Source organism: Arachis ipaensis, chromosome B9 (genome assembly GCF_059453495.1).
Source record: "Arachis ipaensis isolate K30076 ecotype BB chromosome B9, ASM5945349v1, whole genome shotgun sequence".
Lineage (NCBI taxonomy): Eukaryota > Viridiplantae > Streptophyta > Magnoliopsida > Fabales > Fabaceae > Arachis > Arachis ipaensis.
This window is the reverse complement of record NC_142444.1, coordinates 133552982-133625070: the sequence shown is the minus strand read 5'-3', so window position 1 is coordinate 133625070 and position 72089 is coordinate 133552982. Positions and strand designations below refer to the sequence as shown.

General features: G+C 35.2%; 3 protein-coding genes and 1 pseudogene across 3 annotated transcripts; 2 read left to right on the top strand and 2 right to left on the bottom strand.

Annotated features, from left to right (window-relative positions):
- Window positions 1-29066: 29066 nt before the first annotated feature.
- Window positions 29067-29662, bottom strand: LOC110266928 (WRKY transcription factor 6-like; annotated as a pseudogene).
- A 10861-nt stretch (window positions 29663-40523) lies between these two features.
- On the top strand, window positions 40524-43960 carry LOC107618546 (uncharacterized). Its single transcript, XM_088499489.1, has 3 exons — window positions 40524-41053; window positions 41513-43252; window positions 43429-43960. Exons 2-3 carry the CDS (start codon window positions 41606-41608, stop codon window positions 43585-43587), a joined length of 1806 nt encoding a protein of 601 aa, XP_088355615.1. The 5' UTR covers window positions 40524-41053; window positions 41513-41605; the 3' UTR covers window positions 43588-43960.
- A 1984-nt stretch (window positions 43961-45944) lies between these two features.
- On the top strand, window positions 45945-47481 carry LOC107618509 (acid phosphatase 1). Its single transcript, XM_016320605.3, has 3 exons — window positions 45945-46387; window positions 46826-47035; window positions 47142-47481. Exons 1-3 carry the CDS (start codon window positions 46008-46010, stop codon window positions 47317-47319), a joined length of 768 nt encoding a protein of 255 aa, XP_016176091.1. The 5' UTR covers window positions 45945-46007; the 3' UTR covers window positions 47320-47481.
- A 239-nt stretch (window positions 47482-47720) lies between these two features.
- LOC107618510 (thionin-like protein) lies at window positions 47721-49350 on the bottom strand. The gene is made up of 2 exons (XM_016320606.3): window positions 49211-49350; window positions 47721-48656 (listed from the first exon to the last, which is right to left on the bottom strand). The coding sequence occupies exon 2, from the start codon at window positions 48597-48599 to the stop codon at window positions 48222-48224; it is 378 nt and encodes a 125-aa protein (XP_016176092.1). The 5' UTR covers window positions 48600-48656; window positions 49211-49350; the 3' UTR covers window positions 47721-48221.
- Between the last annotated feature and the right edge of the window lie 22739 nt (window positions 49351-72089).

Below are 72089 nucleotides of genomic sequence, written 5' to 3'. Positions count from 1 at the left end.
ATCTTATCTTACTTGACTAAGATAAGGGAGACGTTTGAATTCGAAAGTTGGTTAGGAGCTCTAGTGGGCCGGTTCTGGGCCTTCTGGAAGGGCGAAGCAGGTCGGACCCAGGTAACCGGGTTTGGGGACCATTCCGGGTATAGGATCCGTGGGCCGAATCTGTAACAGTTGCCCCCGGAGCGAGAGAGTGAGGGTGCTCGGTCTCATCGCTGGAGGAACCTTTTCCTTGCCATTGTGATTTGGCAAGGAGATCGTTGTTTGGTATTTCCGGTCAAGGTCGACGGTTTGGGGAGTTCTTGGCCGTTTCATGGTCAGACAAGGAGTGCGTTGTTTGGGCGTTTCATCACATGCCGAGTTTGATGACCGTAATAGTTGCCCCCAGAGCATGAGAGTATGCTTTCTTGGTCTCAATGCTAAGTAGTTTGAGAGTCCGATCCTCTGTAGTTCGGGAGACTGTGAGGGGCCTGAAAAAGGCGTGACATCATCCTGCACCAATTGGTAGGATGTTGGTCAGTCTAGCTTTCTTCAAGTTGGAAGACCGTCCTCATGCTTGTTTTGTGTGGCCTTTTTTTTTTGGGGCCGTTATTGTGAAGTTATTTTAGACCTCTTGGTGGGCCGATTTCAAGACTTTGTTTATTTAGCTTATTTGGATTTCTGTTTTGTTGGCTTTGCAGGTGATCAATTTATGAGTCACTATTTTTGTTATTTGGATATCCGTTTTGTTATTTGGATATCTGTTATGTTGGCCTCACAGTGATCGATCCCCGGGCTGCCATTTTTTATTTGGATACCCGTTTTGTTATTTGGATATCCGTTTTGTTGGCCTAGGGGTGATTGATTCCCAAGTAGCCGTTTACTTATTTGGATATCCGTTCTGTTATTTGGATATTCGTTCTATTGGCCTCGGGATGATCGATCCCCGGGCCGCCATTTTTTGTTATTTGGATACCCATTTTGTTATTTAGATATCCGTTTTGTTGGCCTAGGGGTGATCGATCCCTGGGTAGCCGTTTACTTATTTGGATATTCGTTCTGTTATTTGGATATTCGTTCTATTGGTCTTAGGGTGATCGATCCCCGGGTCGCCATTTTTTGTTATTTGGATACCCATTTTGTTATTTGGATATCCGTTTTGTTGGCCTAGGGGTGATTGATCCCTGGGTAGCCGTTTACTTATTTGGATATCCGTTCTGTTGGCCTCGGGGTGATCGATCCCCGGGCCGCTATTTTTTGTTATTTAGATACCCGTTTTGTTATTTGGATATCCGTTTTATGGGCCTAGGGGTGATCGATTCCCAGGTAGCCGTTTACTTATTTGGATATCCATTTTATTATTTGGATATCCGTTTTGTTGGCCTATGGGTGATCGATCCCTGGGTAGCCGTTTACTTATTTGGATATCCGTTCTGTTATTTGGATATCCGTTCTGTTGGCCTCGGGGTGATCGATCCCCGGGCCGCCATTTTTTGTTATTTAGACCCGTTTTGTTATTTGGATATCCGTTTTGTGGGCCTAGGGGTGATCGATTCCCAGGTAGCCGTTTACTTATTTGGATATCCGTTTTATTATTTGGATATCCGTTTTGTTGGCCTCGGGGTGATCTATCCCTGGGTAGCTGTTTACTTATTTGGATATCCGTTCTGTTATTTGGATATCCGTTCTGTTGGCCTCGGGGTGATCGATCCCTGGGTAGTCGTTTACTTATTTGGATATCCGTTCTTTCTTTGAGTTGTCGGCCCTCGGGAGAATACCTCGATCGGCTATTTGGTGGTATATCTCGGTGATCGGGGCTGTCAGAGGTGTGTAGTTAGAGAATTTTCCGATTCTGGGGGGTTGGTTTACGTTTGCTGGTTTGGGATGTTCTTTATGGTTTTCTCTTGGTGGGGGGTTATGTCGAGGTGCCGTGCTGCTGTGTCGTGTGCTGTCGTGCTGCCGTTTATTGGCGGCTACGACTTGGCTTACTTCCTCGTCGTTTATGTACTCCTTTGTGACACTCTGAATCTCATGCATGGTCCACACCGGTCTGGTAGTGAGGTGTTTCCGGAAGTCTTCATTCATGAGCCCGTTAGTTAGGCAAAGGCTTGCGACTAAGTCCGTGAGTCCGTCGACCGTTGAACATTCATCGTTGAAGCGATCAAGGTATTTTCTCGTGGACTCATCTTGTCTCTGGGTGACTCCCAATAAGCTGATGGGGTGTTTAGCTTTGGTGATTCTGGTGGTGAATTGGGCCATGAACTTCCGTGAGATATCATGGAAGCCAGTTATGGATCCGTTGGGGAGGGCGTTGAACTATTTAATCGCTGGCCCGGCTAGGGTTACCGGGAAGGCCTTACCTCGGACCGCGTCAGCGGCCCCGTCCAGATTCATCCTGGCCTTGAAGGACGTTAGGTGCTCCTGGGGGTCCTTGGTTCTGTCGTACTTCATATCCGTAGGTTTGTCGAAGCCTTTAGGGAGTTTTGCTTTCAGGATTCTTTCAGTGAAGGGAGTGGCTCCCATTATCACGTGGTCACCTCTTGTGCGTTTGACCTCTCGATGTCGTCGGTCGTCATCCGTGTCATATTGATGAGTCGGGTTGCATGAGACATTGCGATCATACCTTTTGCCGTGTCGCCGTTCAGGCATCCTGTCGTGTCCGTGGTCACGGGAGATGCTGCGATTGTATCTCTTGTCATGTCGCCGTTTTGGTGATCCGCCGTGCTTGGTTTCATGGTGAGATATTGATCTGGAGGTTGCGTGACTTCCGTTTTCGGCGTTGTGCTTTTCTTTGGGTGTAACTCGGCCTTTGAGGTCTTGCACCCTGAGGCACAGCTCTTGGATTATCTGGACCGCCTTCTCTCCTAGGCCGTCGGGTGGCTGGGCTTCAGTGGGAGGACGGTTGTCCTCTCTTGGTTGTTTCTGGGTTGGGGTTGGTTAGCGATGTGCCACGCTTATTATCCTCCCGTGGGTGGGAGGAGTGTTATCTTGGAGTTCGGGAGTTGGGGTGTTGGGTGGAGGATTGCTCCTCGAGGTTCTCCATCATGCCGCTACGATTTGGTTGTCCCCCGCATCTGTGCAAGAACCTTGAGAACTTTCTTGATCTCTTGGCTCCTGAGAGGTCTGAGCTTGGCCACGGTGGTAGCGTTTAAGGAAGTCGTTCATGATGAGCTTCCTTATGAATTTTCAGTAAGGTCCGAAGGGGGATCATGGCGACATAGTTGTCATAGGTGAGGCAGCGGATGGTAGAGGTTTGGAACCTGGTGTTGAAGGAGGTGACCTCGTGGGTTTGGAGGAAGAGCTTGAAGAGTTCAAAAGAAGAAGCAACCACGGTGGGCATGGAGCCAAAATAGAGGGTGAAGATGGGGCCATGGCGCTTGGAGAGACGGATGAGGGAGTGGTGAATGAGAGGGTCCAAGAGGTGGAGGTGTCCCACTAAAGGGAGGCGAGACTTTGGGCTCAGAGAATTTGGAATTTCACCGTTGGAGTAGGGTGAGGGTGCATAAAGAGTGTTATCACTAAGAAGGTGATTGCAAGTCGAAGAAATATTGTTCCTTTAGGATTTTGCCGTTGGAGTAGGGCGAAGGTGTGTTATCGCTGCAAAGGTGATGCAAGTTAAGGAAACATTATTCCTTTGGGATTTCACCGTTGGAGTAGGGCAAAGGTGTGTTATCCCTGCAAAGGTGATGCAAGTTAAGGAAACATTATTCCTTTGGGATTTCGCAGTTGGAGTAGGGCGAATGTGTGTTATCCCTGCAAAGGTGATGCAAGTTAAGGAAACATTATTCCTTTGGGATTTCGCCGTTGGAGTAGGGCGAATGTGTGTTATCCCTGCAAAGGTGATGCAAGTTAAGGAAACATTATTCCTTTTTGCTCTCAGTTACACGCAATAAATCTGAGTTTGATGATTTCTCTTCTGGGTTATTCGCCATGCCGCCACAACGTTGCAAAGTCCCCACAGACGGCGCCAATGTACAAGATGTCTCTGGTACGGGTTGAGAGATGGATCGGAAACTTGCAGGTCGAGGCGGATGCCGAATTATTTGACTAGAGCAATAGGCGGTGGTACCTGCAAAGACACTCCGATGCTCAAGTCAGAATGGATCTAAGAGGTAGAAGGTGTGAGGAATGAATGAATACCTGGAGGGACCTGGGTCCTCTATTTATAGGTGATGGTGAATATCTTATCTTATCTTTTTTGGCTAAGATAAGGGAGACGTTTGAATTATCTTATCTTATCTTACTTGACTAAGATAAGGGAGACGTTTGAATTCGAAAGTTGGTTAGGAGCTCTAGTGGGCCGGTTCTGGGCCTTCTGGAAGGGCGAAGCGGGTCGGACCCAGGGAACCGGGTTTGGGGACCATTCCGGGTATAGGATCCGTGGGCCGGATCCGTAACACACATCTATTTTAAATATATCTATATAAATTAAATTAGATAAATTTAATTTATTAATAAGATAAAATATCTAAATAAATCGAATTAGGCCATTTTAATTTATTAAAACAAGTGAAAAATTATATCTGCACTAAATTCTTTAATAAATCTAATCAATCCAATTCAATTTATTATTATAGAAAATACATGATAAATTGAATCAGTTCATAAACTCGATTTACTATAATACATAACACGAAATAAGTATTATTGTATAAGTATCTGAAGAATAATTATTAATTTAAAATTTTAGATGACCAATTTTAGAAAATAATATTTAGTAAAACTGTTATTAAATTTTTATTTTTTATTATTATTTTAGTAATTTTTATTATTTAAGAGAAAATTATAAAAAATAAATAAAAAATAATTAAAGATATATTTGTCTCTTTATAAAAAGATTTGATTCTTCTTCTTAAATATTATAAAAAAATTTGGTCCTTTTTAATAATTTTAATATTAAAGGTCTTTTTTAATAATTAAATCTTCCTAACGGTCCTTTACAATAATTTTCTCAAATATTTATTAGTAAAATTGAATTATTATTAATTGTTAGTACATATTTTTAGGTTTTTATCTTAAATTTCAATAATTTATTTAAAAAATAAAATTATTATTACTAATTTTAACATATGTTTTATTAATTTTAGTTTTATTTAAAATATTTATTAATAAAATTGAATTATTATTATTATTATTATTATTAAGTTTTATGATACGAATAGAAAAGACAAAACGGTTAAAAAATGATCATGGTGAAGACTGAGAAGAGACATAATCCCAAAAAATCACTGATTAATGGGAGAAAAAGTAAAAATAGTGAGAAAGGGACAAAGCAAAAAGTATTATAGAATGTGAGTCTTTTTCTTATTATTTTTTTATTTATTTTTTGTACTCTCTATGTACTTTCTATTTTTTTGTCTTTTCATTTTCTTCTTATTATACTTGATATATTTCCATCCGTACGCACCTTAGAACATGTTATTGCTTTTACTATATATATAATTATTTTTCATTTTAATTTATTCCCTAAGTCAGCAGTAACACCTATGTATCAATTAGTGCTCTTGCTGAGAGCATGGCTGAGAACACAAGAATGCAATCAATGCAGGCGGCTATTAACCGTTTAGTCAAGAAATTCGACAGTTACCAGGAGCATCTCACTGCCATTGCACAGTCATTGGTGTCAATACAGGTCCAACTCGCCCAGTGGCTTGAGAATTTTCTGCAGTGGCACGTGAAGGTCAATTTTCTACGTTTTTCAAGCACCGAGGATATTATTCACTGGATTTTTCAGACGGAGAAGTTCTTTCGGATCTATGACATCCCAGAGGAACAAAAGATGGATTTAGTGGCTGTCAACTTAGAAGGCCAAGCGTTGGCTTGGTTTCAAATTTGGGAACGACTGGATCAGGTATCAGACTGGCTCACTGATGCAAGCTATAGCAACCTCACAATTCGGCAAGTGCACTAAATCATATCAAGTAATACTACAGTGAGTGGGTTATCGTTCCCATGAGGATTTACGGATCAAGTAACATAATTAATTGACTATTCTAGTTAATCGATTCAAAATTTAGAATGAAAGCAAGACTAAAGAAATTAAACGAAGGCAAATAAATGAGCATAAGTAAATGAAGTAGTAAATTGAAGCAGTAAAATAAGAGTAATTAATTGATAGTAATTAAATGAATGCTAGAAATTAAAAGGAAACAATTAATTGACAAGAATTAGAGAAAGCTGTAAATGACAAGAATTAAACAGAAAGCTATCAAGTGAAAGCGGAGAATTAAAAATTAAAAATCAAATGACAAATATTAAAGAGAAGTAGTAAATTGCTAGAATTAAAAGAGAGTTATTAAGTGACTTGAATTAGAAAGCAATGAAATGACAGAGAGAGTAATTTGAATTAAAACATTAAGGATTGGAGATATTGAATCTTCATGATTAATGATTCTCACTTTCTTCTCAATCATGCAAGCTAGATCTCTAGCAAATCATAAGTAATTGAACCCCGATTTCTTGGTGATTCAATTTCTCTTGACTTAATCAATTGTCAATTTCTTGATCAATTACTCATGAAAAGAGGTGAAGTATGATCTCTGATTCAAAACCACACAATTCTTAAGATCTAGATTAAGATTAATTCAATGTCACTTATCAAATTCTAGATCTATAATCATAAGAATTGTGAGAGAGAAGTTTCAAGGCCAATTACTATGATCACTTCCTTTGAGCTTCATGTCGCTCCTAAAGAAATGAAATGAGAGTGTCATTCATTGGAGTTTGGGATGGATAGGAGGGTTCATTGTTTGGGAGAAAGAGTTCATAATAGGAAGGTGGTTCATACTGGTGGGAGTATTGAGGTGGTGTATGTGAAAATAGTAGTTCTTAGGAGTATTGATGTTGGAATTGTGGTGGTTCTAAGGATTTTCGCTCATAATAGTCACAAGGGTGAGGTAAATGAGGTTGGTGGTATGATGGATATGAGTTATAGGAAGGTGTTTGGTGGTACGAGGCTTGTGAGTATGATTGTTGAGGGCTATATGTTGACGATAGGGTTCATAGGCATATGGTGGTTGTAGTTGATAACCACAACGAGGTCCACCATATCCATTGGATTGATATGCATTATGGTATGGTTCATGCTTATAGTACATTGGAAGAGGTTGTTGCCACGAAGATTGATGATATGCTTGAGGCTCCTCCCACCTTTGATTGTCCCGTCCTTGATGCATATCCTCGTTGAAATTCTTATTTCCTACAATATAGTTAGAACCAAACGCATAATCAAAGTGATGAGAATTCATAGTGAGAAGAGAAAATAAAAATAAAAAATAATAAGAACTAATGAAAACAAAATCCTAAAACTAGCAAAAACTAGCAAACAAACCAAAAATCAAGTTATTCACAATATCAACATATATACAGTAACCAATAACAAGCGCACATTTGCAATTCCCCGGCAACGGCGCAAAAAACTTGATATGAGGATTATCGTCAGTATAGAATTTTCACAAAAATAATCTCGTCAAAATATAGATCTAAACTGACAAATAACCCTCAATCAAAGTTTAATTTGTTTGTCATTTAAGTAAACCAATAAAAACTGAGAGTATTTAAACATCGGGTCGTCTCTCAAAGGAATTGCAGGGAAGTGTGCATATTATTGGTTATGGGGTTTCTTTTGGGGTTTTGAGGTTGATGGACAAGAAAATAAAACTAACAACTAAGAAATTATAAATGCTAAAAATCACTCATGACAAGGATTAAGAGTCAAGGTTTCCTATCTTGGACCATTGACCACAACACAAGAATAGGAAGAAGGACATAGTGGATGTCAAGAGGGTGGGAGATCGGATCATCTCTATCAAACTTGTGGTGGAGGGAGGTACTTTTCATGTGATTAGTGCCTATGCACCGCAAGTGGATTCGGACAAACAACACAAGATAAGGTTTTGGGAGGATCTAGAGAGTTTGGTCCAAGACATACCTTCGGGAGATAAGATTTTCTTAGGAGGAGATTTAAATGGCCATGATGGAAGAGAAGTGTTTGGGTAGAGAAGTATTCACGGAGGCCATGGTTTCAAGGTGATCAATGCCGAGGGTAAAACTATTTTGGACTTTTCCTCAACCTTTGATCTTCTCATTGCAAATACATGTTTTAAAAAGAGAGATGAACATCTTATAACCTATAAGAGTTGCATGACAAGCTCTCAAATCAACTTCTTCTTGTTGAGAAGAGCCGACCGAAAATTGTGCATTAATTGTAAAATTATTCCGGGAGAGAGTTTAACAACACAACATAAGATGCTCGTCATGGATTTTTGATGCGTGGATAAGTGTTGGTTAGGAATTACCAAAGATATTTTCCAATTCAACGTCGAAAGTATAAGCCCAACCGACGAAATATCCCTAAGTCAAAGTTAGAAAGTGTGTCACAACAATAAAATCAATAACCGGGAATAGAATCCCGGGTCGTCTTCCCTAGGAGTTACCATAAGATGTGCATCATTGGTTAGGAGTTTTCTTGAGATTTTTGGAGTTGAGTGCAAGAAAAGCAAACAACTAGAAATTAAGGCAATGGCAACTAACAATCAAAATAAGAAGCTAAAAGATTAAGCTAACAAGGGTGAATAACAATCAATCAATGTAAAAACCTTGGCTAGGGGTGAGAATTAGAATTTCTATCCTCATTATCATCATCAATTGTGACAAGAATTGTCTATTGCTCCACTTAGTTAACCTCTAACTATGAAGGAAAGTCAAGTGGGTGCAATTGACTCTTATCCACGCATCCTAGTCAAATCCTAATGAAAGACTAGCTTTGGCGACATTCAAGTCAACTAGCAACTTCTAATTATCAATCAACAAAAGACTTTGACAATTCAAGAGTCTCCAATTGCTCAACCCCCAAGCCAAGAGTAGAAATCTATTCCATATCCATAAATGACATTTTCTCATACACTTGGTGTGCAAGAACAAAAGACATTATAAAATTGAAGAAACAATTCAAATTAAAGGTATCCACTACAAATAACTAACAATAACAAAGCAAATAACAATAATGAACATAAAATTTCTCAATGCATTAATAAAAATCAATCTCAACAAGATCCAAATTCAAGATCCAAAATAACTAGAATAACAAGAATACTAGACGAAATTGGAGAATAGAAACTACAAATTAAAGCAATCTAAAATTGAAATTAACAAAGATCTAACCAAAGGATTCAAGTGAAATTGAATTGAGAACACTAAAACCTAGAGAGAAGTGAGAGTTTCTCTCTTTAGAATTCAAACTAAAACTAAAACTAATTGAATGTATGAAGTGTGATGTGTGTCCTCCATTCTCCTTCACTCCCAGCCTCTTACAGTTTGGGCTCGAAACTGGGCCAAAAATCAGCTCAGAAATTACCCCAGTATTTTTTCTTTAGTGAGGTACGTGCCGCTCGTCACGCGTATGCGCCATTGGTCTGTTGCACCTGGTCATGCGTACGCGTCAGCCATGCGTACGCGTCGAGACCAGCTTCTCCACTCTTCAATTCTCTGTGTTCCTTCCACTTTTGCATGCTCCTTTTCTATCCTCTAAGTCATTCCTGCCCTATAAACCCTGGAATCACTTAATAAACACATCACGACATCGAATGGTAATAAGAGAGGATAAAAAATTAGCATTTTAATGCCTAGGAAGTATGTTTTCACTCTTAAGCACAAATTAAGAAGGATTCACACAACCATACAATTTATATGAAGAGTAAAGTATTGTTTTTGTCCCTAACGTTTGGGGTAAGTTTTAAAGTTGTCCCTAACGTTTCAATCGTCCTATTTAAGTCTCTAACGTTTCAAAATTGACTCAATATTATCCTGCTGTTAGGGATCCATTAACAGAATTGACGGCGGGACAAAATTGAGACGATTTTGAAACGTTAAGGACTTAAATAGGACGAAAATGTTAGGGACAAAAATGATACATAAAAATAAATTTTAATTTAATTTTATCTTTCAATAATATTACTTTTTTACTGTACATAGTATTTAATTATTTTTCAATTACATCTAAATAAATTACACTTAATCACATTACTTTCATTTTAAATAAATTTATTTTTTTATAATTTTAAAAAATTTTGATACATTAGAGACAAAAGGTATAATTTATATTTTATTGTATATATATTATTTTTTTTCTTTTCTGCAAGTTTATATACTAGTCATTCTATAAACATTTCATGATAACTAAAAATCTTTAAGAGTAAAATTATAAAAAAAATTAATTTATTTAAAATGAAAGTAATATGATTAAGTGTAATTTACTTAGATGTGATTTAAAAAAATTAAATACTATGTATAGTAAAAAATTGATATTATTGAAGGATAAAATAAAAATTTATTTCTATGTATCATTTTTGTCCCCAACGTTTTTGTCCTATTTAAGTCTCTAATGTTTCAAAATCTTCTCAATTTTGTCCCGCCGTCAATTCTATTAACGGATCCCTAACAGCAGGACAACATTGAGTCAATTTTGAAACGTTAAGGACTTAAATAGGACGATTGAAACGTTAGGGACAACTTTAAAATTTACCCCAAACGTTGGGGACAAAAATAATACTTTACTCTTATATGAATAAGTGTGAGAATAGTTGACAAAATCTACTTAATTCAATCCAAAATATACCATAAAATAGTGGTTTATCAATTTTTGTGTTGAGCAAAGTTGAGGAGAAGACATCATACGAAGAACCCAAGGACGAGGTGGTGGCAGATGAAAGGTGAGGAACAAAGAAGCTTCCTAAGATGGGTAGAAGAAGAGGCAAATTGTGATGGGAATGGAAGCGCGGAGGAAATGTGGAAGGAGATGGTAGAAGTTATCAGAAGAACAACAAAAGAAAGTTTTAGTGAATTTAAAGGGATAGGACCAAGAGACAAGAAATTCTGGTGGTGGAATACAAGTGTACAAGAAAAAATAAAGGTAAAAAGGGAGTGCTTTAAAGAGTGATCTTTGTGCTGCAATGCAGATAATTGGGAAAAATATAAGGCGGCTAAGAAAGAGACAAAAGTGGTTGTTAGTGAAGCAAAAACAAGAGCATATGAGGGTCTTTACCAGTCTTTAGGCACGAAAGAAGGAGAAAAATGTATATATAGAATCGCAAAGAGCCTTGAAAGGAGAACGAGAGATTTGGATCAGGTTAAGTGTATAAAGGATAAAGACGGAGAGGTGTTGGCTCAAGAGGATAAGATTAATGAAAGGTGGAAGAGTTACTTCTACGAGTTATTTAATAAAGGGCATAAGACTCTTCCGAGCCTTGGTCGATTATGCATAAGGGAAGAAGATCAAAACTTTGACTACTATCGAAGGATTCGAGACTTTGAGGTAAAAGAGGCTCTAAAGCATATGAAAAATGGCAGGGCAGTAGGACCTGATAATATATCGATTGAAGTCTGGAAGGGCCTTGGAGAAAAAGGTATCAATTGGTTAATCAAGCTTTTTAAGGAGATTTTAAGGTCAAAGAAGATGCCTGATGAGTGAAAAAAGAGCGCCTTGGTACCTATCTACAAGAATAAGAGGGATATACAAAGTTGCAGAAACTATAGAGGGATCAAGCTCATGAGCCTACCATGAAGTTATGGAAAAGGGTGATAGAACGGAGGTTAAGAAAAAAGACACAAGTAACAGAGAACCAATTTGGTTTTATGCCAAGCAGATCCACCACCGAAGCAATATACCTGTTAAGAAGGATGATAGAGAAGTATCATAGTAATAAAAGGGATCCACATATGGTATTTATTGATTGGAAAAAGCATACGATAGGGTGCCAAGGGAGGTCTTATGGCAGGTTTTAAAAAAGAAGAGAGTAAGGATCGCATATATTCGCACAATTAAAGACATGTATGATGGGGCCACAACAAGTGTGAAGACTCAAGGTGGTGTGACAGAAGAATTTTAGGATTACACCATGGATCTTCCTTAAGTCCATACCTTTTCACATTAGTCTTGGAAGTACTCACAGAGCACATCCAAGAGCCTGTGCCACGGTGCATGCTTTTTGCCGATGATATCATCCTTATGGGAGAGTCAAGGGAAGACCTATATAAGAAGTTGGACTTATGGAGAGAAGCTCTGGAAGTGTATGGTTTGCGCATAAGTCGTAGCAAGACGGAATATATGGAATGTAAGTTCGGTCCGCGAAGGGAAATCCCTAATATAGAGGTAAAGATTTGAGAAAACATCCTACAAAAAGTCAAAAATTTTAAGTATCTTGGGTGCATCATACAGGATATTGGAGAGATTAAACAGGATGTAAATCACAGGATCCAAGCAGGTTGGTCAAAATGGAAGAGTGCATCTGGTTTTTTATTTGACCAAAAAGTGCATTTAAAACTTAAAGGTAAATTCTATCGCACTATACTGCTATAAAACCGGCTATGCTTTATGGTATAGAGTGTTAGACGGCTAAAAGGGAGCACGAACATAAGCTAAGTGTGGCAGATATGAAGATGTTGAGATGGATGAGTGGTCATACGTGATTGGATAAAACAAGGAACGAAGATATAAGGGAGAGAGTTGGAGTAGCACCCATTGTGAAAAAGATGGTAGAATCGCATCTCAGCTGGTTTGGACATGTGAGAAGAAGACCGACAGAGCACCCAGTCAGGAGAGTGGATAAGATGGAAGATGGACAAGGGGTGAAATGTAGATGAAGACCTAAGAAGACCATTCATGAGGTGGTCAAACGAGATCTACATGTAAACGGTCTCTTTGTAGACATGATATATGATAGAGCTTAATGGCGTCGTTTGATTCATGTAGCTGATCCCGCCTAGTAGGACAAGACTTTTTTATTGTTATTATTGTTGTATTGGAAATTGGACTAAAAAATATTTTTATAAAATTAAAAGCAAAATTAATTAATAATTTACTAATAGCTAGACAGAAAATGAGTGTTTAGATATCGTAGTAATTTAATAGATTTAAATTTTAATATTAGTTTTTTATGTTTATGCTATAGTTTAAAGATAATTAATAATTACAGTATTAATCAACATCAGTCAAGATAGATATATAGTTATTATTATTATTTTGTTTTTTGTTTTTTTTTTGGGGGTAGATAGATAGTTATTTGGTTCATATAATAAATTATGGTGAATCTAAATTCTATAAATGATAAAAATATATCAAAAGTTTTTTTTTAAAAGGTGATTATGATTTTTTTATCTCAATTATCTTACTAGATTAAGACAAGTGCTATACTTAGGAAGCAAAACTAATTATACTATAGAAATTAAAAAATGTTGTATTATTTAAGGGTTAAATTATCTATTTATTTATTGATACTATATAACATAATTTTAAGATTTTTTTTAGTTGTTTGTGTTTGGAGATAATTATAAAAAATAGGAAAAAATGATTAAAAATGAGATTACAAAAAATATAGCATAAAATTATAAATGAATTTTATTAATTATTATATATCAAAATGTATATATAATAAATACATGTTGTTACATTAAAGTTGAACGTACTTAGAGATCTTTTGGATAATTCATTTGAGAGAATATATGAGATGAAATAATTGTGACAAAAATATCAAGTAAGTTTTAAGAGATAAATCAAATGCATGTTTGAATGGTAGAAATAACTTATGAGTTGAAAATCTTATCAGAAATCACACTTGAAAAAAAAAACTCTTTTTATTTATAATTTTTTCTTAATTTGATTCTCTATTTTTGTTGCATTTGTTTAGTTTTTGGTTAATTTGTTAATTTTAGAGTTTGATTTGGCTTTAGAATATTAAAATCTATCTTAAAAAATATTTTTTTAAGCTTAGGAATGTTAAAAAAAAAGGGGAGTTCGTGTACGCGAGTTTGTATCTCGCAGATGTTGGAGGGCAGGGAAAAAACACCACTTAAACCAGCATTTCTCACCTGCGTGAAACTCATGATTTTTGAAGAACCCTAACGCTCGTCTCTCTTCTCTTTCTTCCTCCTCTTTCAAGCAGCCACATTACCTCCCTTTCTCTCAACACAATGCCACAACTTCCATCATTTCTTCTCACCACTATCGTTGTCAAAGCCGCCAGCGAACCTCCCTTTTATTCTTTGCTCTTTCTCCTCTTCTGTTTTCTCTTTGACAGAATCACTATCTTCTTCTCCTTCTGTGCGTCGCCCTCTCAACCGCCACCATTTCCATCACCGTCATCATCGAACTGTCACTGTGCTTGTAATGACTCAATTTTCAGTATGGCATGCTCATACCAAAACATGAGTGTTACCAACTTGAAACTACACTGACACTGTTATTAATAATATCAAGCCTGTAATTAAGTTGACAAAACTCAATTTTTATGAAAAATCTTCCTTACAGAAAATTGCGAATAAGAAGAAACGCTAGATTATGCAAACTAAAAAGATAAATAGATACATACACAAACAAGATAATACACTATAATATATATATATATATATATATATATATATATATTAGTTATTCCCTCAAAGTTATGTATATATATACAACTCAAAACATCTTCGAAGTTTAGCCCATATAGGAAACCCATAATTTGACCCCGAGATTAGCCTAGTCTTCTAACTTGGTCTCTCGAAAACAAAAGTGAGAGTCTAAAACAAAAGAAATACTAAATCAAGCGTTGCCAAAAGAAGATGCTGATGTCGCTACCTAATCGCTGTCAGAAGTCAAGTCCATGATCTTTGTATCCATCTTGGGATCATCATCATCATCAGAAGTCAAATCCACAATCTCAATCTTCTTAATGTCCTCATCATCAGGAATAACAATGACCTCTGGTGTACTCTGGGGACTACCAACATTGTTGTCGCCTGCGAAATGCTAGGAGAAATCTGCTCAACTGTTGAGGGCAAACCAGACGTCGCGGCTAAAGACCCGATAAAATCTATGGTGAAAAGGTCAGAGAAGCACGTAGAAAATGACTCTATCGACATATCCAGTCCTACTGGAGGAGACTCAGGGATGTAGTCATCGACGATAGGACCAGGCTCAAGCACTATCTGATCATCCTGATGTATTGGACCAGGACCTCCATGCAAGTGATCAAAAGGATGGTGGACAGAATCAGAATGTAACCATGATAGCGAAAAAGCATACGGTGCATCAAGATCAAAAAGAGGTGAAGTTAGCGGGTGTTGAAAGGAATGATCTCTAACTACGTACTTACGAACTCGAGGCTTTGCGGTCACCACATAAAAGTTGTGAAGAACAAGATCCTCGTATACATAAGGCTGCTCAAACTCATTGAAGATGACACCCGTCTTCATCTGAAGGGGGGTAAGAAGATAAGGGGTAAGAACTGTGAAGTTCTTAGTAGGGTCGGGGTGAAACAAGTTAATTTGCTTTCTATAAAACGACCGCATGTCCCAAATCAATCAGACCACAACAAAAGAACATAGAGCAAATAACAAACAAAAGCAAATAGCAACATAACATACAACTACAAGAAAGAATTCAACACACACAAGAGATATGTGCAACCAAGTATAATGCATGTCTAGCCCTAGTGCAGGTAATGAGCTCATCCGTCAGTTTTTTACTTGCGCCCAACATTACATCCTTACAGATATTGTCTCTCGTTTCTATCACTTCGGGGTATAGTGCCCTGTACACTATTGGGTTATAGCGCCTGCACGCTTTTGGGTTATAGCGCCAATATCGCTCCAACGATTAAAGTGATGGGCACACTCTTGGGCTATAGCGTCCGTGCCGCTATTCGGCAAATTGATGGATAAATCGATGATAAGAAGAGTTATTGGTATAGTACTTTCAACCACAATTATTTCATCACATAATCAAATATCTTTCAAGATATAAAATAATTGGGTTTTTTACTTAAATAAATTGTTTGGGAGTCAAAATTACCTGATTCCTCTAAAACGAATTCTGCAACGTAAATCCCCTCTTGGTATTATTATATAAATCGTCCTAGGCTGCACAGGGTTACATAAAACGTGAATCATCTCAGCCTAGGACGATTAATGCATGAACGTGTAAGGCAAATCAAACGTAAATCGTGGCAGGGTCTCCAGGATTAGAAGAAGAGTATAAATCGTACCAGGGTGGTAGGTTTCACATGTTAATGGGCTAACTCTCACTGGGCTGCCACGATTTATGCATTATTGGGACCCTCTTCAGCCTGGCACGATTTATGTATTAGTTTGTAACACTAATTGGGCTGGGACGATTTATGCCCAAGTTAGTAACCTTAAGAACTCAAGGATTTAATGATTTAGGGTGTATGTAATTTAGCATAAGACATTAGAAATCAGACTTCTTAGTAGTTTAGTTAACACTCTTACTATAGAGTGATGGTTGCATAATAGGGTACTCTTATTTATAATATTTTAATTTAAATTATATCTATTTAAATTTTAACTTAAAAAATAAAAATATACTTTTTATAATTTCAATTATTGATTTTATTGAGAAGATTAAATTAAATTAAAAAATACTAACAAATTATAATAAAAGAGTACTAAATTTTAATACATAAATTTAAAATTTTTTTTTTAAAAAAAATGTCAAAAGGTATTAAAAAAATTAATTTTGTATAATATAAATTTATGTTGTTTTAAGTAATATAAATTTAAGTTTTTATGAAATTTTTAGTATTCGTTGTTTATATAATTTTTTTAATCATTTTTATTAATGCATATTTTTTATAGAATTTTTTTTTTGTCATTTTTTATTTGACTTCATATAAATTTTAATTATTTATTTATAATTTTAATTATTAATTCTATTAAAAAAATCAAACTAAATAAAAAAATACTAACAGGTTATAATAAAAAATATGCATTAATAAAAATGATTAAAAAAAATTATATAAACAACGAATACTAAAAATTTCATAAAAACTTAAATTTATGTTACTTAAAACAACATAAATTTATATTATGCAAAATTAATATTTTTTAACATCTTTTGACATTTTTTTTAAAAAAAATTTAAATTTATGTATTAAAATTTAGTACTTTTTTATTATAATTTGTTAGTATTTTTTTAATTTAATTTAATCTTCTCAATAAAATCAATAATTGAAATTATAAAAAGTATATTTTTATTTTTTAAGTTAAAATTTAAATAGATATAATTTAAATTAAAATATTATAAATAAGAGTACCCTATTATGCAACCATTACTCTATAGAAAGAGTGTTAACTAAGCTACTAAGAAGCCTGATTTCTAACGTCTTATGCTAAACTATATACACCCTAAATCATTAAATCTTTGAGTTCTTAGGGTTACTAATTTGGGCATAAATCGTCCCAACCCAATTAGTGTTACAAACTAACACATAAATCGTGCCACGCTGAAGAGGGTCCCAATAATGCATAAATCTTGGCAGCCCAGTGAGAGTTAGCCCATTAACACGTGAAACCTACCACCCTGGGACGATTTATGCTCTTCTTCTAATCCTGGAGACCTTGCCACGATTTACGTTTGATTTGCCTTACATGTTCATGCATTAATCGTCCTAGGCTGAGATGATTCACGTTTTATGTAACCCAGTGCAGCCTAGGACGATTTATATAATAATACCAAGAGGGAATTTACGTTGTAAAATCCGTTTTAGGAAAATCAGGTAATTTTGACTCCCATACAATTTATTTAAGTAAAAAACCCAAAATAATTCTTTATCCAGAATTCTACAATTTCTCTAAAATAATCAACTGAAACAGAGTAGGTCATGAGATTTAACTTTAGAATTACTTTTTCAAATATCTCAGAGTTATGCTTGAATTCTATAAATACTTAAAAAATGCATAAATATGCCCACTTGACTAAAAATACATAAATATGCTTAAACTTTGAAAAATGGCATATTCTGCAAGTTATCTTAATTAAATCAAGGGATAAGTATTTTTTTTGTCCCTAAGGTCTTGGGTCAAAATCAAAATTGTCCTCGACATTTTTTTCTTATTAAAATTATCCTCAACGTTACAAAACGTTATAAAATCATCCTTTTTATCTCAATTTTAATTTTTTGATCAAATTACCCTTCAATATTAATAAAAATAATAAAAAATAGGAATAAGTACTTTTTTCGTCCCCAAGATCTGGGGTCAAAATCAAAATCGTCATCGATCTTTTATTTTTATTAAAATCATCCTCAACGTTACAAAACGTTATAAAATCGTTCTTTTCTATTTTTTTTGGACCAAATTACCCTTAACTATTAATAAAAATTTAAAATAATATTAAAAAAATAAAACCCCACCCCCACCCACACCCATCATCATCTCTTCTCTGAACCACAACCACCCTCCAACAAGTCACGCAACCTCTTCCTCTCACCTTCGCCATGGCCGAACCACCACCAGCGACCACCTCAGCCATCTCTAGCAGCTGCTGTCCTCACCATCACTCGCACCAGCGAGCCACCTCTTTTCTTTTCATCTTCTTCTCCTATTTTCTCTTCTCCTCTGTCCACTTCCTCGCCGAACCAGAGAACCACCATCGCGAGCCACCTCCACGATCCCAGAACCCACCGCGCCAGCTCCTCCTCGCCGTCGTCTACCATCACCTTCGCGTCAACCACCTCCACCACGCCAGCAACCCTAACCGCCAGCGAGCCTCTCTTTCTTTCCTTCTTTTCTTTTCCCCTGTCTCGGACACCCCTGCACCTCCTCGAACCAGAAACCACCATCATCAGCGAACCACCGAGCCTTCTTCTTCCCAGAACCCACATCGCCACCGGTTCTCCTTTGCTCTGTGCGAGACCCATCACCTCCAGCTCGCTCTCCTTTTCACTGAAACGGAACTTTCAGAGCAGCGAAACAGAGTCCCTTTCCTTCTCAAGCACAGAACCAAATCACAGACCACCATGGCAGTCTTTCTTCTCCCTTCCGTCATGCCCAGGCCGCCAGCGACCCATCAGCTGCAGCTGTCTCTGTCGCTACCTCCCTGTCTCTGCGTTTTCTGTTTATTAATTCTGTTTAAATTTTGTTTGCTATTTTGGTTAAGAAAACTTGAAATTGAAATTGAGGTTGGATTTTGAAGAGAGGGGCATCAGAAAGGGGATGGGGGTTATGGGAGTGGGGCGGGAGTGGGGTGAGGGGGTTACGGGAGGGTGAGGGGGTGAGGGAGTGGGCTGAGGGGGTGAGGGAGTTACGGGAGTCGGGAGTGGGGTGAGGGATGAGGGATGAGGGGTGGGGGGTGAGGGGGTTGGACGCGGGGCGGCGACGGGTTGGACACAGGGCGGCGGCGGTGAAGGGGTGAGGGAGTGGGAAATGATGATGATGATGATGGGATGGGATGGGATGGGATGGGATTTGGGGGTGGGTGTAGGAGGAAGGGAAATTGGTTTTTTGGGGGGGGGGGAGATGCTGATGGTGTGGGTGGGGATAGGGTTTTATTTTTTTAATATTATTTTTAATTTTTATTAATAGTTAAGGGTAATTTGGTCCAAAAAATAAAAAAGGACGATTTTATAATGTTTTGTAACGTTGAGGATGATTTTAATAAAAAAAAGGTCGGGGACGATTTTGATTTTGACCCCTGACCTTGGGGACGAAAAAAGTACTTATCCCTAAAAAATAAAAACAAAAAAAACCCCTACCCCACCCCCACTCCCACCCACCTCCGATGTCTCTTCCCAGTGAGAAAACCCATCTTCTTCCTCTTCTTCTTCAACTTCAACACCGCCACCCTCCTCTGCCCTCCCCTCGCGCTCTCTCTCCTCTACTCCTCCGCCACCAGCAACTCCATTCTTGACCCCTTAATGCCTCTCACTTCTTCCACCCCTTCCTTCACACTCCAACACCGCATCCAATTCTCCAACCACTACCTCCTCCTTCTACTAACCAACCACCACCAACTTGAATGTATCTATTATTACGAGGTGAGCCTTGATAGAGAGAGCAACACTGTTGTTGTGTTCATGAAGGGTTTGAATCTGACCCATTTCTGGTGCCACTTTGGGTTCAAGAACTTGAATAAAGACGGTTTGTTTTTGATAACGACGAGGGCGGTTTCGGTGGCGCAAGAAGTTGTGAGGTGCTTGCTACCGCAGGGTGTTAGGAACAACACTGATAGGGATTGGGGTTACTGTGAGCCATTTGAGTGGGAATTTTCGGCACCCGGTTCGGACCATATTGCCCTCTATCGCTAGAATTGATGGAAAGGGTAAGAAAAAGAGGGGGAAAATATGAGCTTTGTGTATGTACGTACCATGGTGTGGAACTAGGGTTCTGCGCTGAGGGAGTGGGTTATGTACCATGCTTGGCTTGGTGTTGAGCGCTGGTTCATATATGATAACAATAGTGATGATGATATTGAGATTCAAGAAGCTGGATTTTCTCACTGCCCTTGGATCTTGATATCCCCTTCCTTCTTCTCTTTGCGAACTTCTCCTTCCTCCCCCTCTCCCACCCAAAAAATTCCAATTCTTCTTCTCTCCTTCAGCAACAGCAACAACCAAATTCAACGACAACAATTCTTCTTCTCTTTTTCAGCAGCAACAACAAAAAATTCAGCAAATTCAACAATAGCAAATTCAGCAGCAATAATCACAAAATAAATCACTAAAAATTTTAAAGGGATGGGGATGGGGGGTGGGGATGGGGTGATGATCGGGATGGGGTTTCATTTTTTTTTTGTTAAGGGGATGGGGGTTGGGGTTGGGTTATGTTTTTATTTTTTAATATATTTTTTATTTTTTTTATTAATAGTTAAGGGTAATTTGGTCAAAAAATAAAATTGAGATAAAAAAGGACGATTTTATAACATTTTGTAATATTGGGGATGATTTTAATAAGAAAAAAAGGTTGGAGACGATTTTGATTTTGAGCTCAAACGTTAGGGACGAAAAAAGTACTTACCCCTTAAATTAACGTACTTTAAAATTACTCTAAATAACTCTGAACTTCTATAAAAGAGACCCAGTCTTCACTGGTTACTTTATAAATTATCCAAAATATGGTATAAATTTTCAAATACTCAAAACTTCATTAAAATAAGTAAATTGGCACGGTTCTTTCATTTTCAAAATAAAATATTTTTCGTTCAATTAGAGTCATATTTTTTCCAAAGCCATCTTCCACTTTAAACCTTTTATTGCAAACCAATTATTTTTCTTCAAAAGCCAAACTAAATTAATTTTAATAAACTTCATATATTTTAAAATAAATATATACTTTTTTATTCATTAAATTTTATTAAAAATCAAGCCTCTGCTTCTTTTTACTCAAAACTTCCGTTCAAAATATTCGTTTTAGTTATAATTAGTTTGAAATCAAATCCGGCCAACAGAACTCACTAACATCTTGTTATATAACTCAGATTTCAGCCAAATACTTAACAACAACATCTCAGATCTTGGTTTCTCAACCTGGCCGAATCACATCAACAATTCCAGCCAGGAGCGGAGTTAAAATTTTTTTTGGGAGGGGCCAACATGAAAAATATAAGTTAAGAAAAGAAAAAAACTAAAAATTAAAAGAAGATCAAACTAAAAAATTAGAAACTTATACATACAAATTATTAATTTTGGAGGGGCCATTGCCCCCCTTCCCTCTAATGTGGCTCCGCCACTGATTCCGGCAGCAATTCAACTAAATTTTCATCAGCTAACAATCACATATTTAGACAATAGACACCAACAGACAATATTCCAACTACATATATCAATTAAGTCATTATTTTAACAGATTAAACAGTCAAACCCTACCTCTGTGAAGTACAAAACACCTACAAAGTACCGGAAGAGATTTTTGATCGGTCAAACAGAGCGAAAACGTCGAAACTCGGTGGTTCTTTCTCTCCTTTGGTTTGGCCAAACTGATTCCTGGTAGGGACAGTTCCACTTCGCGATTTCACTGAATAAAACACACCTCACCATGTAGAGGAGAAAGATACGGTCACTTCTATCGGATCAAAATTTTGTGGGGGTCACAGATCTTAAGAAATCGAGTTCGGAAAGTCAGAAATTAACAAAATCTTCCAAATTCTCTCATGCATGGTCACGGCTGCCTTTGGGGGAGAGAGAGAAAATTTTAGCTTTTTTATATAAGTTGATTAGTGTCTAAGTGTCACTTAATCAAGGGTGAGAGATGCATGCGTCGTGACACATGGCGCATTAAGCTGCGTGTCGCAATTTTAAACTACTGAGTCAACGAGGTTGAATTGTTAAATATCTTGGAAGGTAATTAAAGATAATTGGGCATGGTAAAAACTCAAATAATTATCTCAAATAGTGGTACTTAATTAGAATAAAGATTGGGTAAATTACTAATGTGAATGACATTAGTAAAGTCGAGCTTTTTAAATCTTCCAGTCCTAATATCAAATGACCGTCTTTCGTAAATATATATATTAACATAATATTAATATTACAATATTATTTATTTTATTTTAGAGATCAAAAAAAAGAAAAAAATTTATCATAGATGTTATGCGCATAAAATGTCAAACTCGCATAGGCGACTCTATCGCAAAAATCTCTACCCTCCTTAAAGAAAATTTTATTCTCAAAATTTCTTTTACCTGTAAACAGGTGAGGATAGTATGCTCACATCTCGTCTTCTAGTTCTCAGGTATGCCCAGCTTCAGTGTTGCGTCCCCAAACTACTTTGACCAAAGAAACCATTTTGCCTCGTAGCTACTTATCGCTCCTATCGACGACCTTGACCGGTGTTGCCGGATATGTTAGATCATTCCGTAATTGTACTGTCTCAGGTTGCAAGACTTGACTCTCATCGAGATTATATTTCTTAAGCTGAGAGACATGGAAAACAACATGAAGGTTGGACAAGGAAGGTGGAAGAGCTATTTGATACGTAACTGGACCGACTCTCCTAAGGATCTGAAAATGACTCACATACCTATGGTTTAGCTTTTTGGTTCTAAAGGTGCGACCTATACCGGTTGTAGGACTAGATTTTAAGAGAACATGTTCACTTTCCTTAAATTCTAAAGGCTTACGTCTATTATCGGCATAGCTCTTTTGTTAACTCTGTACAGTTTGAATCTTCTCGCAAATCTTCTTGATTTGAGCGGTTGTTTCCTGCAGCAAATTCAGACTCAACACATTATATTTTTCTCCATGGTGTCAACACAATGGAGATTGACACCGTCGTCCATAAAGAGTTTCATATGGCAATTCCAATACTCTGTTGATAACTGTTGTTGTAGGTAAATTCCACCAACGGTTATTGCTTGTCCCAGTTTTCCTGCTGTTCCTTTACACATGATCTCAACATATCTTCTAATATATGAATCATTCGTTCTAACTGTCCATCTGTCTGTGGATGATAAGCTGTACTTAGATGCAGCTCTGTACCAAAAGCTTTCTGAAAATCTCCCCAAAATCTTGATGTAAATCTCGGACCTTTGTCGAAAATGATTGAAGAAGGTATTCCATGCAATCACACCACTTCTTGAATGTACAAATGCGCGAGCCTTTCCAATATATAGTTAGCTCGGATCGAAAGAAAATAAGCTGACATCCTTGGTAATCTAGTGAGAAAATCCATGGTGATCCTCTCCTATTTCCATTGAGGCACTATTAAAGGCTGTAGTCTTCCTTAGAGGTTCTGATGTTTTGTCTTAACCTTCTAACAAGTTAAGCATTTAGATACATATTCCATCACATTCCTCTTTAGTCTCAGCCACTAAAACATATTCTTCAAATCTTGGTACATCTTGGTCATGCTCGGATACATCGAAAAATCTACCCTGATGGCCTCCGTCAAAATCTCTTGACGCAATCTTCCTTAGTCAGGTACACAAACTTTATTCTTAAACTTCCACAATCCGTCACTGTCTTGTCGCACTTCTCCTGGTTTATCCCTCTAATCTGGCCAACAGTCCTGACATCTTTAAATTTCTGAATTGTGCTTGCAGAATGGCTATCTTAAAATCTGAAGTGAAGTGCAGATGTGTCATGATGAATCTTTCTGATGTTTCCTTCATTCCCAACCTCAAATTCGCAAAGGTTGAAGTTAACTCACCTTCTTTTATCATCATCCAAAAAATACTCAAACTCTTATGACTTAGAGCATCCGCAACTACATTTGTCTTTCTCGAATGATAACTCAGCCTAAAATCATAATCCTTCGAAAATTTCATCCATCGCCGCTGTCTCATGTTAAGTTCCTTCTATTCAAAGATGTACTTCAGACTCTTATGATCAGAGAAAACTTTCAACTAAGCCCCATATAAATGATATCTCCATATCTTGAGCGCAAACACCACCACTGTCAACTCAAGATCAAGAGTAGGGTAATTCCTCTCTTGGGGTCTCAACTGCTTTGACGCATGTGCTACCACTTTCTTGTGTTGTATCAGCATGCATCCCAATCCTTTTAAAGAAGTATCACAATATACCTCAAAAGGTTCCCCCGGGAATCTGATAATGTCAATACCGGTGCAGTTGTTAGTTTTTCCTTCAGCGTCTCCAAACTTCTTTCACACTCTTCTGTCTATTCGAACAATACTTCTTTTCGAGTAAGGCGGGTGAGTGGTAGGGCTATCCGAGAAAACCACTTTCTGAATCGCTGATAATAACCAGCCAAACCTAGAAAACTTCATACTTCTGTGATTGTCTCAAGCTGCTTCCACTGCATCACTTCTTTTATCTTTGAGAGGTCTACTACTATTCCTTCTCGACAAATCATGTGTCCCAAGAATGCCACTTTATTTGTCCAGAATTCATACTTTGACAACTTCGTATATAGCTTTCGTTCTCTCAGTATTTGCAACACCGTTCTCATATGCTCTTCATGCTCTTCCTCAGTGTTGGAATAAACGAGAATATTATCTATGAATACTACCACGAATTGGTCTAAGTATGGTCGAATAATACGATTCATTTAGTCTATGAATATTGCCGGAGCATTTGTTAGTCCAAACGACATAACGGTATACTCGTAATGACCGTATCGTGTTCTAAACGCTGTCTTTGGTATATCCGATTCCTTTACCCGAATCTGATGATAACCGGATCGTAGGTCGATTTTTGAATATACTGCCGCACCTTTCAGCTGATCCATTAGATCGTCTATCCGAGGAAGTGGGTACTTGTTCTTAACTGTAACCTTGTTCAACTGTCAGTAGTCTATGCACAGTCTCATTTCTCCGTCCTTCTTCTTTACTAGTAACACAGGGGCTCCCCAAGGTGATACACTTGGACGAACAAAATCATTCTCCAATAGTTCTTCCAACTGCTTCTTCAATTCTGCCAATTCCAATGGAGACATACGGTAGGGTGCTACCAAAATCGGTCCAGCTCCAGGTACCAAGTCGATGCTGAACTCAATCTCTCTTCGAGGAGAAAACTCGGGTATGTCTTCCAAAAACACGTCAGGAAAATCTCATACCACTCGGATCTGCTTTAGGTTTAATTCGCTGACACTCAAGCTAGCCGCTAATAGGACGTACCCCTTACATTCACTCTCGTTATAGATAATTCGCACAGAATATAGGTATAAAGCATGAAGAACTATTGATCCAGTACGTATATTATCAGAAGAAAAGATAACAGTTTTATCAAAATAGTCAAGAAGAATATGATTCTTAAATAACCAATCAAGCCCTAAGTTAATGTCTAAACCAAACAAAGGTAAACAGATTATGTGATGTAAGAAAAATCTACCTTCAATACTGAAGGCTACCTATCGACAAACAAGGTTGGTCAACACTTTATGTGAGGTGGGTATATTGACAACTAGGTCAAAACTCAGTCTAGAGAAAACTAATCCCAACTCACATGCAACAGTTAATGAAATAAAAGAATGCGACGCGCCAGAATTATACAGTACAGTTAAGGAACAAGTCTTGACATAACACTAACCTTGGAGCAAGGACATAGAACCAATAGCATCATCGGCAAACATAGCAATCATTTGCCCTTGTTGTAGTGCTCTAGCAGGATCTCGGTTAGACTTCTTTGGACAATCCTTCACAATGTGCTCTGTTTCTTTGCAAACAAAACAAGCGTGCGTTCTGAACTGATACGGCCTGCTGGAGTGATCTTTTGCGCACTGCCTACATGATTGATCCATGCGGCCTTGCTGGGGTTGCTTCCCAAGTAGGGGTGGCAGGAGTACTCGAACCCGCGGGTACCCGCCCCGCCCGTACCCGATCGGGGCGGGTTTAAATTCAACTTGAAGCGGGGCGGGTTCCAAACGGGTCAGGGCGGGGTCGGGTTCAGGATGGACCCGCTCCCGGAGTGCATATATATATATATATATATATATATATATATATATATATATATATATATATATATATTTTAGGAAGTAGGGTTGCCCACTCCTCTCCCTCATACCCACTTACCCAAAAATCCTCACCGTAGCCAACCCTCCTGTCTCCAACGAACCCAGCCAAGCTCCACTCCCTATTCACCTTGCTCACTGCCTCCGTCACTCACTGCTGTTGTCGCTCATTGCCGCCATCGCTCAGTTGCTCACCTCGCCATTCCACTCACCAAGCACACCGCTGTCGTCACCCGCTAACCCTCCTCATTCACCTCACTCACCTTGCTCAGTCTCTCACCTCACCGATCTCCCTCACCGAACTCACGTTGCTCCCACTTCTCTCGTTGCTGTCACTCTCCTCGACACTCGTATCTCCAATTTGCAGTCTCTGGTCCCTTCTTCCTCCGTTGTCGTCTCACTGGTAAGCAGCAAGCACTCCTCTCCTCAGAAAATTGTTGGTCATGCCAAGGGCCTCTCCATTGTGTGAAAGAAGAAATTTAAAAGAAGAAGGATGACAAGGGGTTCATGTGTGAATGTTGAGTTTGATCATTATCTTGAGGAAGAAAATTCATCCTCCAAATGATTCTAATTTTAATGTCTTGAAATAGTGGAAGAATAATCAGATGAAATTTAAATTTCTTGAAAATGATCCTAATTTTAGTGCAAGTGGTCGTATAATTTTTGCTCATCACGGAAAGCTCAAAGAAAGCATAATTGAAGCTTTGATGTGTGGCCAAAGTTGGTTGTGGGCAGCTTTAGGGAGTAAAGGCGATAAATTATTTAATATTCATTTATGTTAACTTTTTACTTAATACTAATTAATTTATTAATTGTTAACTCTTCGATTTTCAGGTTTGAATCTTGACCCCCAAACCTTTAATGATGATGAAGATGTTGAAAGTGATCAAGAATAAGGACTGAAGACTCTTATATTTAATGATGTAATATTTTTATTATGGTGTTAAATTTGTAGTGATCAAACATTAACTTTTTTTTTAATTTCAAGTTATTTGACATTGTATGAATCTTATTTTTGTATTTTAATTTAATTATGAATTTTAAATTTTTATCTTAATTTATTTATGAATATGTAAAAATTAAAATGTTATTTAATTTTTATAGGGACGGGTTAGGGTAGAGCAGTCTACTACCTGCGGGTAGGGGTGGGGTGGGTAGTAGTAGGGTCAAAGGAGGGCAGGACAGGGCAAAAACTCGCCCCTACCCACCCCACTGCCACCCCTATTCCCAAGATTCTACCTCGATCGACCTCCGTTTCCAAAAGTAGATCTACCAGAGGCGTTCCTAACTCGTTGACTACCGCACTGAGGTACTCTGAAATTCTTGAAAGGCACCTTCTGTTGAAAGCATGTCAGTGGAAGTTGTTAGTATTCCTTTGTGGCATGTTTTGACGACCCATTCTCATTGCCGTAATCTTTTTCTCATAGCCTTTCATAAGCTGGCTCTTGTTGACGAGTTCTGCGAAACTCCAAAGCTCCAAAGGCTTTAAAGAGTGCATAAGCTCATCGTGAAGTCCTCCTTCATACTTCAGACATTTCTATTCTTTAAAACTATCAGGATCTCATTAGCAGATCTTCAAAAAATGACACAGATCTTCGAACTTCTGAGTATACTCAGCTATTGACATGTTTTCTTGACTCAATTGCATCAATTCCATCTCCTTAGCTTCACAAACAGACTTCGAAAAGTATTTCTTATAAAACTCTTCATTCAAATCTTCCCAAAGAATCTCCTTCGTGTCTTGCCACCATAACCATTGCACTCAATGCCACCAATGTTCAGTCTCTCCTTCCAATATATATGTTGCAAACTCAATAAACTATATTTCGGATACTTGCTGCACCCTCAACGACTTCTCTATCCCCCTTAACCAGTTATCTGCCTCAGTTGCCACAAGCATTCCTTTGAAGTTGGGCGGGTTCACCTTCAGGAATATCGCCAAAGTCATCGGCTTGTCATTACTCTCAACACCTTCAACGCCATTACCATCCTCCGCACGTACCCCACTGCTACTCCTGTTACGCTCGCCGTTCCTATATCCCTAATGATCAATTGCTCAAACTGTAGTAGTCGCTGTTTCACGCATAGCCTCAGCCATGGTGTTCACTGCTGCCATAAAGGCATTGGAATCGCACGTTGGAACACCTCTCAGAACCTCACGTGTCTACCGCGACCTCGTCCCTGCATAACCATCTAGACCTTGTTCACACCCAACAATCAACATCAAGGTGATCATTCTCAACATTTCAAGTTAAAGTGTGAATAGTTCCTAAAATAGATACACACTAACAGCCATACAATATGTATCACGAGAATATCTTATAAACATGAGACACAACACTGAGTATGCAATGAAGCATGATTCAGTCTATTCTTCAGACTCTAACAAAAATAAACTACTCTGATACTAAATTGTAACGACCCAACAAAATAAAGGTTAAATTACACAGTTAGTCCCTATATTTTTACTGAAATTGTAAATTGGTCCTTACACTTTAAAAGTTTGTAATTGGATCCCTAAACAAAATTAAATTTTGTAATTTAGTCCCCACCATTCAAACAATTTAATTTAACAGAATATTCGTCAGTATATTTGCTATTTTAATCATGTGAGTTGCACGTGGTTGACAGTAAGAACTAATTTGTAATTTTAATAGAAGTATAGGGACTAAGTGTATAATGAGTAATTTCCAAAACAGCATACCACCCTTCACCCCATCCTCATCCCACCATCCACCATCCAAGTTCTGCCTTTACATTATCACCAAACCCAACCATCGACCCTCTACCTCCAACCCTAAATGCAACAACTCTCGACTGCTCACAACATCTTCAGCAGTGATGGGATCTTCGTCATCATCGTGCCGATTATGGAGGAGATGGCTGCCATTTTTGTTGTTGTTACCATCTCAAGTGCTGTTTGGTTTGTTGTTGTTGTTGTTGTTGTTGTTGTTGTTGTTGTTGTTGTTGTTGTTGTTGTTGTTGTTACCTCCGATGATGGAGGAGATAGCGGCTGCAATAGGGGCGGTGAAGTTAGGATCGGTGGTGATGGCTGCAGTGACGGAATCAGCCAGGGATGGCGGCTATTGCTGTGGTTGGTTGGATTCCCGATTGGGAAGAGGTAGCAACTTGTTGAGACAATTGAAGACCGAAGAATTTTGATTGATTATGTAGGGGCTTAAGTCTCAAAGTTCTGCGGGTGACCTTGAAAATTGGGTAGCTGGAACAAAGGGACAACATTAAGAGGATGATGATACCTGATTGGAAGAGTGGAAGTATTATTAGTATTATTTGATGATGATAAGTTTTGTGTGAGGTCCAATGTGACAGTTGAAAATGGTACCGAAGCTGAAAGTGTTGCCATGCTTCAAGAAATAGAAGAAGTAGAGCACGATGGAAAAATAGCTCTTACTAGGAGGTTTGGGTTCATGATTTCATCTGCACTTGACATGAAACCTGATAGTAACATGGTGGTAGCTGCTGTGGTGGTTGATGCCATGGCCATGACTGCCAGTGAAGAAGGGAGGGGAAGAGGGGAAGAGGGGAAGAGAAAGAATAATGGAAGAAAAGAAAAAAGAAAAAGATGACATTATGGTAAATGTGTATTTTTTTTTACAGTAAATATTATTAAGGATCTAATTATAAATGTTAATTTTTTATAGGGATCTAATTATACATTTTTAAAGTGTGAGGAGTAATTTATAATTTCACTAAAAGTGTAGGAACTAACTGTATAATTTAACCTAAAATAAACTATACAAGAGAATTATATATTACTTAACAACAAAGAAGAAAATTAGTTTGAGCTTTATGATTGATCATTTCAATTATGTTTCTTGCTTTTTTTTCCCTTTGAAAAGAATCTTCATATACAGACATCTTATTAATCTGCTGTGATGGAGTAAATTATTTTCTCTTTTTGTTAATATGGTCGTTGCAGGCATATTGGTTGAGACTATTAACTTTAACATCGGAAACTTTTTTTTCTTTTGCTCGATAATAAAGTGCATGAGCTTTTTTATTAAGCTTGATCTGATCTTGAAAGATATATTCCTTAACCATAGTTTATTTACATAAGATCTTGACTTGCTGGTTGATGTACATTAAATACTTTTTAATTAGGACCTGAAATGCACATAATAAAAAGTTAAATAATATAAAAAATTTCAAATGTTTGGTATCATCTAAATTAATATCAATACTTGAATTAAGATGACTTATATATGAATAGATTCGCTCTTTGATTTGATTCTCAAGAGATATGTTTTTTTCTCTAATAAATCTATCTAATCCGCTAAGTAGTCAACAGAAAATTTAAATAACGTGAATAACGACGGACTAAAAATTTAGCCTAATAAAATAAAAAAAAAAATTCACTCAAATTACCTAACCAAAACATGCTATTCAGTAATTCAAAAAATATAACTATTTATTATATTCTAATTTACTAAAATACCAACTTCTCCTCCAAACCGTTTGCCATCACCGCCATCGTTTGGTCGCTAACCAACTCCGATCGTCACCATCGAGATCCTCTTCACTGCCGCTAGTTCATCAACAATGACCCTCATCAACGTCGCTTTCCTCCAGACCAGAAACAAACGGCACTGTCGGACTCCTCCTCGCCGTCGCTACTTGGCTTGCCACACACCGTCACCGACGTCGCTCACGCCTAGTAAAAATAACCATCTACTTAAGGAAAAAATAATCATCTGCATACCTAGTGAATTGAGCATCCAGCATATTTTAATTGTATATAATTGAACCCAATCTAATCCAATAGCCATCCACATAAGAATTAAAACAACCATCCGCATACCTACTAAAATGATCATCCTGAACTGGCCATTGAAGTAGCTTCACTGAAAGACGGTGGTGAAAACGACGCAACGACTAACACTACTGTTACTCTTTCAACGGTTTGACAACTACCGACGACAACCATCGATGAAGACGAAAGTTCTTCTCCAGTGACTCAAGTGAAAATCACGTAATTACTAACTCACGTGGCCATTGATGTAGAAAACAACGCAATGATTAATACTGATGCTGTTCCTTCAGCCGATGAGAATGAAGGATTGGAGGAAGAAGAAGAAATGATTAAAAGAGTAAAACTGTATAACATTTGTTAACCTTGTAGGAGGTGAATGAAGAGTGGTACAAAAACAGCGACAGCGGTGGTGGGAGGAGTGTTGGGCGCGAAGTGGCGTGGGGCTAACGACATTCAACGTTGGTTGCGGTGTGCGTGGAGGAAGCCGCGATGGTGGACGGCGTTCGACAGCGTTGCACCTTGCGGTGGTCGAAGCTATAGTGCCGTTTTCGTCGCGGCGTGGTGGAAGGAGAAAACGTGAATTGGAGAGGAAGGAGGGTTGAAATGGAATGGCAGCGTGATATAACGGAGGAGATTACGTTCCCTAATACTAATAATTTAAATTCAAAAATTGATTAATCTAATAAATTGACAATCTAATTTTAATAATTAATTTAACTTTTTTTTTAAATCATTGTTTACATTGTTTAATATCTACATTGTTTACTTATATTTTCTCTTATTCGTCTTGTGAAACATATTATTCATGAATCAATTTTATTGTTTGATTTAAATAATGAATATTAAAGAATTATTAAAATTTATTATTTTTATAATTAATTAATTATTAATATTTAAAAATATAAAATTAAATATATTATTAAATTATTAAATTAAATAAATAATACTAAAAAAATTAAATTAATAATTAAAAAAATAAATTTTAATAATTCTTAATATTTATCGATATGAAAATATCAATTGAATCTATCACAAGTGTGCAATGAATTATAATATGTACCATATCCCAAATGTTAGGGGTGTGCATGGGTCGGGTGAAACCGGATTTGATGTGACTCAGATTCGACCCGAAATATATATCGGGCCTATTTATTAGATCCGAACCCGATCCTAGGTCCGATAAAACCTATACACTTTCGGACCACGATTATATCGGGTAAAAATCGGGTGAAAACCGGGCCGTTAACACTACATTACTTTGATACCTTCTTATAAGTTAGCATGTGAAAATATCTAAATTTCCAAGACTCCAACTATTATTTGACATGGTAAAATTCACTTAGAAAAATATAACAAGAACCAACTCTTCTCTAAAATTAAAGCATAACCATAATCAATACTAATATTGTCTAATAATACCAAATATTTAAATCAATATAAATAACACAATATTATGTATTAGTCTAAAATCTTATGCATTTTAAACATAAAACATTAACTTATAGTCTTATAATAACTAATAACACAAAATATTAAGGTTTACAATACTTAAATTCCACATAAAAATAGCCATCATCCATCACTAATAACATAAAATATTAATTGTGTATGATGACCGGGTCACCAGACCGGTTTCGGGTGGTCCGGACCCGACCCGAAACAATGACCGGGTCTATTTTTGAGACCTTTACCCGATCCGAGACCCAGTAAAATCACACCAAAATAATTCCTAAAATGTTCGAGATCGAACCAGATCTTCGAGTTGGGCCGGACCATGCACACCCCTACCAAATGTGTATTACCATTGTGTTTGGTGGTATAGCCATTGCCGCAAAATTCTGAACACAAGAAAGAGAGGGTCCCCACACCGCCTTCAATGCTGGGAAATGAAGGTGATATGTATATTATTTATAAAGAATTAAACTCATTAACTTTTTGTATAAAACATTTATTAGATTATAAAATATTGGCAATTGGGCATTAGGGTTCTTTATTTTCTTGATGGTACGCGGAGTTACATGATGAAGTAGGTAGTGGGAATGCAAATTGCACAACTCAGTCTCTTTTGGGAATGCAAATTGCACAACTCAGTCTCTTTTGAGTGCAAGTGATGAATTGTCAGAGTCTCACCCAACTTCTGACAATTTCAGTTGACGATCCTCAATGGGACCTTCAAGCCTCGATTGGATTCCATTTCCACGTTAACAACAATATACAGGTCAATCTTTAATTTTGCAAATATCATATTTTTTAGTGTATACTAATTAAGTTCTTTTAAAGCGACTATAATATTTCTTAAATGCAATTTGGTGGGTACACTTCAAGCTAGGTATATAAAGCATAGTTCGTTTCTTGCGGATTTCAAATTTTGAATGTCAGCATAAATATTTTCGTATATTATTATTAGTTTATTACTATACTATAAATTATCTCACTACAATAATCTTACTTAATTATTTGAAGTTTTCTATTCTTTTACATGTGTATGTATAATAAAACAAAAATAGATAATATAAGATATTATTCTCACATATTAAAAGTAGTATGATATTCTAAAATTTTAAAGCTTTTGAAACTTAATAGGTCAATTAAAAATAATTACACTAGTAATTTGGTTAACAAGTGTTCTTATAAAAATAGAAATAGTTTAATCAATAAATTTTTTAAATGAACTTTTATAAAATATTTCTACTTTATGTAATCTTAATATACACGTTTTCATAACAATAATAATAAGAAGAATTTAATTAACATATATTTTAAGGATAAATATTAAAAAAATTATTTTATCAAATAAATAATAAATATGTTGAAAACTTAAATTTGTATTTTTATAATTTTTTAGTTAAGAACTTTAATATCTATCTTTATAACAACAACAATAAAAATAAGAATAAAGTATTGTTTTAATTTTCAATATTTGCGATAAATCTTAATTCAATCTCTAACGTTTCAAACGTCCTATTTTAGTTATAAAAAATATCAAATATCATATTTCAATCCGAAAGTTTTAAACAGCTTTAATATTATTAGTACATAACTAAAATTGACTCACTAATAATTACCAATATAAATATATTTTTTAAAATTTTGGAGCGTTGATAATTGATGAAAAAGATTTGAAATTTTTTAACAAAAAAAAGTTTAAAAAAATGTGAGAAAAAAGTTTTGATTATATTTTTTTAACAAAAAAATATGACATAACAATAATATTATTAGCGTTCACATCACTCATTCCGTTAACTACTCGTGTAAATTTAATATTAAAATAATATTAAATCCATTTAAAACTATTTAAGATAAAAATAAGACGTTTAAAATGTTAAAATTAAATTAAGATTTATTTTACATTGAAAATTAAAATAGTAGTTTAATTTTAGGATTTAACTAATTTGTATTCTGAGAATATATTTTAAAAATATAATAATAAAAACCTTTTAATACTACTTTTAATTGTATCCGATGCATTAAAAATAAAAAAAAATTTTACAATAGTTTTTATAAAATATTTTTTTATAATATATTTAATTTATGTCTTTAGAAGATAAATTAGTAAAATTCTAACTCTAGAATAAATAATCATGGTGATGTCAGATGAGTTTCATTTCATACCATCAAATTTTGCACATTTATTCAAGTCAAAAGCAAAAAAGGCTCTTTATCTTTGTTAATAGCCATAAAAGTAGAAATACTAGAAGTAAAATCATAACATTTGATTCTACAATATCGGCTTATAAAAAAGCCAATTTATGGCTGAGGTGAGGTGATTGCATGGTGAAACCAAAGATCAACAATAAAGATTAAATATAAAAAAAAAAAAAGTTTAAAAGAATTCAGTTGCAAAACGCCGTCCAAGAAATCAATAAACAAGAGGTACGAAATTTATGATAACAATAAATGCAGCAATAAATAAACATAAGAAGAATAAGGAATGTGTCTATGTCATATGTGTAACAGTGCAACTGAGCATCTTGTCCAATGTCTATGGTCGTTGGTCAACTCTTTGGTCAATAGGCATGCCTTTGGTATATTTGTTACTTCACCATTTTCTCTCTCCATCACATGCCTAACAAAGTTCAAACTTCAAAGATATAAAAAATTCAATCAACGATATTATTTCTGTGTTGAAAATAAAATTTCTTGGATGCCGATAACAAGGGTAGGTATAATTGGTTAAAAAAAAAGTGAATACTATAGTATCTATAATTTTTTACTTAAGTTATTAAAAAAATAAATAAATAATATTTAATAAATTTTATATATTTTATTTTTTATTTTAAATATTTTATTTTTTATTTTAAAAAAAAATTAAATAATTTAAATACCATAACAAAAATACCATAGAACTCATCTAAAAAAAATTACTTACTTCTTTGTATAATCAACCGGGCATTACGCCCATTATTGCTTCAGTACGTGGCGGGAAAATTAGTGCATATCAGTATAATTATGATAAACACGTTGTTTAATAATTAAGTAATCTATGATGATATAATTCACATGAATAATTAATTTTTATTTAATTTTAGAAAAAAAATTATATAATATCATATATTAAAATGTTTATCTAATTAATTTTAAAATTAATTATTTTTTAAAATTACTCACAATAGTATTTGGTTTTTCAATTATTAACTAGAATGACATTTTAATTTATGATTTATGATATTATATAGTATATATGTTATTTTATTGTTAAGTTACGTATTCATTCTCCTAATATATATTAATTTTCTCATGTACCAAAACAAGCATTTTAAAATATTTAATATCACTAAAATTCATAATAATAATTCAAAAGTAAATTATAGGGCAAATAATCACATGAATAGACAGTGACAACGATTTACAAATTTTATTTTATTGTCATCGATTGTCAATTTTTTGAGATGAGAATCCCTAAATTATTAACTAAGCTTGTGGATATAATTTCTAACTCAGGAGGATCGAACTGAAATCATCAATCAATACCAATGCAGCAGCTTCTAGTTTAACTCCTGTTGTTTCATTTTATCTATGCCTATAATGACATCCGCCGAAAATTTGGCGGCATCTCCGTCTTTTGCAGCTGATCTACACTGGGATGATATTATAAAATAGGTGCTAACATGAATACTCCTGCTATGATCTCGATTTCTGGAGAAGTTGGAGAACTAGATGCGGTGGAAGACTTGCTAGGGAATGACAATGATGTCGAACCCGCCATGATATGATGACAGCGATAATGACATAGGGAGGAGTATTCTTATTAGGGCTAGTGGAGTATCGAGCTCAGAAACTCAATAGTACCTGCCGTACTTTTTGACTCTAGACTTAAATGCCACGAGACAGCAGGGATTTCCGGATGTAGAATCCAATTTTGGGGGCCAGAGATTCATAAGACATCGAAGGTACAGCTGAGTTTCAAGTCAGTCATCAGTTTCAGAATAAAGAGAAAGTCGTCTTGTGTGTGAAGACTTACATCATTCGCCGTTGAGTTGAGTACAAAGTGCTGGAATCGGACTATGCCAAGTACTACGAAAAGTGTAAGGAGTTCAGAAACAGTTGCAAATGGTTGATTTGGATCACTCTAGGACAGCGAAAGAGTATCCAGGAGGTCAGATGGTATAATAAACCTCATACATGTTTGGCCATCTCGATCTCCAGTGATCACAGAAAGTTAGACTATCATGTGATATCTGCTTTCATCCTTCCTATGATCAGAGCTGATGCGACTATGTCCATTAGGGTACTGCAGCATGCGACGGAGGCACACTTTGGGTTTAAACTTACGTACAGAAGAGTTTGGTTGGCTAAGAAGAAGGCCGTCGCGCAAATATAAGGTGGATATTTGGTGTGCAGATAAGATGCCAGGTAGTATTGCAGTTATGAAGACGAGTCATATGCGAGTTGGAGACCAAGTTGACAGATCATCCAGTAAATACTTTAAAAAAACGTAACAATGAATACTTAAAAGCTAAAACACTCACATTCCTTATCCGGAGTAAATCTATCCTAAGCCTCCATTGCGCGACTCTAGGCCCCTTCTCACTTAATGTTGGCTGATAACTGGACCACCTGACACCCAATACATGTTACTAACAATGGCAATAATCTTTAATATAAATTACTAAACATAACAACTATAAACATTAAGTAATTCGTCGCTAATGGCCAATGAAGACGTCAAACCCATCAGGCCTGAAATTCGGGAACTGCCAAAAGATCCATGACTAGAGGAACTTCAATGGACCGGTCAACTTAACCACATTTCTGTTGGCCACACGGTATAAACACCGGTATAACCACAATAGAGCCGCAGATCCCCAGCTGTATCTGTACATGTCCTCTAATCTTGCTACGTATGGTAGCCACCTAATATACATGCGTGTACCAGACTTGTTATCAAAAAGTTGTGTCGATAATAGCATCATGACGTACACTCTCGCGTACTTTCTGATTGTCTCCTCGTCTACGTCATGGGGAAGGTCGCTGAATGTCTCCTGCATCCAAGTGCACTTGACAAGTTCGATGCAATTCGTTAGAGGCAACATACCCAATTACTCCACAAACTAATCCCATGCAGGTCGGTTACCGTCAATGTACCGCTAGAAATCCGTCAAACATCCACTGATGACGGATGTACTATTCGTCGATGAGGAGGCTTAACTAATATACAACATCCTGTAGCATAATCGTGCACTCTTCGAATGGTATGTGGAAGGTATGGGTCTCGGGACACCATCGCTCGACAAATGCATTGACCAGCAGCTCATCCAACCAAAACTAGTGGTCGTTGAGCCTCGCGAAAGGGGCTAAGCCTACCATCTGCAGATATGGCAGGCTTACCATGCTGCCTCCTCATGTTGGTGATATCGGTAGAGCTGCATGACGATACAAAAATTCTCTAAGAACTATAACAATTTAGAAAACAAAAAAAAAATTCTAAAATGGAGAATTTTAATAAAAATATACTTTAATATAAAAGATATTGCAAACTTGAATATAAATAATCTAATATTTAAGAATTAAATTAAATTAAACTAAATTAACGTAAATTAAATTAACATCTAATAAAACATAGTTAATCTAATATTTAGTACGTAAAGCTAAATCCTAAACTATAACAAAACTTGTAGTGCCTCATTAATTTAATATTTTAGAATTAAATTTTTTAAATAAATTAAATCATATTAAATCCTTACTAATCTTTTACTGCCTAGTTAATTTAACACTTGAAACCAAAATTAAATTAAATTAAACTCCAACAAAATTTCTAACTTTGTTAAACTTTTAACATGTAAAATTTTTAAATTCTAATCAAACCTGTAATTACTATTCTATCTTACATTTAGTTATCCCTCATCCAACATGCATTTGCAGTTTTAGTGTTTTAATAAACTACTAAAACTAAATCCATACTATAACTATTATTTAAAATTTAAAAACTCTAATAACGCATCTAAACAAGTTTTAAGCAATTTAATATGAGTATCAAATTTTTTATTTCTTAAATAAATTAATTAAATTTTATTCACTGACCTCTTCATAGACGCTACTAGTAATATAGGTAACTCCAGCGTCAAACCAATAGATTCAATTTGGGTCGTCTTTTATTTTCGCAGTTTGAATGTTGTAGTATAGATCTTCTTTATTTCTTTGAATTTTACGTTTTGGAGAAGTTGGGTTTCGAAATATAATTCGAAATAAGTGAATTCGAATTCTATATATAGAGATATCTATGCCAAATCGAACCTATTAGAGTCGATTTACTATTATAGTATGTTTCACTCATAAATCAAATTTATCCCATTCGATTTACTATGAGTTTGTTTGTAAATCAAATTCACTCCATTCAATTTACTAGGAACAATAAAATCAAGGGTTAAACCAAAACTACTTGTATCGATTTACTAGGGATATAAAACTACAGTCTACAGGTAGCATTTTGAATTTTATTCCTTGATAAATTGAAACTAATAGGTTTAATTTAATACCAGAAGAGCTAATTTAAATTCAATGGATTCGATTTATATAGAAATGTGAATGAAAACTTTCATGGAGTTAGTTGTTTTAGGACTTTTATCTAATATGATTTTTTATTTGGTTTCTTTACGTGTTTTACCCTAAACTATTATTTATACGTTGTTATGATAATTTATGATTGGTTTATCTAATATAATTTAAAGTACTATCTATCTATAGATGATAAATAAATTAAAAAATAATTTAAATAATAAATTATCTAATATTTTATTATTAACAAAAACATCAATTTATATCAATATAATTAATAGATAAATATTCTAATATTTTTCAACAAATACTAATTTATACTAATCGTTGTTATAATTTATTTTTGAGATATTTTAAATTAATAGATTATATATAAATTTAAAAAGAAAACAAAAATGAAAAACCAAACAAATAGTTATTATAAACCTTAGAAGGTAGTAATTTCTTTCTCCTAATTAGTTGATATACTTTTATGGCAACTACTCTCATGAAGATGCCAAAAACATCTTTTCATGATGATCCTTGTTTAAAAAATATAACTTATTTATTTAGCAACACTTTAAATAAAGATAACACTTTTATTTCAAATAAAATCAAGCCTTACAATCTATCATCTAATGGTCAAAATGATGTATCTTCACATGATGATAATCATTAAATCTTCATTGGAGTAGCTACCTACTTTTATTGTGTATATTAGCTACGAAGTAAAAGCATGAACGCTGTTGGAAAAAAAAATGAAAATAGGTTAGAAAAGTAAATGGAAATAGGCATAGGCATAAGGCAGAGATGAAAATGAAAATGTGGAAATGGCAGCAGCTTTGGCTTTAGTGGAGTCACATTGCTATCATGCTAACCAGCTCATGAATCTGTTCTCTTTCTCTTTATCCATCTTGCAATTGTTTCGGTATACTCTTTGCCATGTGGGACCTATTCTCCTACAAGTGCATCCTCATTTTTAGGGGCAATGTTTTATTTTGTTTTTTTCATTTGATAATGATATTTTAATATATTTTTGTAAATACTTAAAGATATTTATATATTTGGTTAACTAATTTATTTAAAAAAAATGTATTTCATTCATCATAAACATTAGTATAACTTAAAATTTATTTATAATTGAGTTAGAATTATATGATAAATGACTCAAAAATAAATTTGATTTTTAAATATTGTTATGTTGTAAATATATAATAAAAAGTATCTATTTATAGATTAAGATCAGAATATAATCTAATTATAATGATAAAATTAATTTAATAGAAAATTAAATAAATTTAAAATATACTTAAATATTATATTAATATATAATTTTATTATATATTATACTTGTTAGAATATATTTAGGATATTATATATTAATATAATATTTAAGTATATTTTAAATTTATTTAATTTTCCATTAAATATATTTTATAGAAAATATATCTGCTATTTTTTATAGAAAATATATCTGTTTTTTAAACTTTATATTTCTTTCAACTATGTTTTTCTTTATATATAATATATATAAATTATATTTACTATTTATAAGACTTAAATTAAAGTTTCAAATATTTATTATTTTAACTAATATCAAATTTATTATTAGAAAATTGACTAGTTCCTATTAGGCTATTACGTGAATGAAGAAAGAACCCAGCTAAGAAAACACACATCCCATTTAGTGTACTAAATTTTCAACCTTAAAGACGTGTCTAACTAAATCCCCATGTTCATATGCCTCTGTTCCTTTGTCCCACTTCAGTTAGATTTTCTCTCTCTTCAGAGAATAATGGTGTCACACACAAATACAGTTACACCCTTCTGTTGAAAGACATTATTATTATTATTATAAAACACAATTTTTGTTTGATTTTATTTGGAACCTTAATTAGTATTATCATCATCATCATTGCTTGTGGTGGTTCTATTCTGGCTTCTGCGGAGATCCTTTTGTTTCCCATGTGCTGCTGACTTGGTTTCTCTCTTGTTTCTTCTCTCCTCTTTTTCTTGTTCATTTTTTGGGGGCACAAAAAAAAAAAACACTTTTTTGAGGGCTAAGAATTATTGAGAGTGATAAATCAGCTACTTCTGTTAATCTTGTTCTTTTTAATTTGTTGGGGTGCTCTTGGCTCTTCCTGGATCCAGGTTTGTTTGCTAACTAAAAAGTTGTTCTTTAATTTCATTATTATTGTTGTTGTTATTATAATTATATAATTATGTTTTCTGCAAAAAGTTTATATTTGTTGTGGGTTTAGTTCGGCTAATTTCAGTTACAAGATATTTGATTGACCATTTCTTTTTATGGGGTTTATGGTTGGAAGATTTGGGAAGAATGAACCTTGTTATTTTCTTCATCCTCACTTATTCTAAAGTCACTTTATTTATTTTTTGATTTTTTTATCCTTTTTTTTTTGTAAAAATATAGTAGTAGAGAGTAAACTTCTGTTTTAGTATAAATGTAATTTAGTTCAGCTAAATTATGGAATTGCATGTTCCAAGGAATTTTGTTAAATCGTATAGATTTGTAGGGATTTTGTTCTGCAAATTCTTACTAGTCATGATGTCTTAGAAGACTCAGATTTTATTTGATTTCTGTGTTTCCAGGTTACTGATTTATGGTTCATCAATTATTTTGAAAGGAAGAGGACTATGAGAGAAGGTTCCTGAAATCAATTTTGGATATAGTTTAAATAAAAGATGGAAAACTCAGACTTTTGGATTCAGAAAGAGAGCCATGGAGAAAAGGATTCACTGCATAGCTTGTACAATGATAGGGAAGTAGCGGACGACGAAGACTCGTCGAAATGGCAGTTAAAGAAGTTGATTAGAAGTTCAAATTCGCCTCGCGGCCTAGTTGTGAATGCTATCCAATCACAGTTGGGTAAAGTATGCTTCAAAGATTTGTTCTTCCGGCGTGTTCATGGAATAGACAACAGGATCCCAAAGCATGTGGTGAGTGTGGATGAGAAGTATCTTCGTCGCTGCCTCGAATTTATGCATAGCGCCGCGATAAAAGCAGCTCAATGCAACATACCTGTAAACTTGAGGGCCACAAACATGGTGGCTTTGTCAGAAAGCTTAAATGCGTGTGATTCGGGACAATTCATCTTTGAATGCCCCGGGAGAGTCTTAATTAGTGCTAGTTCCGGGGAGCATTGGGGTTTAGGAACGGTTATGGGGAGTAAGAGTATGATAAATATATTGAATAGTGCTCTGCTTCAGAAGTTTGGTGTATCTGATAGAAATGACGATGTGAGCAGGATGAACTTCTCCGACGAAAAGGGATCGACGTGCTATGATTTTATGGACTCTTCTGGTGGTTTAACCATTTCTTCGTCGCATAAACCGGAAAAGGAAGCACATCATAAGTATGGTTCTGTTCCAGTTCACAAAAGGATTGCTTCTAGTTCTAGCACTAACACTACTTGTTCGGATTGGTTGTCTTCGGCTTCTTCAACTCTTTCTCAAGGAATGATCCAATGCACATGGAATCGAGGGATTCCTCGTTTTATTTTTTCCGCGGACGATCAGAAGGAGGTCTATGTAGCACATTTGATGGAGGTAGACTCAGCAGATGATAAGGATTTGGATTTTGTCTACCAGTTTCATTTGAACAAGAGTAGCCATAAGGGTCGCAATATTCCCGACAGTGTTTCGAATATTGTTGGTAAGATGAATGTGTCAACAAGTTTCACCCTCTGTCCGAACAATAGCAAAATAATGGAAACTGAGTTTACATTGTTTGGCAATGCGGAAATTTTCGACAAAGAAACGCACGCATCGGATGATTCTCATAGGAAGAACAAGGGGCTGACAAAGAAGGTGTCACAAGTGTTTAAAACTAGTCCATCGTCGAAACGCAGGACGCTCTCAAAGTTTGGTGGATCAAGTTCGATAGAGGAAAGTTGTCCATGGGAGCCGAATGCTCTCGGTAAGGCCAATTTATTAGAGACTAATGTTCCTCCGAATTTTGAGTTGGCTGCTATTGTTGTGAAAGACCATCTTCCTTGTAATAAGCCTGCTGCGAAAGTAGGGGGCTGGGGTTTGAAATTTCTCAGTAAATCAGAGACGATGTTGCCTTCTGAAAGTTGTGCACGAAATACTGGTGATTGCTCGACTAGCACAAGCGTTCTAATTCCAGCAGGCCTTCATGGCGGGCCAAGAATCAGAGATGGTGGTCCATCCAGTCTGATAGATAGATGGAGATCTGGCGGCCGCTGTGACTGTGGTGGTTGGGATGAGGGATGTCCTCTGACTGTACTTCAGCGAAGATCAAGTGCATCCGAGGTTCCGAGTCAAGTAGATACACAAGGAGAATGCAAGTCAGCTGATTTAGTTACTCAGGTATATCATCCAATAGGCTATTACTTTTTCTCTATTCTCTTGAATTAAACATTGTTAGTTATATTCTGGACATGCCTGTATTCGTGATCTCGAATTGACTTTTCGTGCTTGCTAAACAATTAATAACCATTTGTCTAAGTATGCGATGAGATGATGACATGCCTTGCATATTTCAGGGTTCCGGCGATTTCTGCCCAACCTTGAGGATGATAAATGTTCACGACGGTTTATACTTTATTCATTTTCAACCACCTCTGTCTGCACTACAAGCTTTCTCCATTGTTGTGGCAATAATTCATGCACAGAGTCCTACTCTTCGGCCGAAAAGAGCGTAGGAGGTATGACGGTAAAGGCGTAGTTTGAGGTTATATAGCAGTCATAGTTATCTTACTGTATCATAAAAGGCAATTGATGAAAAAAAATATTTTATGTTTTTATACATTAATGGATCATTTCTATGTTTAGGTTTGCTAATTTTTATTTTTCATACTGTAAGATGTTATCTTATTTAGGAGATCTGGCTGTGCTTTTTGTTTCACATTTCATAGGCAAGAACTTTTGTAAACCATCATTTTCCTCGTTCTTTTTTTGTTGAAGGGGGTAGAATGTGTCATATAGGGTTTGTTTTGTTGAACCAAATTTGGTAAACTGTAACATTGAGATTGGGTTTGTTATAGTTGCTAATGAGAAGAAATTGAAATTAGCACATAATCTTGAGTATATAACTCTTTCATGATAGCAATTTAGATTTTGTTGCTTCCAATTTATGAATGTCTTGTGTATTGCTATATCTGTAAAAGTAACTACTTTTTTATCTTTGCTGTTTGAATAGTTATCGAAAAGAACGAATGAATTTGGTTGGAAGATGCATGAACCCTAAAATTATTACAATGTTTGCAGTAAAAATGTTTGAGATTATATTTGATTATGTGGTACATCATGATGAGATTCTTTGGCTGTAGTGGTCAAATACTCAAATGATGAATGTAGCACTTTAAGGTACTTGTGTGGTTGCCAAAGTTGAAAGATATGCAGACACCATTTGTCAACTTTTATTGGGACACACTGTCAGAAATAGACAATAAAGTCCTTTTGATTAAGCATGTGGAGCACATTAGTTATGAACTTATGATATAAGCTCTTGCTGCAGTGTCTAGTATAGCAAAAGTTTGAACATCATTCCTAGTTTTTTTTTCCGTTATTGCACTAGTATCTCGATTATCATAGTTCTTATTGCTTGAAATTAGATCTTCCATTCCTTTTTTAAATTATTTTTTATTTTATATAGATGTCCTATATGTATTAGGAGCATTAGAAAAAAAATCATTACATATGCATTAGGAGCATGCAAAAAATAAAAAATAAAAAAACAAAAAGAAAATCTATATGCATTTGCTGAGTGCATTAAAAAATAATAAATAATGAAAAACTGACTTTATAAAGTATTGATGAGATGATCAATTTCGAACCAACAAAGAAAAAGGGAAAATAAAAGAAAATAAGATAAAAGGTTAATAATTTATTATATCCCGATTTTTGTAGTGCCTTCTTTGTGTTGCTATGAAAAAAATTTAAACTTAAAGTTCGTGAGTTAGTGTTAGGGTTATGACAGCGATAACTCATAAGCAAAGAAGTTTTGTTCATTGGTATATCAATGTCATTGATTAAATTGATCCTTCGGTAATAACAAATAAGTAAAGGTAATGCTATAAACTGTACATCAAATTAAATAAATGCATTAGTCACCAAAAATAAATAAATAAATAAATGCATTTATTACGCACATGTTGGTTGAAGATATAAATCAAAAGCTAACATGGGATTATTATTTAATAAACTGTTAATTTTATTCACATAGTAAAAAATTAAAAGCGTTTTATTATGACAAATAACAAATCATGTTTGTCAATCATGAGAATTAGCACAAGTGGCAGTTGCTTTAGTTATTTAACTCGTCATGTCCTAATTTCCATTCTTTGCGCCTCTTACGAATCACCGAAGCAATTTATAAACCATGAGTAGTGGATGAAGCCAAAATTGACAAAGTTTTGGTCATACCTTTTAAATATTTATTAGAAAAATTAAACAAATTTAGAACGTGATCACGAGATGCAAATCCACGAGAAGAATACAAGCATGTTATTTTTGTCAACTTATATTGGAATTTTTGGCTTCCACAGGCATTCTTGTTAGCATGTCTCCCCTCATAATGCAAGTCTTCTTATTATTTTAAGGCATTTGCCAGTGATGATTGATTGAAGGGAGATCATGGGTTTGCAGTAACCATTAACTCTGTCCCCACACACCCATGTGAATGGTGTTTGTCTAGATCCATTCCACACCTATGCAGGTTGATTCAAGTAATACATGTTCGATTTTCTTTAATAAGGTCTTGCATTCAATAACCAACTTGGGTTAGTCAATTGATTAGTTCATTTGTCCGTTTACATAAGTGTTGGAGATTTAATCCCGCTTTGTGTGTGCAGTAACTTATTGGTTAACGACAAACCTTTAAATGAAGCTCTGATTCGTAACAGATTAATTCTTGGTCTGTCGGATTAGGAGATAACATAGATAACAAGAAAAAAAAAAAAAGTCTCGTATTTGATTCTTGCTAATAAAAAATAATCTAAATAAAAGTGTGAGCACATAATTAGAAAAAGAAAACTCTAACTCCATTGCAAATATAAAAGCAACATTTGGGTCCATTTATTTTCCACTATTCCTCACATCAACCTAGAAAAGAGAGAGGAAAATGAGGAAATCACTTGTGCATTCTTTGGTTTTCATGTGCCTTTTGATTCCTTTGGCAGTTGCAGATTGGAACATATTGAATCAGAAGACAAAGAGAGGATTGAAGATCAGCCTGAAGAACTACTGTGAAGCTTGGAGGATGAATGTGGAGCTTCATAACATTAGAGGTTTTGAAGTTGTGCCTGAAGAATGCACTGAATACATTGGAAAATACATGAAGGGTACTCAGTACTCAGTGGACTCTCAGAGGACAACTGAAGAATGCTTGGTTTATGTCAGCACCAGCTGCAATCTAATAAAAGATGGTAAAGATGCATGGATTTTTGACATTGATGATACTTTGCTCTCTACAGTTCCTTACTACAAGGATAACCTATACGGGTAAATTCAAAATCCACTTTCATCTTAATGTTCATTCTTTTGTTAATCTTTGCTTTCCCCTACACTTGTTTTCTTGAAGCTTGACACCTAGTTAGTTAGAAGAGTAAGTTGAGTATAAAATATTAATAAAGGGAAGAGAGAATTGATGAGGGGTCTAGTTGTTCTGGTATTATGTCTCGGGAGAGTTGAAAAACCTCCCCGAGGGGTTACCAAACTCGAGTTAACTCTTATGAGTTTACAAGTTTAGATCTTGAATCGAGTTTTTGGGTTAAACTTTACAATTTGGGTCGCTTAAACTCGTGTAAGTTACACTATTTAGATGAACTTGAGTTTGATTATCTTGTTCTCTACCATGGTGAATGTGACGGTGAATTTTTTGTTCAGTTTCTAATATGCCTACTATTCTGAGTGACGAGCCTCTTTCTCCATTGACAATAGGGGAAAGAAGCTAAATTTGACATCATTGGAGGAGTGGATGAGCAAGAGCAAGGCGAAAGCTCTTGACGACTCATTGAAGCTTTTCAATGCACTTAAATCCAGAGGAATTCAGATCATCTTGATTTCTTCAAGGAGGGAGCATCTAAGGTCTGCTACAATTGACAACCTTGTCAATGTTGGTTATTATGGTTGGACAAGTCTTATCATGAGGTTAATTCTATAAATCAAGCATTTCCTCTATTTTTCTATTACTGCTGTATTCTGTTTGCTCATTAATTTTTTTTTGCTGTGTTTTGTTCTATTTTTCTCTATGCAGAGCACCTGCTAATGAGTTAGTATCAGTACAAAAATACAAATCTGATGTGAGAAAACAACTGGTTAATAATGGCTACCGCATTTGGGGAATTTTGGGTGATCAATACAGCAGCATTCAAGGGCCTCCAAGCAGCATAAGAACATTTAAACTTCCAAATCCAATGTACTATGTTGCCTAATGTGTTGATCTATTTGTAGCTGCATTATTTTTTCACCATTAGAAGCTTCTGTAAGTTGCACCATTTTAAGGACTATTGTTATTATTAGTTTGCATCATGTTCCTTCGGATCTTGTGCATTTTCTTTGAAGGGGAATAAAAGAGGCAAGGGAGAAAGTATAAAGATTTTCTTTGCACACACCATTACTACTATAGGTTTGCAATCTACTTTACAAATATGAATGATACTCTAAGTTAATCAATTAATAAATAAAACTAGGGAACTCCCACAAATTAGAGAATCCAAGGTAAAAGTAAAATTGGACAAAAGCAAACAAGACAAGTGACGGGAAAAAAATATGTGGGGGCTTCCGAAGGCAATCCCTAGAAATGGAAACCTATTTCAAGAAGTTTCATATGAACACAAATAGAGAACATTAAAGATCAATTCAACTGAGAAAGCAGCCCTTACAAACACTAAACTGCATTAACCTGTAAATTCATATGGAATTTAGACAAGATATTATAAACCCTACTAATAACTATATGTTCTATTACAAACTGTGTACGCTAATCCTGAACAATATAAACATGACACTTTTTTGAAACGTGCGTGATCTATGGCCAGTTTTAACCAAGACAGATTGTCTGAAATTTTCAGCTTTAACTAACTTGTTCTGTATTATTGGTTTCATAATTTACCCTTTCTACAATGTTGTGCACCAATTGAGCAGCGAAAGAAACTAGCATTTAGATCTTCAACAAGTTAATCCTATATGAACTAGTAGAATCTAGTTAACTATACCCTGACTTGCATTTCGATACCGTTTCCGGAAAGGATGATGATCAAACAAAATATTAACCATCTAAACATAATTCAGCATGCACACATAAACATTTGATTGCCCAAAATGCAATTAATCCCTAAGAAGATTGAGAAGAGAGTTTCAGGCATTCACTTTGGCACCTTCTAAGGCATATGTCGTTCCAGTTAGGCACTTGATGCTGGTTAACACAAACAGTGCGCGCGCACGCATCAGCACATGCATCAAGATCAGACACACCGCACACGGTGACACAGGTGTCAGGAATGGGATCCTTTGAGAACGAACCAACCTTCTTCAACATCCTCTTTGAAGTGCAGACCCTTTCACAGACAAAGATCTCATCCGAACTCCTTTCTCTTCCCCTTGCACTCTTCAACTTCTGCTCTTCTGCGTGCCTTGCCTTGAGCCGAAAAGCTTGTCCAGCAACAAGCACAGGGATTGCAGCGCCCAAAAGCGACCACCAAATTTCTCCCATCTCCAAGAGAATACAACTTCAGCTGCCCCTTCTTCTCTATATCATATGCTTCACACTCTTAAAACACAACGATGAAAACCTATGAGACTTCTTATTTGAGTGGTGTACCACAATTATCAACATAATGGATAATCGCAAAGAAAATTACTAATACAATTCCAAACATTTATAAATCTCCATATCTTGATTTATCAACAATCAACATGATTATGCAACATCAAAACCATTTATCAAGCAATTGAAGCCCAGAAACCTGGAACTTCATACAAAATACATCTGAATTATACACTTATTAGGGTTTTTAGTCTGATTATGGCTACAGCGAACGTTCACAGCTAAAAGACATTCATAATAACAATTGCATGCTTTCAACTTTCAAGGCCTGAACTTTGAGTCTTTCAGCCGCAAAATGTTCGTTTCACTGGAAAGCAAATCAAATTGAAAATAATTTTGAATAAAAAGAGTAAATAGAAAAGGAAATGGATCAAAGTGAACTACAGAATAAACATGTAAATATATTTAGAAAAATGCGGAACGGAAAGAAATGAGGAATAGAGTGAAGAGATGCATATGAGACTTAAGAGTGGCGAAAAGGGAAAGGAAGCATTTACCTGCGGCGGAGCAAGGCGGAGAAGGAGACGTGGCTGCCTGGCTAGTGGAGATCAGGCAGCGGCTGTGTTGTAACGTTAACCTGTCATAGATTTGCCCAATCACCACCTACACTAAGCTACTAAACTAACCTTTTTTTTTCCTCCTCCTAGTATTTTATCCAAGAGTATTTTTAATTAGATAGATTAAGGGGTTGTTTGGGTGAGTTTTTACAAAAAGATCTTTTTTCGAGTTATCTTTTTTTAAAAGATCTTATAGAGAAGTAAAAGTAATTTTATGTTTGGATATTTCATATAAAAAGATCTTTTTATCTATCAATTATGTTTGGGTATAACAATATAAAAGTACTTTTTTGTTTATTTATTACATGAAAAACATCTTTTTTTTAAGGAAAAAAGATCTTTTAAAAAAAGATGTAAGGGCTTGTTTGGGTGAGCTTTTAAAAAAAGATCTTTTTTTGAGTTATCTTTTTTTAAAAGATCTTATAGAGAAGTAAAAGTAATTTTATGTTTGGATATCTCATGTAAAAAGGTCTTTTTATCTATCAATTATGTTTGGGTATAACAGTATAAAAGTACTTTTTTGTTCATTTATTACATGAAAAATATCTTTTTTTTAAGGAAAAAAGATCTTTTAAAAAAAGATGTAAATTACAGCTTCTCAAAAAAGATCTTTTTTTGATTTTACTAGTGCTTTTACTTTTACTACTAGAAATTTGCCAAACACGTTAAAAAATAAAAAAAGATCTTTTTTCATTGAAAAAAGATCTTTTTTTATTTTTTAACGTGTTGGCAAATTTCTAGTAGTAAAAGTAAAAACACTAGTAAAATAAAAAAAAGATCTTTTTTGAGAAGCTGTAATTTACATCTTTTTTTAAAAGATCTTTTTTCTTTAAAAAAAGATGTTTTTCATGTAATAAATAAACAAAAAAGTACTTTTATATTGTTATACCCAAACATAATTGATAGATAAAAAGATCTTTTTATATGAGATATCCAAACATAAAATTACTTTTACTTCTCTATAAGATCTTTTAAAAAAAGATAACTCGAAAAAAGATCTTTTCGTAAAAGCTCACCCAAACAAGCCCTAAATTACATCTTCTCAAAAAAGATCTTTTTTTTATTTTACTAGTGCTTTTACTTTTACTACTAGAAATTTGCCAAACACGTTAAAAAATAAAAAAAAAGATCTTTTTTTAACAAAATAATGGCGCCCAAACATGCACTAAAAATTAATCTGATGTGAATATGAGTTTTATTTAAGAATTTATTGATAAAAAATTATTATATTTAAACTCTCTCTAATACTTACTTAAATAGAAAAGTGAACTAACTATTCTACTAACTCAAATTAGTTAAAATTATTCTTTTTATAGATTTTAGTTAAAAAAGTACCAAAGACATTAAAAAAATATGAACAACGATAATTCAAATAAACCTTAATTTCTACGTAATTCCAAAATATTAAAGTTTGTTGGTGAAACATTAATTAATCTTTACATAATTCGGACAACTCTCAACAATATTTTTTTGATATTGTCAGCTGAACTTATATAAAGATGTCCCAAAATTAAAAGTTATACTTATTTATGCTCATGTATCACATAAAAAAATATTAAAAAATTAGTAGAATTTATTATTTTTTATCAGTAGTTAGTCAATAATGTTTAAAAATGCAGATTAAAAATATTTTGTTAGATTATTAGATTAAAAAAATTATCAAATTAAATTAATGATTAAAAATACTAACTAAAGATAATAAATTTCACTTACCCTTAAACTTTTCTCATATGAAATATATATATGACTTTCCGATACATATATAAATTGGTATGCGATACACTACCTTAATAGTGAATTCATATAACCATAAAGTCAAGTCACATAAATAGTACATGCAATAACCTTTTAAATCCTAAATTCTCTAAGTATGAGTTTAGCGGTTAAAGAGAATAGTGGTTTATTGCAGGTGAAGAACACTGATAAACTCTGCTTCTAGCTGAGAGCATCATGCCTCATAAATAATGTTAGAATATATTTACAAATAGAAAAATTCTGTGGTGCTGCACAAAGAATCTGTCCGAAGTAATGAAGTTGGTCTATGATGAGGTCGGGCTAGATGCGTGTCAATGTGCATAGATTTTTGTAATTTTTTATTCAATGGCAGCAGAAAGGGAACCGAGAAATGTGGGATGATGTTTGAAATGTGATGAACTTAATAAAGTGTAATTTGATTAGTATAAGAGTCTAGTGATAAATTTGAAAAATGAATTTAATAATGCATTATTTTTTTTTTACTCATAGGGGTTAGACATGTTTGTTTCTTCTTTTTTGGTGGAGTGGGGCCTTTTAGCAGAGAGAAGTATTGGACATTTCTCTCCAAAAATGTTTCAATTTAAGTTGGTACGAGTTGGGTTAATTGAATATTTGGGTAAAAATTATATTTTAACATCGTTACCGTTTTGGGGCAGGAAAAAAAAGATAAAAAAAAAGTAATATAGTTTTGTGTTTATTTTAAGTGATTGGCATTAAATAAATAATTTAAAAAAAATTTTGAAAATAAAATTGAGTGAATATTGTCATGTTATAGGAAGAGAGAAGAATTAAAATCCATGTTACAGTTGACACTTGTGTCTAGTGTTGTTAAGTGAGAATGATGTTTGTATATGGATTACGATGAATTGAGACATAGTGGTAAATGGTTTAGGGTAATTTAGGGTTAGGATTAGGATTAATAGTAGTGGTCAATAAGACTAAAGACACGATCATTCGTTTTGCGAGAGCGTTTTCGATTAAGATGTAAATGTCCACAATAACTGTAGGATACGGTGTAATTATCTTTTGAGCACGATACAAGGGTTTGAATAATTAATGTTAATAATATAGTGAAACTAGAATAATTAAGTGTTGCAATTTTATCAGAGAAAGTAGTATAAACACTTAGTGATAATGTTATGTCATGGTATGTACAGTGTTGTGTCAAAAATTATAAAAGGTTTAGTGTTTACATCTTCAATAATTTTTAATTGTTTTTTTTTTTAATCAAAGGGAGCTCAATACAGTAGAGTGGAGCAGATAGCAAAGCTATAGTAAGAATAAAACAAGATAACATACAACTCCTAGACACTGTGACCCGGCCATCAACACCCAAAGGGTTCAGCACCACTCCATTCTTCGTAGAACGTAAACGATCTGTTAATAATGTCCCCTACTCTTGAACTCTTATTAAACCCTAAACCCTAACATACACTCGCACAAAGGATTTTGTTGAGTAGTCACCTGTTTTATCAAATTTCCATACCACACTATCTTCCCTCCCATTTGTAAGCTTGAATGACTGTAAGATCTCATGAAACTGGTGTACTAAGTATAAAATTGTAAAAAATAAACTATTAAAAAAAAATCTCCGTATAGGATAATTATCAATCCGCAATCGTTTAACTCTAAATCCTAATCTTTAAAGGATAAAATTGTTCAGGGTATGTAACCCCTACACATTACTCTTGTGAGACCATATAAGTAATTAAATATAAGATAATTGAAACCCTAAACAAGTAAGACCTTAAATCTTTAAGAAGATCTCAAACAAACTAAATAAAAAGTTAGATACTCTGAAACACTATCTAACCCTAATATTTCACTAAATCAATGAAAACTAAAATCCATTGAACTATAACCCTAAATCATAAATCTAAAAAATAAAAAAATTATTAAAAAGTGTTAGAAAGTATACATGTTATATATATATATATATATATATATATATATATATATATATATATATATATATATATATATTGATGATAAATAAATAAAAATATTTAATATTTATTATTTTTATGTATTTTAATTAAACAAATTCTGAAGTGTTTATTAAAATGTGTTATATATTTGTCCCTACAATTTAATATTTTTGGATTCGTCACTGACTAGAATCCTTTGATTCATAACCCTAAACCCTAACCCTTTCACACATGGAGCTTTTACATTTTGAGTTTCGGCGCATAAGAAGTTTTTTGGATTTGGTGTGATAATGTTGCATAAAATTTCTATGAAAATTTGATTTATTTTAAAATATATTAAATGATATAATGTATATCTTTGTTAATATGGACATGTGATCCATAGCGTAGATATTGGTGTCAGGGTTTAGAAATGTGAAAGATCTCATGTGTGGTCACATCGGTTCTCAAAATTTCTAACCCTCTAATACCCTTTCCAACAGTAGCAATTGAAGTGCTTTTACAATCTTTACCATTCAATATTTATTATATGAACTAGATGGTTGGTAGTAGTTTGGGGTACTAAACCATTCTTCCTCCAATCTTTGTTTACGTTAGATTGAATTTTTGTTAATGGAAAGTTTTAGTATTGTTATGTGGTTTAGATTTGGATTTCATCCCAGACCTAGATAGCCTTCCCAATTCGTTTTGACGGAGGACATGGAGTAACTTCTCATTAGCACGTGCTGCAAGTTCGATGTCCCTGCTCCCATACTCCTTAGACGAGATGACATATACAGGGACGAAATAAGGTACATCTCTTTTAGCGTGGTGCTGCAAGGCTCAAACAATGGAGTAAATCTCTGTGCAAATGAGCGCCTCTCCATGGATGAGTTCTGTGCTAAGTGAGATATAGTGTTTGTGATGCTTGAGCGATTGTTGTTCAAGACGGGTCTTGGTAATTTGGACTTCAACTATCGGTGGTCCTTCAGTACAGACGTGAGGTTGAGGAGTTAAAGTGGCTAGTTGCCATGTCATTGATGGAACAATTGACCGCCATCAGAAAGGAGAATGCTCAGCTGAAGAAATTGGTAGCCATGTACAAGAACATTCTTACAGTTTAGTTGCTTCGTGGGTGCTTGGGTTTATGTTTTGTGTGCGGTTCTTTCTTTGTGAGTCAGATGGTGATGTATGTTAGGTTTCTAACACTTAGGGTAATTGATTACTCATGTGCTACTTTAGAGTTGTAGTAATATCGGGTTAATGGATCTGCATGGATGGAAAGACGTGTCTAAGTGAAAATGTAGTGTTACTTATGTTACCGTTCTTTTGGATTAGTAAATGAATGTTATTCTTTTTATGACGAATTTAGCTTTCCACTAACGGATTGGTGATAAGAAAGTATTAAGTAATGAATATATATGTGTTACTATTCACTTTGGTTTAAGCTTCACATTATGCATGCAGAGTGGGATAGTTGCCCTAAGCTTTATCTCGCGCCGTAAAGTGAAGGATAATAAAGTGTTATGACAATTCTAAAGTAGAAGTTTGATGAAGGAATAAAAGTTCAAATTGCATAAAGCGAAATTATGAAACGCGGAGCGTTACTAAACGCATAGGTACGAATAGAACGAGACATAATATATGTAAAACCTTGTAGATAGTTCCAGGATACACAGGGTAATAATTAAAATAAACAATATACAAAGTATGATATACAAAAAGAGGACTAGTCACAGCCTGCGGAGTTTAGGCCGGCTAGTCAAACTGAATACACCAAAGTTTTGAAGTTTAAAACAGCAACAACCTATCTCTCAAAGTTTTCAGAAATAAAGCCTCTACGACAACAACGTTAAATTTACAAAAGGTGAGAGAATACTACAACAAAAGTAAAGTGAAATAAAACACAAGGAAGATCAAACTCCGCTCTATCACCACATCCGCAAACTCACTGTGGTGGGTTTCGACTTGTATCTGAAAAACAACAACAACATATGGTATGAGAACCGGAGGTTCTCAATATGGTAACTGTTCCGAGGGTTATCTGAAACTGTAGGTCGATCTCGGACGAGATCTTCTGTGCTGGTCGGAACCGATCTGTCCGGCTGGTAAATGGCGGTCGGAGCTGGTGCGTCCGACTTGTTTGGATTGAACGTGCTGCTGATCCTCTATCACCGAAGGGTGGGGGGTACCTGCAAGAGACTCCGATGCTTAAGTTAGCACGGGTATTAAACATGTGTTATGTAGAATCAAAGTATGAGTTATACTTGGGTGCTCCAGTGTATTTATAAAGGTGAGGTGTGACCTTTTGGATAAGATAAGTTAGTTATCTTATCTTATTTTGATCTTTTGAGTTGAGGTCAGCATATCTTCAACGGAACCGCCTTTATCGCTATAGGCTTGGGTTGCCTTAGGATTTGAGTCGTGTTCCTCTACCTGGGCCCTTTATTGGGCTCTCTTGTTGACTCGGCCGAGTTCTTTAAGAAGAAGTCGGTCCGCTTGACCTGAAGAGGTCGGTCGCTTTATCGTCGATCGTCCCAGGTCGGATAGCTCGACCCAAGGTATGAACAGTGCCCTTGCTTGAGTTCGGTCTTCTCTGTCGAGGTCGAATCCTTGGTCCTTTTTGTAGTGAAGCCGAACTCAAGCATCTTGTCGACTTCTTTTTGTAGCAGCTTTTGAATGTAGAACATTTTCCTCTACAAGCGCGTGCTTTTGTATTAGCGCTTTTTTGGGAATGCAAGCGGTTTTAATATCCGCATTTAATTTAATTGCCCCGTTTCCCTAACTTCTCTATTTTTGAATTTTGTACTCCAGAAACGGTTTCTCTCCTTCACCCTTTTCGTAACTTCTTCATATTTCTTCTTTCATTCTCTCGCTTTCAACTTTTTTGATTTTTCTGAAGCTTCTACCTGGAGTTTGCAGTTGCACGTTTTAGCCTAGCGACGTTGCTTTGTCACTTTGCTTTTTCGTGGGAGAAGGGTGATTCTGGCTTTTGCCTTCCGCTTCCCTGCTTTTCTTCGCAGTTTCTCTCATTTCGCAGGTTTGACTCTTCTTCCTTCCTTCCTCTACACCATTTTTGTGTCTGTTTTGAGAAAGTTTGGATCTTTCTGTCTTTTTTACTGATCACTGTGTGTCTTGTAGTTTCTCCATCTGTTGCTTGATACTTTTAGAACTTTGCATGTTTGTGAATGCTTTTGTATTTGAAGCTTTGAAATGATGACTTTGTTTGATTCTGAAAAAAGGTTGTGTCTTTGCTGTTTTTTCGCTTGGCCCTTTTTGGAATTTTTGATAAACTATGGAAATAGTGCTTTCCGCTGATAAACTGTAGGAGCAATGCTTTTCCTGATAAACTGTAGAAGGGTGGACCTTTTGCATTTTTGCTTCCTTTGTTTTCTTTTTGGATTTTATTTTGATGAGTGCCGGGATGTAGGCTGTAGAAATAACTTAAAGACCTTGCTTGTTTACTGCCTCTAAGGGATGCCCCAAGACTTTTTGTCTTGAGTCTTGGGGTTTTCCCTTTTTTATTTATCCATCCGTCGAGATGTTTTGCCCCCTGTCCGAGATGTTTTTAAGTAATCCATTCTTCTTTTCTTTTTGTAGGATTTAGTTGACCTCATGTCTTCCCGAAATAACGTTGTAGAGATGCCTTCCCAGGTTCCCGCGGGTATGGCCGATTGGGTGGACTCCATGGTTCTCATGTGTGTCTCGCTGGTTGATTCTGAATTTTGTGCTCAACTTAGGCAGTTTCATAGTGTCTGTAGTAATTCTGGTGATGAGAAGAACTATGAACTTGTCCCTCCTTCTTCTGACGAGAGAGTTTGCTTTTCAACTCGGGTTGTTGATGGTCGCCCCTTCTTTTATGCTTATGATTTTTTCTTTGGTCAGCTGGGTATCACCCTTCCTTTTACCCAATTTGAAACCGACCTGTTATGGTCTTGTAATGTTGCCCCTTCTCAACTTCACCCTAATTCCTGGGATTTTATTAAAATTTTCCAATTGTTGTGCAATGGTTTTGGTATTCCTGCTTCCCAATCTCTCTTTTTCTATCTGTTTGTCTTGACTAAGCCCGGTGTGGTAAAAAAGAAGTCAGCTTGGGTCTCCTTTCGTTTTACCCAGGAAAAAAAGGTTTTTTCCATATTTGACGAGTCGTTTCGTGATTTTAAAAACTACTTTTTCAAGGTCCGAGCTGTTGAAGGAGCTCGCCCCTTTTTTCTGGATGAGAATGACGAACCTGCTTTTCCCTTGGAATGGCAAAAAGACGTGAGGGTCTCCAGGTATTCGTGGGAAATGTTGGATGAGGCTGAGCGAGCCTTTGTGACTATTTTGGAAGAACGCTGGGGTCAATCTCCCCATCTTGACACAAAAAAATTTCTAACCAATCCTTCTCTTCTTCAAACTGAACTGGGTATTTTGTGTTTCTTTTATTATCTTGTTTATGTTGCTTGTAGCTGTCTCTCCGACTTGTCCGACTTGTAGCTGAATTTTCTTGTTTTATTTGTAGAGGCAATGAAGAATAGTGAATCCATGAAAGCTTTTAAGAGGGTGCAGAGGGCGACTGCTGCCAGAAATGTTGCGGCCAAAGCGGCTGGGGAGGGGTCCTCCCAAGTGCGCGAGAAGCCATCAGTGCCGAGTTCTCCCGAGGTGAAGAAGGTGATCCCTACACCCCGAGTCCGTTTGGTGGATCCTCACCCTACTTCTGCTACTCCCTCTGTTGCTTCTCCCAATAAAAAACAAAAGAATGCTGATCCCTTTGACCTCGATGCTCCTAATTTTAATCCCATTGAATTTGTGGATCAGCAAATCGGTCCCTACGGCGCTCTCTCCATGGACGATGTGTCCATCCTCCGTCACTTGGAGTTTATGGCCCGAAATCACGTGAAGATGGCGTATATGGTGGCTGCCATATATCGGACTGCTCAGAATCTCCCTCTCCACGCCACTAAAGCGTTTATGGAGGAGGCGAAACAAGAGTTTGATCGGATGAAGGAGTTGAAGGAGGAGCTTGAGATAAAGGTAGCCAAGCTGGAGAAGGATTTGAAGAACGAGGAGGCAAGTTCTCAATCACTGACGGCTTCTTTGAGGTTGGCTGAGGACGCAGCCATGATGCATAAGGAGAGTTACGTTACATCTTATCGGGAGGTGATGCGCCTGAGGGGGGAGCTCGACAGTGTCCGGGAAGATTATTCTGAGCTCCAAAGTCATCTCGTTGGTAGCGTGACTGCTGCTTATGAGAACTTGAGGGAGCAAGTTCAGGTCATTGCTCCCGAAGCTGATCTCACCTCTTTTATCCTGGACAACGTTGTCAGGGATGGCAAGATTGTTCCTGATGATGAGGATGGTGATGATGAGGTTGTTCCCCCTACGTCCTCTGCCAAAGTGTCGACCTCTTTAGTTCCTCCTGCTGCGCTTGACTCGGATTGCCATATTCTGAACCGGGAGGATGGAACTGTGGACGCTGTGCCGATCCAGACTCGTCCTCCTTCTCCTTGTCCTGATGCTGCCAAGAAGGCTCCTGATGTTTGCTGATCTCTTTCTGGATATGTAGTTGGCCCGGCTTGTAGGCTTTTAAAACTTTTTATTTAAGTGCTGATATTTTCAAGTTGCTTGTTTAGCAACTTTTTATTTTGACGAACAAAAGGTAGCTCGCTATCTCTTTATGGTAGGTTTTGGTGGCCTTCCGGGCCTTATAACTTTTTTGTAGAGTAAAAAGAAGTAGCTTTTTGACTTGGCATTTTTTCTACTGATGTTTGAAATCTTGCATCTCGACCTCCTCAGATTGCTTTGTTTTATTGTTTGTAGCTTGGATCTTTTGAGGTTATGGTTATGTAGGTCCGACTTGTTTTTCGGTGTCTAATATGTAAGATGTAAGGTTCCGGGATGCCAAAGGCAATCCTAGAACTTCACATCGAGAACAGATATTCAAGCTTAACAAAAATAGTTAACCGAAACCATAAGCCATAAACAGGGTTATCTAAACTTAGGGGATTTCTAACTAATACTAATCACACCGCTGTATCCCACAGCCTTCGCCAACCTAACCTCCGTGCGATCCCATCGCCACCGTCTCCCGAGCCTCCTCAATCCCAGCAGAAAACACAGGTAATGCAGATAAGTAAAGCACAAGTAATATTCATATACAACAAGTAAACAAATAGTAAATAGACATGTGATTCATTTAGGAATAACTGAAGTTAAGCAAAGCAAACAAGCATATAGAAGATGCATATGATGAATGCTTGTCCTATTGGCTCGTGATATCACTTGTCGGTCTATAAATGCCAACCCGACACATCCTCCCGGATGTAGCCTTTCTGTCACGTCAGAGATATAGGCTCTGCACACTCATACAGCAGAGGAATCTACCACGCCGAGGATATAAGCCCCGCACACTCATGCAGCAGGGAGTCTGCTACGCCAGAGATATAGGCTCTGCACACTCATGCAACAAGGAAGGTTATGTGAGCGGGAGATTTCCACAACCCTCACATCTCAACGTAGGCGGGAGACTGCCTCGACCCCTATGTCGGTACCGCTACCTCGACAAGTGGAAGACTGCCACAGTCCTTACCTGAGGCGCATAGCGACTTACCAAACATAACAATTCAGTAGCACAAAACAGCTCATTAACCAATATCAGTATACTTCAAGTTCATCAATTTCAGATCAAACTCAACTCATTCTCAAGTTCCAATCTCATCATCCAATATCAATATCTCAAGCTCATCACCAACATCTCAAGTTTATTATCAACTATCGTAACCTCTTAAGTTCTCTGAATCATCACCCATATAATACTTCGCCCCCTTACCCACAACTTCATAAATCTAAGTCTCCGTCTTCTAAACTCATATAGAAATTCATCTATTTTAGTCTCTAACTCATATTTAGTAATATTAGAACCTAAGTACCATATAATACTCTTAAACAGCATTTGGAGGAAGTTTGGAAAGTTAGAGAACCCTTAAAAATGAAGAAAAATCATATTTAAGCAAAACAGGTTCTATGCGTATGAATGCCCATGTATGCGTACGCATACTTAAAATTTTTGCCCATCTCGCGTACGTATACAAGAGTTTGCATACGCATAGGTGCCAAACAGAATGGCACGCTTGCGTATGGAGGGGGGTTCGCGTACGCATACCCCTCTAGACTTGCAGAATTTTGTAAAGTTGCAGAAATCAGCTTTAAATACCAAACTTTAAACGTTCATAACTTCCTCTACAGAAATTCATTTTCATCAAACTTTATATCAATTTAAAAATATTTAGATGAACTTTAATTTAAGATAAATTTCAATCAATTTCAAAAACTGAGGCTCAAGTTATGATCCGTCAAAGTTCACCAAAAATTAGTTTTTACAAAAAATTAACTAAGTTCTCAAACTTCTAAAATTCATGATCAAAACCAAACTAAAACATATCCAATCCATAAAAAAACACTACTACACACTACACTTTACTGTTCTATTGTACTTTCATCACTTCCACACTTAATTCACTCAATCCTTCCTCCATAGTTCAACACAAATCTATAATTCCAATTCAATACTTCCATACCAATAATTCACACAATCTAATTCCTCATATACACCCTTCATCAATTTACAACATCATCACATCATAATTATTATATCACAAGTATCATCCATCTAATCAATACTCATTTCATTATCCACATTCATTACCCAACATCAATAATTCCCATCATAATTTATCAAATCATCATACATCATCAATCCAATAAATTTCAACAACCAATTCAATCCTATCCTAAAGTCCACTAGCCTAAGTGTCTAGAAACATTATATATTACATAAAGAACACCGAAATCATACCTTGGTCGATTCCCAAAATGTACCAAACACCAAAACGACGCCACCAAGCTTGATCCAAAGCCTCAAACCAACTCCAACAAACACCAAAACTCAATCTAACATCATACAACATACCAACATAAAATCTAGGGTTCATAAAAATAACTAAACACAAAGGTTTATTGAGATCTTATCTTACCCAATGAGATTAGGGACAAAATTCAACAATACTCTAATGCTAGATCACCCCTAAACAACCAAAACACAAAGAAACTCAAAAATCCAAAGCTATTTTTGAGTTTTGAACTAGGATAGAAAAATGGATCTAGAGAAAGAGTTTCTTACCAACAAAGCTTAGCTAGAAATGACGGGCTCGGCAAGAGCGACGCGTAGCCGCAAACAGCTCGTTAATCGGAGCTCCGTAGCTCAAATTATGGTCACTGGAAGGTGAATGTGAATAGTGACCAAACCCTTTTGCTCTCTTCTCTCTCAAGCTGTGTCCCGCACTCTTTCTTTAGGTTAAAATTAGCTGAAATGCTTATTAGTTAGGTTTATATATGCTGGGCTTGGGTCCAACTTAGGTCTGGTCCAACCCGTTAGTGTTTTTAGCCCATTTAGCCTACTTTGGGCCAAAACCTTTAAGATTAGCTCCCAGTTTTCAATTCTAAATTATTTTTGACTTTTCAAAACAATAAATTCAATTTTCAAAATCTTATTTTCCTCAATACACAGTACCGAACAGACTAGAGCCGATACTGCCGGCTTAAGCACCGGTACGTATTTTTACAAAAACTTTTCATAAAAGATACATTTTTCCACTCAGAAAAATTTACTAAATTCAAATTTCACCATTTTATTTTCAAAATATCATTTCTATATTTTTAAACCTATTGCGGGCAGTTAAAAATTATTATTTTATTAAAGCGGTTAAGCCGGTTCTTATAAATTACAATTAGAAACAAGACTTCCTAACAACCTTCCAGGGACAACAATTTTTGTCATATGATAGATACACACCTAACTATCATCATGGTATGGACATAACAATATAACATAGTCATTAAAGGAGGCCTTTGGTTGAAAAGAACTCTTCTTTCCCTTGGCCCTTACTTATTCATGGTCAAGGCATGTTACTCTCTATGTCCCTAAGTAGGTCCAGTAGCTGCCAAATAGGCACATATGAAATGAGCAATCACAGTAAGTTCCCTCACACTAAACTAGTAAGGACACTGTCAAGCATGCAAGAGTATTATTTGTTAACCCACCTCTGTTGACCAATGGTTGCCCTTTGTACTTAGACATTTAGACATCACATTTCTACCATTAGTTGATTTATCTATTTGTGATAACAACATGGTCTTGGTCCTAGCAAATCCCTACTGTGCATCCTCCCCAGTATGACCCTAAAATAATACATAAGAAACCAAGTTTTCGAGACGTTACAACCCATAAATAACATAAACTAACACTTTTTTGTTAATAAAAGGTAAGACGAGAAAATCACGCTATCCTTTTTCTCTGCTTGTGAATATACACCACTGGTCTAGCGCTCATCCCCATCGAACTCAGCCACTGCTGATTTAGCGATGTTTTGTTTGTGATCCCTGACCTCAGGGCTATGTCTCTTTATATGGCCAGGCTTTTGCATGAATTGCATCACCTCCGCTTCCACCACAACCCTTTTTTGGAAGCTTTGTGGCGCCCTTAGTTTTAGCCACTAATGGATCCCGGATCGAATCATTGCTAGCAATTGATGTAGATGCACCATCAAATACACGATAGTCCTCTTCCAATGTCTGACACAAGGAATGAACACCCGACATAGCATTCCAAAACATGTTTAACGCGCCATATCAAAACAGAAAGCCCTGCTCACTATTATCCTCATTGTCGACATACTTTGAAGGGACTTTGCGTCGATTCTCCATCCCTTTAAAACCAAGCCTTCTAGAATCTCCATAAGATGTACAACATTCGTAACGAAGAACATATGGCTGCATGGAACTCCATTTCTCTTCCACAACTTGAACTAGCAATCAACTTTCCCATAACTTCTATCAAATAAGGCCATTATATGAACATCAGGATTTCCATATTCTTCAAATGTGTATACCATCGTGTTCAAGCACCGTCTTTTTATGACAAAATTGATGGTCCGTATGCCCTCTATTTGTTTCCTAACATCACAAAATATTTCCTTAGTGTATACCCTTGCTGTATAGGTTTCTATCGACTTCAGACAAGTAGTCATCACTGGGAGGTTATATATTGTTCTAAAATGAAATAATAGCTTTCTATTCCTATATTCTTGCACAAATAGTTCTAGGTCCTGAACTAACTCCAAAAGACTATACATTGACCTTGACAACTTGTTTACAAAGGCATTTATCCCTTCACAACGCGATGTAGTACGAAACTCCGCACAAAATTTGTCAGCTAGATACGCATTGGCCCATATCTACCTCTTTTCATGCGTTTGGACAGCCCATGGTTTATCATGCAAACAATATTCCTCCATAATATGAGTCCATTGTATTTCAAAATCTTGGATCTGCATGTCAACGTACAACCATCGGCAGAATGTCTTACGCAATTCCTCATCCTTAACATTTGAGGTCACATTCTTCTCCACATGCCAAGCACATAGCTGATGAGTGGCATTAGGAAAAATAGACTTCACATCCTTAATCATAGTTTTTTTCCCATTCGTTATAACCACAAAAGGCTTTTTTGACACATGACTTCCAACAAATTCTCTAACATCCAACAATATGACATAACATTTTCATCCATGAGAATCCCAAATCCAAAGTTAGGGGTTTGCTTGTGGTTGTTTGAACTAGAAAATATTAAAATCGGTCGTCTATACTTGCTCTTCTTGTACGTTGATTCAAAGGCATGTACATCGCCAAAGTATTGGTAATCAATTCTACCACCTCCATCAGCCCAAATCATATTCCTTAGTCTTCCGTTGTCAGTTAAGTTGTATCTCACAATTGACATGGGATCTGCAACAGCCTTGCCCTTCAGATACTCTATAGTAGTGTTCGCATCATCGTCAACAATCTGTTTACGTCGACTTTTGTCAGCATAGTTATACACATCCTTTTTCAAAAACCCAACCAAAGAGTACCCACCATCCGTACCTACCATATAACCAACTATCTTCGAAGTTGGGATCCCATGCGCATTCATTCCGTCTATCTAAGATTTCGCGACGTTCATCATGCCACGGTGATTTGCAATCATGTGAACCATGCCAATGGGAGTCAACTCATGGTTGTGCTCCAAGATGATCTTCCTAACCTTTCAAGTTTGTTCACTTTTGTCGAGATATATTGACAACTTCGTTTCCCAATTGGTCAGTGTCTCAATTTTGTGAGCCCTCCGTCTATCAACTCTGTTGTAATGTTTGGTATCTCTCATGTAAACCCCGCGTAATTAACGAATAATTAGTCAATAAATTAATTATTAATCAAATAAATTAGAAATATAAATTTTATAGTTTAATGAGGTAAAATTAATTAAAACATGAATTTTGATACTAATTTTAAAGAATTTGGCCAGAGATTAGGCCGAACGACTCGAACCAGGCGAACCGGGCCCAAGGGGCCCAACCCAACCCACTTATACTCATGAGCTTAAGCTCATTTCTTCCTCACAAACATTGAAACATGTTGGAAAGGGGGAAGAAGATGAAGGAAAACACAAACCCTTGAATTTGATTCAATCCCACATATCTTCCAACTCGAAGCTCCGATTGCCGCATCGTTTGCGGCTACGCGTCCACCGCATCGAGCTTTACAAAGCCCAGTACTCAATTCGGTAAGAAAGTCACAATTTTAGTTTCAATTCTCTCTTTCTCAATTTTGAAAATTTAATGTATGGGTGTTGAGATTTTTTATTCTTTGATGTTCTAGGGTCTAATTAGCTTGAGAAATTAGTAGACTTTTGTTCGATTAAGGCACATATAAGGTGAGAATTCTCAAAATTTAGAGAATTTCTTGATTAATTGTGGTTGAGCATTAAGTTCGTGTATATGAATGTGGTAATGTGAAGTAGGTAGTGTATATATGTGAATTGGAGCATATTTGTGGAAATTGGAAGCTTGGGTTGTGCTTTGGTTGCTGGGATCTTGGTGGTGGAGGTTGAGACTTTGTCAAATTGAGGTGTCTTTGGGTTTGGAAAGAAATTGACCAAAGTAGGATTTTGGTTTCTCGTATGTAATATATAATATTTTGTGAAAATTTAGGCTAGATGAACATAGGATAGGTTCGAATGTATGATTATGTTAAATGCTTAGTAGAATAGATGAAAAATATTGAATGAGTTTGAGAATGGATTGGTATTTGATTCTTATGATTGATGGTTGATGAGATGATGAATTGAATCTATAATGATGCTACTTTAATCATTAAGTATGAGATTATGTTGATTGTGAATTCTTGGAATTGAAATTGATGAATATGTGTATTAATGGGTTATGGATTGAATGAGAAGGGCTGAGATAGAGTTTAGTTTGTTGTGGTGTTGTTTAAAAACTTGGAATGTTGGTTTGGAGTTGAAAATTTTGGTAAAAATAGAGGTTGATGTTTTTTATGAAAAATCTTATTTTTTTGACCAAATTTCAGCGAGTCATAACTCGTTTTTCGGACCCTCTAACTTTTCCAAACTTATTTTATATGAAAATTGGGTTCGCGAAGTTTACACCCTTTGAATAATGGATGAAAAATAATTTTTAATAAAAAAATTATGTACGTCGAAAGTTTGGTGTGCGAAAGACAATTCTGCAACACTTAACAGCTTTTTGGCATTTTGGGAAGGGTCGCGTATGCGAGTGCACACACGATGTAGCCGTTTGGTTCGGCCAGACGAGCTCGCGTACGCGACAGTATGCTGCGTAGGCGAGATGGTGAAAATTTATGTGCCGCATACGCAGGCACATGCATGCGACGCGAGCCAACCATTCGGCCAAGGAGACTCGCGTACGTGGGGCCCTGTTTTTGAGCAACTGAGTTTTGTAATTTTAAACATGATTTTGAACTTCTAAACCTCTATTTTTACTCTCTAAGACCCTGAAACTTAGATCTAATCATAGGGAGAGGGGTAAGTTTAGAGAAGGAGTTAACTTAGCAGAGAAGAAAGGTTTGAAGTAATGAATTGTGATTAAAAAAGTGCAAAAATGATGGTTTGTAAATGAATGAGATATGTGACCCCGGGTAAGAGGTAATGACGTTGTCCACTTGATCCGGGAAAGAGTTGAGGGAGAAGAATGACGAAAATTGAGTTTGATTGTGAAGTTGAACGATTATGAATTAATTATAATGATAATGAGATTGAATTTGATTGTGATATGCCACTTGCTCCGGATAAGAGTTCGAGACTCCGAGTAAGATACAAGGGTTGAGTTCTGACACCGCTTGCTCTAGGTTGAGAACTGTAACACCACTTAGGTAATAGGCAAGGTGAAGTTTTCCCCTACTTCGGGTACGCGGGTAAGATGCAAGGGTTGCGGCGTTGTCCCTCTTACTCCGTGTTTGGTGTTCTGTCCAGGGTTAGCTACCGGACATGTCGGATTTGGCTTTATAACCGACAGATGAGACTCATCAGCCATAGGGCAGGCATACATCATATGCATATACTTGTTTTGTTTGCTTGTGCATTATTTGGGATTGCCTTTGTGAATCAACATGCTATTTGTCATACTTGCTACCTACAATAACTGTACTCTATTTGTATTTGATTTTGTTTGTGTGGTTCTATTAGAGTTTTGGAGGAAGGCGAAAAATGTTGAGGGACTTTATTAGAGTTTAGTTAAGATTTAGAACCTTAGATAACCACCCTGCTTATGGTTTTTCGATTTTAATCTTTAAGTTTTAAATCTGAGTGTTGAAGTTCTAGGATCGCCTTTGGCTTTTCCGAGACCTTATATCTTATATATGTGGGTACCTTTACCATGCTGAGAACCCCCAGTTCTCACCCATATAATGTTATTGTTTTCAGATGCAGGTTGAGAGGCACCTCGCTAGGCGTCTAGAGTTCTTGTCACAGCAGAGTTAGGACTTTGTATTTTGGGTTATTTTGATGTATATGTACATATATATGTATTGTGTAGACTTCTCCCTTATTCTGTTTAGCTTTTGTGCCTCATAGAGATTTTATGAAGAACTAGATTTCCCTTTTGAGTATTTTGGGACTTGGATTGTATATGTATGTATATGATATTTCTCCAGCCAACCTTAGTTTCGCAGGTTGAGCCCAAGGTTTAAATATTTTGTATCCTTGACTCTTGACTCTTATTATATATGTATGTATCTCTACTTTCTTCGTACGCAAATAAATGTTATTTTAAGCGTTGTGCTTTTATTTTTCACATTTTTGTTTAACCAACCTTCAAGGCTCCTCGAATATTATATTTTTTCAACTATATTATGTATGTATATTTTATTTTAGAGGTCGTAATACTACACCACCTCTACTTTACGACTTAAGCGTAAAGCTCTGTGTGGTAGAGTGTTACATCTCAGACCTTTCCTATTGCAGAAAAAGCGATATCTCACCAGCGTCACCTTTCTGTATCCCAAATCCATTACACTTTGTATATACCCTATAAGAATCATATGTATCTTCATGGCTTACCCAAACCTTCTTCATTATATCCTCTGCGCTCATCCTACCAACTAAACTGACATTAGTATAATCCTCCTCTTCCACGTCATCACTTGAACCTTCCTCTTCGTCATAACCAATGCTTCGAGGTATAGCTCCATAATCATATTCCATATCTTCATTGATATTGCAATTACCTTCAATCCTTCCAAATCTATCACTAGAGTTAACTATAAACTGCAACTCCACAAAAGAAAAAACATGTCGTATGCATATATATTTCTAATGCAAATTTCCAAACACATAATCATATTTAGGTGAATGCTACCTAACCCCCTCTAAAATAACATGTAAGTTACTCTTCATGATGTGTCAAATTTTAATTGGTCATTATCTTAACCATAGTTGAGTTATTTTGTAATTTATTATTTGAGATGGGTAATGGTATAATTTCTTAAAATATCAAAATCTCACTGCCGTTAATTAAAGCACATTTCCACTCCTCAATTCTTTCTTCATCGCGTAGCTTCGGTCCTTCCAAGCATGGCTCGTCGCTGTCGTGACAAGAAGTGCCGACGTCGTCGTCATCTACTGCACTCTCACGCGATCTCTCTTTCTTCGATGCATCATTTCTTAACTTAACTACGTTGTTAAATTCCCTTCCTTCCTAGTATAGCCAACGCCGTTATCATTGCTATCTCCTGTTTTCTCACTCAATTCCTCTTTGTGCAGTGGATCACTCCTTAATAACATAATTAATGGTTAATTTGGTTATTAAATTTTTTATTAAAAAATATCTTTATTTAATTACATAATAGAATATATATTCATATGTAAAATATAATATAATAAAGTAAATCTATTTAAGGTACTGAAATATAATTAAAATCATGAACATATAAATATAATAGTAAAATTTGTACTCTAAACAAGTAAATATATGTTTTATCATATATAAATTATTTTAAAAAATTGAATAAATTGTTAAAATTAATAACAAAAATTTAAAATGATAAAATTTAACTTTCTTACCGTATTTTATAATATTTTATTCTATTAATTTTTAATTTATTAGTCTTTTATTATTTAATTAATGATTAAACAAACTATTTTTATAAAAAATTATTTTTTTTGTATTATCTTAAAAAAGAGATTAATATAACAGTTTAAAAAATAACGTAAAAATAATATTTTAAATAAAAATAATTTAATATTAAAATTTTTAAATACAAAAATAAATTGTATAAATATTTAACAAATAAATATGAAATACATGCCTAAAATAAGTAAAATATATAAATAGAAGTACCCTTGAGAAATAGAGAATTATTTTTATCTTTTTTATTTATTTTAGGCATGTATGTCATATTTATCTCTTAAATATCTATACAATTTATTTTTACATTTAAAAATTTTTATATTAACTATTTTTTATTTAAAATATTATTTTTACGTTATTTTTTGAACTGTTATATTGGTCTCTTCTTTAAAATAATACAAAAAATAATTTTTCATAAAAATAATTTGTTTAATTATTAAGTAAATAATAAAGTACTAATAAATTAAAATTTAAAAGAATAAAAATACTTGTAAAAAAGTTAGATTTTATCATTTTAAACTTGTGTTATTAATTTTAACCATTTATTTATTTTCTTAAATAATTTATGTATGATAAAAGATATATTTATTTGTTTAAAATATAAATTTTATTATTATATTTATATGTTCCTGATTTTAATTATACTTTTAAGTACTCTGAATAGATTTATTTTATTATATTATATTTTACATACGAATATATATTTTATCATGTAATTAAATAAAGATATATTTTTTTAATAAAAAAATTTAATAACCAAACTAACCATTAATTATGTTGATAAGGAGTGATCCACTTCAGAAAGAGGGATCGAATGAGAGGATAGGATATAGCGATAAGGTCAGCACTGGCTATATTGGGAAGGACGGCAAAGTTACAACGTGAATTTAACAACGTCGTTAAGAGATGATGACGACGACGTTGGCGCTTCTTGTCACGACGGCTATGATTGGAAGGACCGAAGCTACGCGACGAAGAAAGAATGGAGGAGTGGAAATGTGCTTCAATTAACGGAACTGAGATTTTGATATTTTAAGAAATTATATCATTACCTAATTCAAATAATAAATTACAAAATAATGTAACTATGGTTAAGATGATAAACAATTAAAATTTGACACATGATGAAGAGTAACTTACATGTTATTTTAGAGAGAGTTGGATAGAATTCACCTCATGTTTATGTCATGTAATCATTTTTAAGTAAACAACACTAATAGAAAGGTTATGACTCTTAATTCTTTGACACCACAACGCAACTCACGCTTAACATTCTACCTATTACCGTCGAATTAAAAATTGACCCTGTCTTTTACTAAAATTGTTGAAGAGAATGAAAAATTTTCTTAGAAAATATTTGTTGAATATGTACTCTTTATGTACTTTCACTAAAAAATAATTATAATGGTAAGTCTATTATTGATAAAGAAATAATCTAGGTAATCAATGGAATCCATTAAGAAAGATAACCAACTATCTTCACAAGTGGCAAGCAAGAGAATTATCCCCCATCCCTATATTTTAACTTCAATGGAAGTTCGTAATTTTTTTATTATGGTTCAAGAGAATTTTAAAAAACTGAGAAATTCCGCATTGAATAAGGCATTCACAAGGATTGGATCAATAGTTGGTTATTAATTTAGTGACTGGTGTCATAAAGTAATAAACTTGAACGACCAAATTCTGCTTAATATTTTTCGATTTGGAAGATATCAAAGAGACGAAACGAACTTAACTAGGTTTATTAGAAATATTTTTGGTGCACGGAGTAAAAGACGGTCAAACTAGTATTGTGGACCATTGTGAACATCTATATAGAGTGCTCGAAAAACTTTTTTCTCTGGATTCTCGTGTATTGTATATGAAGTGGCACTTGACTAACACAGGAGAAAAGTACTTTAGAATGCGGAATAGAGAAGAAAGTGAGAAAAGGGCACTACAATATTAAGCATATATTGTGAGTTGTTTGCTGAAGAGAATGAAAAATTCTCTTAGAAAATATTTGTTGAGTTATTACATATTTACACCTTGTATATTATGTACTCTTTATTTATTCTCACTAAAAAAATAATTACAATTGTAAGCCTATTATTGATAAAGAAATAATCTAGGTAACCAAAATCCATTAAGAAAGATAACCAACTAACTTCACAAGTGGCAACAGCAAGAGAATTATCTCCCATCCCTATATTTTAACTTCAATGGAAGTTCGTAATTTTTTTTTATTACGGTTCAAGAAGATTTTAAAAAATTGAGATATTCCGCATTGAATAAGGCATTTACAGAGATTGGATTAATGGTTGGTTATTAATTTAGTGACTGGCGTCCTAAAGTAATAAACTTAAACGACCAAACTCTGCTTAATATTCTTTGGTTTGAAAGATATCAAAGAGACGTAGCAAACTTAACTAGGTTTATTAGAAATATTTTGGTGCATGGAGTAAAAGACAGTCAGACTAGTGCTGTGGACCATTGTGAACATCTATACAGAGTGTTCAAAGGACTTTTTTCTGGATTCTCGTGTATTGTATATGAGGTGACACTTAACTATCTCGGGAGAAAAGAGAAGAAAGTGAGAAAATGACACTACAGGATTAAGCATATATTCTGAGTTGTTTGCTAAAGAAGAGAATGAAAAATCTTTTAGAAAATATTTGTTGAGTTATTACACCTTATATACTATGTACTCTTTATGTACTCTCACTAAAAAAATAATTACAATCGTAAGCCTTTTATTGATAAAGAAATAATCTAGGTAACCAATGAAATCCATTAAAAAAGATAACCAACTAACTTCACAAGTGACAACAGTAAGAGAATTATCCCCCATCCCTATATTTTAACTTCAATGGAAGTTCATAATTTTTTTTGTTACGGTTCAAGAAGATTTTAAAAAACTGAGATATTCCGCATTGAATAAGGCATTCACATGGATTGGATTAATGGTTGGTTATTAATTTAGTGACTGGCGTCGTAAAGTAATAAACTTGAACGACCAAATTCTGCTTAATATTTTCTTAGGTTTGGAAGATATCAAAGAGATGAAGTGAACTTAGCTAGGTTTATTAGAAATGTTTTGGTGCATGGAGTAAAAGACGGTCAGATTAGTGTTGTGGACCATTGTGAACATCTATACAGAGTGTTCGAAAGACTTTTCTCCGGATTCTCGTGTATTGTGTATGAGGTGGCACTTAACTATCTCGGAAAAAAAGTACTTTAGAATGCGGATTGTGTATGAGGTGGCACTTAACTATCTCGGAAAAAAAGTACTTTAGAATGCGGAATATAGAAGAAAGTGAGAAAAGGGTACTATAGGATTAAGCATATATTCTGAGTTGTTTGCTAAAGAAGAGAATGAAAAATCCCTTTAGAAAATATTTGTTGAGTTATTACATCTTATATACTATGTACTCTTTATGTACTCTCACTAAAAAAATAATTACAATGGTAAGCCTATTATTGATAAATAAATAATCTAGGTAACCAATGAAATCCATTGAGAAAAAAACCAACTAGCTTCACAAGTGGCAACAAAGTAATAAACTTGAACGACCAAACTCTGCTTAATATTCTTAGGTTTGGAAGATATCAAATAGACGAAGCGAACTTAGCTAGGTTTATTAGAAATGTTTTGGT

Excerpts from the sequence above, each read along its gene's own strand:
- LOC107618546 (XM_088499489.1), top strand. The coding sequence starts at position 41,606 with ATGGAAAACTCAGACTTTTGGATTCAGAAAGAGAGCCATGGAGAAAAG. Across the intron at positions 43,253-43,428 it reads CAGCTGATTTAGTTACTCAG|GGTTCCGGCGATTTCTGCCC; the intron begins GTATATCATCCA and ends TGCATATTTCAG.
- LOC107618509 (XM_016320605.3), top strand. The coding sequence starts at position 46,008 with ATGAGGAAATCACTTGTGCATTCTTTGGTTTTCATGTGCCTTTTGATT. Across the intron at positions 46,388-46,825 it reads TACAAGGATAACCTATACGG|GGGAAAGAAGCTAAATTTGA; the intron begins GTAAATTCAAAA and ends CATTGACAATAG. Across the intron at positions 47,036-47,141 it reads TGGACAAGTCTTATCATGAG|AGCACCTGCTAATGAGTTAG; the intron begins GTTAATTCTATA and ends TTCTCTATGCAG.
- LOC107618510 (XM_016320606.3), bottom strand. The coding sequence starts at position 48,599 with ATGGGAGAAATTTGGTGGTCGCTTTTGGGCGCTGCAATCCCTGTGCTT.